Source organism: Mustela nivalis (genome assembly GCF_964662115.1).
Source record: "Mustela nivalis genome assembly, contig: HAP1_SCAFFOLD_472, whole genome shotgun sequence".
Taxonomy (NCBI): domain Eukaryota; kingdom Metazoa; phylum Chordata; class Mammalia; order Carnivora; family Mustelidae; genus Mustela; species Mustela nivalis.
In genome coordinates, this window is record NW_028136184.1 from 498,615 (window position 1) to 570,703 (window position 72,089).

At 46.1% G+C, this 72,089-nt stretch overlaps 3 long non-coding RNA genes across 6 annotated transcripts; all 3 read right to left on the bottom strand.

The window, feature by feature from the left end:
- Positions 1-23,356: 23,356 nt before the first annotated feature.
- On the bottom strand, positions 23,357-26,246 carry LOC309857185. Its single transcript, XR_014307519.1, has 3 exons — positions 26,169-26,246; positions 25,821-25,951; positions 23,357-24,355 (listed from the first exon to the last, which is right to left on the bottom strand). It is a non-coding gene; the product is annotated as an uncharacterized lncRNA (long non-coding RNA).
- Positions 26,247-26,277: 31 nt separating this feature from the next.
- Positions 26,278-38,066, bottom strand: LOC309857184. 2 transcript variants are annotated; one of them, XR_014307518.1, is made up of 7 exons: positions 37,684-38,066; positions 36,764-36,837; positions 35,483-35,507; positions 32,684-32,737; positions 31,806-32,023; positions 28,867-28,966; positions 28,013-28,390 (listed from the first exon to the last, which is right to left on the bottom strand). It is a non-coding gene; the product is annotated as an uncharacterized lncRNA (long non-coding RNA). The 2 variants fall into 2 exon arrangements; XR_014307517.1 differs by lacking the exons at positions 28,013-28,390; positions 28,867-28,966 and adding an exon at positions 26,278-26,524.
- Positions 38,067-39,564: 1,498 nt separating this feature from the next.
- Positions 39,565-55,907, bottom strand: LOC309857182. 3 transcript variants are annotated; one of them, XR_014307513.1, is made up of 4 exons: positions 49,073-49,119; positions 44,585-44,662; positions 40,523-40,599; positions 39,565-39,590 (listed from the first exon to the last, which is right to left on the bottom strand). It is a non-coding gene; the product is annotated as an uncharacterized lncRNA (long non-coding RNA). The 3 variants fall into 3 exon arrangements; XR_014307514.1 differs by lacking the exons at positions 39,565-39,590; positions 44,585-44,662; positions 49,073-49,119 and adding exons at positions 54,382-54,553; positions 55,837-55,907 and having other exon boundaries at positions 40,128-40,599; XR_014307515.1 differs by lacking the exon at positions 39,565-39,590 and having other exon boundaries at positions 40,128-40,599.
- Positions 55,908-72,089: the final 16,182 nt, after the last annotated feature.

Consider the following 72,089-nt stretch of genomic DNA (forward strand, 5'->3'; position numbering starts at 1 on the left):
GTCTCTAGATCTGTGTCTGTATTTAATTGTCACAGTGGCCCTTCTCATTTTACAGGGGAGGAAGCTGAGGCTTGCTTAAGGTTTATCCTCATTGTCTAGCATCACTACTTGCTTTCCTCGGAGAAGCCAAGATTGGAACTTAGCTCTATCAGACTCCAGAGTTTGCTTTGTACTGTCTCTGAAGGGTGCTGACTAATCTACAGAGGAGCTGTTCTCAGAGGAAAGCCAGAGAAAGGCAAGGCAGGCCCTCCATGATGTAGCAGCACCCCCGTCCCGATCTCCCCTTTTGATCCTTCTCTGAATACATCCATGCCTTTGCCCAAGCCATTCCCTCTCCCCAGGGGGACCTTCCTTTCTTCCTCACCTAGAAAACTCTTATGCAACCTTCAAGACCCAGCTCCGTATCACCCCTATTGGTTCTTAGTAAAGCAATAAAGTAATAAAAAGTCCTTTTTTTTGTTTGTTTCCAAACAGGCACAACCCATAAGAAAATTTAATATCCCACACAAATGGAAGTCCGGAGATGAGGGAGGAGGGTCCCCATTTGGTTGAGGCCGCTGTGCAGTGTCCTCAAGAATCCCCACCCCTTCCATTTCTTTGCTTGGTAAGCTTCACCCATGGCAGGTGGCAAAGTAGCTGCTGTAGACTGGGCATTGCATCCAGACCCAACCGCATAAAGAAATCAGAGGGTTTTTTATTTTAATGTGTGTCTCATTTTGACAGTCAAGGAAACCCCTCCCTGCAGCTTCCAGGCAAAGCTCCCTCAAGTCTCCTTGTCCTGGAATGGGTACGTGTCTTCTCTGAGCTGGTCCCTGGCAGGAAGAGGACTACATCACTCTCATTGGTTTTGACACATCCAATCATCTCTAATGCAGCTGATGCAGGAGGGTCAGCCGCCATCCATGGCCCCCAGGAAGCTACCTCTGACTTTTGAGTCTGGAGCATGTTCTCAGAGCTTGTTAACCTTGCCCATTATAAGACGGCATGGCCACTGCAACATGGCCTCCCTCCTGCACACCTCTATTCGCTGGGCATCACAGTAGCAGCTTCATCGGTAAGGCTTCTCCTCCAGCTTAGCTCTGTCATCCTCATCCATTATGCCCTGTGCCACCCCCACACCCCCCACACTTAGAATTACTTACCCATCATCCTTCATGGGATGTGAACTTCATGACAGCAGGTGTGGGTACAACTGCCTCCCTTCCTGCCTTATTCCCAGCCCCTTACAGAGCATCAGGCCCATTGACATGCCCAGGAAATATCTGTCTGGCCTGTGCCTGACTTCCTCAGCCTTGCTTTGGATTAGTGCAGGAGAGGGAACTGCAAGAGAAATATTGCAACATCACCTTCAAGGGTGCCTTTATGCAGACTATCCCTGGGAAAGGCTTGAGGCTCAGCTGCGTGGCCACGAAGCTTCACTGGGCACTCAGGGCCATCATATGAATGGCTCTGGAATCCTAGACAACCACTGTGGTTGTTCATGGTCCACAAAAGGTCTGCGCACATATTAGTCCTTTGATCCTCACAGAAACTCCCAGAGTCATGTGAGAACCTCACTGTGTAGATGACTCCTGGAGAGGTAAAGGGACACACAGAGGCTTGGCCGTTCATTGATAGGGCTGAGATGCACATACTGAGTCTGTGTTGATTTCAAACGGGTGCTCTCTCTGATTCATAAAAACACCAGGAGGGCATCCAGCTTCCAATTCTGGAACTCAGCTCTCCTTGAGTGATCTGTAACCGTTGATGACTGCCTATCCCAGATTTTGTAATAGGGTTTTATTTTTTTTTCCTCTCTCCCTTAGAATATTAAAGACCTTCTATTAAACATAGGGTGTTTTGTACTATTATCCAGCAAGTAGTCCCTCTCCCCTCCCTGGTCAGTGAAGAGAGTCCATTTCTTTATAGACGTGGGACTATAGATGTGGGACTTGGCCTAGATGTGGGACTTGGCCATGTGGATTGATGTGGCAACCAGAATGTGGGCAAAAGTGATGATGTCTCCCACTTCTAGGCAGTTGTGTCAAAGAACAGCTGTTGTCTCCAGAGAATAGCATTTCCAGATAGGAGCTGATCCTTTACGAGGGGCCCAAATGAGAAGACACATGGAGCAGACCCAATAGAGACCCATCTCCCCTCCAGACATAAAAGTGAGAAGTGACTCTGTTGGAGCTCTCTTGAGATTTTTGGGCAGTGTTTGTCACATGGCTTCATCACAGCACAAGCTGACTAATGCAGACACGATGTTCCTGGATCATGCAAAGCATTTTCTGGCATGAGTTTATTCAGTCCTCCCAACAACTTGTGAGTGGGGTACTATTAAATCCTCGCTGAGATTTTGTGCCCTCTTGCCCAGCCCTGCTGCAACAGAACCTAGTACTCTGCCTGGCACCTTGGTAAAGCCAGAGTTCACATTTTTAGATGAGTTAATAAAGTGAAAGTAGGAACCATGTGGCACTTTCCTGCTTTTGTGACCAACATCTGAGTAATCCTAATGAACTACTATGTGCCAGGCATTGTTGATGTTTCTTTAAGTAAGAAATTATGTCAGACAGGGTACCTGGCTGGCTTAGTCAGAAGAGCATACAACTCGATCTCGGGAATCTGAGTTTGAGCCCCATGTTGGGGGCGTAGAGATTATTAAAAGAAAAGAATGAATTCTAAATAAAATTATTTCAACAAATATTTATCAAACACCTACTTCATTCCAGACATTGTTCTAGGTGCTGGGAAGATAGCAGGGAACAAAAGAGACAAAACTCCCTCCCTCCTGGGGCTGAAATTCTACTGGGGGTGAGCTAGAACACAAACAGAATATGTAAATCTATACTACATATATGAAAAAATAAATCAGAGCCACGAAGGGCTGAAGAGTGGTGAGAATAGAGTTGTGGTTTCTGACACGGCGGGGAGACCTCTTGGAGGAGGCAACATCTGAACGCAGACTCAGAAGAGATGACTGTGTGAGTCCTAAATGTCTGGGGGCAGACTGACCAGTGGGAATAACAGTTATCACTCCCTTTTATGGATGACTAAATGGGCTTGGAAGGATTGGATTGATCGCCCATTGTCAGATGGAGCTGGAATGTGGGCCAGTTTTCTGGCCTCAGGTTACCCACCTACAGTAAACGCACCCTAAGCTACTTTGTAGAGGGTCTTAACAGGGCTGGTCTTCACGGGGCTGCTGTGACTTAGCCTAGGGGCTGGGAATCCCCATGCTGATCCCAGGGCCTCCACCCAGCGCCCTGAGCTCTATCTTCATCTGCATTTCTGCCCATGACAGCGGGAAACCACTTTGGTCCCTAATGGATTCAGCACTCTCTGAACACTCTGTCCTTTTAGCCACGGAAATGGGCTTTGTCTTGTCCAGGAGTCATCACTTGATGGAACAAGCGGACACTCCATCTCCCTAAGCCAAAGGTGATTTAAAAACATTGGGAGAGCCAGCCTTAGATGAGGCTTATGTAAAGGGTCTCTTTAATTTGTTGGGGGTGGGCTGGGGGAATGGTCTCCCCAGGGCTCTGAGTTCCTGCTGTGGGCCGCTGGTAGGTCAGCATCCATCCCCACCTCCCCCACCCCTGCCCAGGCTCCTCTGGGGCTGGTGCCTATGAGCAAAGTTAACCTGGAGAGCAGAGGCAGGTCCTCCTGTGTCTCCCCATTGCCGGTGGGCAGAGGCAGAGCACAGGGCTCTAGGCCTTTTTTGGAGATGTTACTCCTGCTTCCTGTTTATATGTTCTCAAAGATTCCCTTCCCATCCTCCTTTATCTCCTCCTCTGTTTTCTCTTTTGGCCTGACCTGATCATCACCAAGCGTATGTGAGAGGAAAGGCTTTAGTCCGACTTCTGCTGTCCACAGAAGCCAGGAGCCATGTGTCTATGGGGCACTTGAAATGTGACAAGTCCACATTACTACAGGTCACAGTCCACAATGTGTAAGGGTAACATGGACGCTGGATTTTGCAGACTTGGTGTAAAAAAAAAAAAGTATAAAATATCTTAATAATTTATATTGTTTCCATGTAAAAATGCTAATATATTCAATAAGTTGGTTAAGTAAAATATTTAAAATATTACAGTATTTCACCTCGCATATATGGTCTGCATTTGTGGCTCTTACCGTATTTCTGGTAGAGAGCCTTAGCCTAGCACCTCTGCCTCATCCCCCCATATTAATTAATTAGTATTTTTTTCTCCCGAGGCGCCGCCCAGGATCACCATGCCAGGTCGACATTTTGGCAGTAAATAAGTCAAATGGAAAGGAGCTGATGTTCCGGGGCCCCTCACTCTGTGTCTAACTCAGTGCTGCATGATTGACTTAGATCACCGTTTTGCAACAGTGGTACCATCGACCTTTTGTTCTAGATGATCCATGCAGCTGGGGTGGGCGTGTGTGGAGGGAAGGGGTCCCTGTGTATTCTACAGCATTGAGCAGCACCGACACGGTGACGGTATCACCCCCCCAGTTCTAACAACTAAAAATGTCTCTAGATATCGTCAAAAGGTATTCCTCGGGAAAATTTCTCTGTGAGGTGTTGTTGTTATCGCACAGAGTGGTGAATTCTTCTGCACAAGGGCACACAGCTAAGTAGGTGGTGTAGGTGGTGTTAGGACCCATATCTTTCTGACTCCGGAGACTCTGTAATCAGGTGCAGGGCCTCGTGCTGAACGTGTACGTGTAGACAAGTATAAATTCTGGTTCAGAACTGGGCTCTGCTTCAGAGCACGGTTGGTGTAGATGGATTGGTTATCTGGGGTACACACTTGTGAAAATTAATAAAGGGAAACCTCGCTACTTAGTGTGGGGGCCTGGAACAGGGAGATGCGTTGCTCACTGTTAATTACAGGCAGAACTGTCAACTACAGACCCCAACGGAAGTATAGTCGAGAGGTATCATCAATTACAGGCCCCAACAGGGGAGAGATGTACATCCATCGCCAAGGAGAAGTCAACGATTTCCACAAGTCTGCCCATGAGGACCCGTCGTCACTCTGAACTGTTGCTTTTCTCTAAGGGATTTTTGTTCAAAGTGATGTCTTCCAACTTCCTCTCCACAGAATAACATTCCTCTCCTTTGTTTGTTGGACTTGCCTATGGTTTTGCCATAGTGTGTCCCACATTGTAATTCTCTACTCTTCTTGAGTAAACCCATTTTTGCTGGTAAAAGATCGACTTTTATTTTTAAGGTGGACATACCTTGAGGACCAGGAAACCTGACTCTGCACCCTCCTCTACCCCCATGGCCCAGGGTGGGCAAGACAACGGAGACCAGGGACCCTGCTCCCTAGAAGTCCCTGCCAACATTCTCACCTCCTCATCAGCCCATGGTTGAACAGGCAAACAGGCCTTAAGGCAAGCGGGTCTCTACCCTGGCAACAATTAGAACTACCTCAGCAGCTTTTAAACATGTCAGTGCCCAGGCCACACCTTGATTTATCAAATCAGGTTCTGGGGATGGAGTCTAGGCATCTCAATCTTCTCTGACAAGGCTGTCCACTGGCCTCCTGCTGGGCGACTTTCTCAGCTAAGTGCTCCCCTCTGGGTGGCCAGAGCCCAGCGTGGTGCTTAGCACATGGTCAATGCTCAGTACAGATTTCAGGGCAAATGAACTTCTGCTTGGCACAGGCTCCCTGAAGACAGAGCAGCGGAAGTGGAAAGAAACCCAAGCAGTGCATTCCAAGGCCATGGACTGAAGACATGGAAACTTGCCACCAGTCTGTTCGCCCACTCCGTCCTGGCACCTTCAGGAGCCTGGACAGCTTAGAGTCTGGCTCGTTAAAGAAAGAGACCCCTTAGCCTTAGCCCCTTTAGGACTCTCGAGGGCCTTCTATTTTGAGCGTCCCCCAGAAGAGATGCTGAAGAAGGAGCAGATTCTTGGGAACAGTAGGAAGGGTGGGAGGGAAGGGAAGGGAAGGAAACCAACAAATAGGTGTTACTGAGTAAATGCGTGCTGTGGGCAGCCCCATGGTGGGGCTCTGGGACAGACAGGGTATAAGGTGGACAGAGTTAGCCCACCCCAGGGACAAGCACCTGGGACATTTACCTACTTATTCTCATTTGCCAATTCTCTAGCACTTTGGCCCAGACACCCGGGTTGGCCTAAGAAGCTACTGCCCGTGGGGCACCTGGGTGGCTCGTGGGTTAAAGCCTCTGCCTTTGGCTCAGGTCATGATCCCAGGGTCCTGCACTGGGCTCTCTGCTCAGCAGGGGGCCTGCTTCCCTTCCTCTCTCTGCCTGCCTGTCTGTCTACTTGTGATCTCTGTCTGTCAAATAAATAAAAAAAAATCTTAAAAAAAAAAAAAGAAGAAAAGAAGCTACTGCCAAGCAACACAGTGATGAGTGTCCAGGCATATGGGTAGGATGCCGACAGCGGCAGCCACAGCTAGGTCTGAGGGTCTGTTCCCCGCACCATGAATGCAGTCCCGAGTAGAAAACGGGTCTGATCTCCAGAAAAAGATCTCTGCTGTCTTACACATAGGTGGTTCCTCCAACACAGTACAAGAGTGAGGTCTGGAACCACACATCATGGGTTTACATCCCAACTCTTGGGCTCACTGTCCACCCTCTCACTGCCAAAGACCATTTAAACCCAGCAGAGGGAGAGCTCGGCACAGGTTGGGCCTGAGTGGAGAGCGTGGAGGTGGCCTGTTTATTCTTAGCAATGAGGTAGGAGAGGAAAAAGATGCCTTGGGCTGCCAGAGCTGCATAGCACCTTTCAAAGGGAGAAGCCAGACCACAGTCCTTCCTGGCTTGCCAAGTTTGGCTGGAAATTCTTTCCGCCCCAGGCCGTGGGAAATGCGGGGAATTCAGGGTGAGCCTGCCAGGGCCTTCCAGAGCCCCTTAAATAAAACTTCTTCACTCTGGTGTCTGAGCAGTGGTCAGACGTGATGTGGGCTGTTCAAAGAGCCGGGCCTGGCAGGCAGGACCCATGAGGCTGGGCTCTTGGCCCGTCTGTAGTTTTCCTTCCCCTGTCTGAAAGCCTTGATTCATGCAGGAGCTGGCCCAAGGAGTGTAAGGGGAACTGAGAAGGTTAAATGTCCTCAGAGCCAAGGCAGTAGTAAGGACACCGCCACAGCCTTGTTGATGCTCCAGCCTCAGAATGCTCAGAGAGAGCTGAGTGTCATGGAGACCTGGATTTTTGGTTCAAACTGTTATTGCCCTCCAGGAGAGGAACAAAAGCCCTTTGCTGGGGCAGCAGCATGGGAAAGAGCACACACCCTGGACTCCAGAGTTCTGGGTTCACATCCTGTTCCCATCACCAAGAAGCCGTGTAAGTCCTGGGCCTGCATTGAACATATAAAAAGTAATCAAAGGAAACCTCACTAAAAGGGAGTCAGGAGGCTAGAAGGGAGAGTCTAGCAGGGGGCAGAGTATTGTTCAAGTATCCATTATAGGAAGAACTGTCAGTTGCAGACTCCCAACAGAAGATTCAGGAAATAATCAATTATAGGCTAGGGCAGGGCCGGGGGGGGGGGGTGTATATTGCATTCCCCACCAGAAATTCAACTACCCTAACAACTAAGCTAGTGAGAAACTGTCAGCACCCTGAAGTCTTGCTTTGCTTAGAGGACTTTCATTCAAAACAACCATACTAACTTCCTCTTTCTCCATAAAACGTTTCTCTCCTTTGTTGGTTACACTTGCCTATGGTTCTTCTGTTTTGCTATTCTCTGCTGTTCCCAGAAAAAAAAAAAACCATTTTGCTGGTAAAAGACCTTCTATATTTCAAGTTAACAGATGTTGCCGTGCCTCAGTTCCCTTAAAGGATGATCCCTAGATTATGGGGTCGCTATGAGGGTTAAATGAGTACACAGTTCTTAGAGCAGAGCCTGCTTTACAGAAAGTACTTGATAAAGAGTAACCCATGAGCCTGGCATATGGAAAATATTCCAAAAATAGTAACTCTCCTGGATACTGACTGCTTTTCTCCATCCGTCTAGTCCAAGCGTTTAAGAATTGCAGATGTGAAGGAGGACAGGTCTGGCCTGACATCTCTGATTACTCTCTCTGAGTCATATGGCAAATGATTCCAGTTTCCCATCTGTAAGATAGGAATAATTGTAGGAGCCCCTTCATGGAGTTGTCCTGAGGATTAAGTGAGTCTGAGAATGGAAACTGGAGCAGCACAGTGGCTGGTACACAGGAAGCCCATGATACTTTTGTTGTTGTTGTTGTTGTTACTCGTTATTTTTGCTGGAATGACTCAGCGATCCACATTCAGTCATCAAACACTTTTGTTGCAGACATCAGCTCTCTGAGAAGAATCAAACATGCAATGAGCCTCCACAGGCTCATTAATTCTAAGGATCTGTGTGTCCCCTTGAAAAAAGGGGTTTGTTTCCAGAAGAGAGAGGAGAATGGGCAGGCAGAAGGAACCATGTCCACTCAGGCTCCCAGATCATCAGGTACAAGTGTGGGGATGAGCTGTGTACTTAAAATGGGCATGTTAACAATGCCAGGAAGCAGGGCTCAAACCCATTCTTTCTGATCCTGAGTCCCTACTGTGCTGCATGGGAAGCCAGAGGCAGCTGCACATTCTACAGAGAGGCAGAGCCTATTTCCCTTCCTGTCATTGTGGGCTGGGTTTTCAGGACCCTCCCTGCAGTACTAACTGGGACAAGCAGCACCCCACAAGCGGATGGTGGACGGCGATCTACGAGACCATCCAGGAAAACAGGTGCACTCTGATTAAGTAAACTTGGGAAACCTGCCACCTCGCATCACCCCCCAAAGGAGCTGGTTTTTGAAGGTCCTGAGAAATCCCCCATAAGGAAGACTCTCCTCTGAATTTAACCCCTAGTTACTTATAACACAGTTGGAATATCTGCCCCTGTAACTTACTAACACTTCCGGGAATGACATCACAGATCAGTGCATCGGAGATCTTTGTGGGGAGGGTAGAGGCATTGCACAGCTTGGAGAAAAAGCCCTCCTTTCCACCCAAAGCCTTTCAGAAACCCCCTTGCCTTGGTCTCTGCGTGGGCAGGTGAAGCCTTGCAAAGCAGCTCCTGCAGCTGGTTCACCTGAATAAAGTGGCAACATTCAAGAAAAGTCCTGCTGTTGGTCTTTGCAAATTATGGGACTCTCAGGAGAAACCAGCTGGGGAGAAGGGGGCAGGAGGGGGCGGTGATGAGGCCCAGAAATTGGGGGAATGCAATGCATCACAATGACAACTGGGGGAAAAATAAAACAAGCAACAGAGAAAAATAATTTGGAGAATTATTGAATGCCAGAACCCCAAAGCTATAAACAGGATGTTTGAAAAGATTTCAAGCATAAAGGTCACAATCTGCAATTTAAATGGATAGTTTGTTGCCTTTTTTCTTGGTTCTTGTTGGTTGCCACCAATTAGTTGAAGTGTGTGTGTGTGATGTGTGTGTGTGTGTGTGTGTGTGTGTGCGCGCGCGTGCCCTGCCGCACACAGGTTTTTCAAAGAGTGCTTCTCAATCAGGCTGGGATGTTTGAGAGCCCCTAAGCCCACACAGGGGTGGGCACATCCTTTACAGCATGAGAACGAGCAGAACTCACGCCACACAGCAAGGGCCTTCTTCCTCGTTCTGGGGAAAAAAATAAAACTAATAACACAGCATAAATGCCTGCTCACTCCCAGCTCTCTGCAGTGGTTTTACCCTGAAGAAAATCATCCCTGGGGTGGGATTGACCCTAGGGTCCCACCTCGTCCAGGGGTCCTAGTTTACTGGAATCCTATTTACCAACTAGGTGGGTGCCCAACTGTCCACTTTGTGAGAGCTGAATTTGTGGCTGGTGGGGAGGTCAGTCAGCTGAAGGCCAGGTTGGGATCCTCCTCTGCTGCTCACGGGAGGGTGTGTGTGACAGCGTCAGGCAGAGGGGCTAAACTCAGAGCGGCTCTTAGGATGGCATTTCTTTGGATAACGCACATGTGAATCGCCTGGGCATCTGTGTTGAGCACTTCTCTCAACTACTCCACAGTTTTTCGGTCTCAGCATCTGCTCTGTGTGGCCCAGCAGCCTACAGGGGCCTTGAACTGATGCCGACTCTTCCATGGCCACATGTCCTAAATGAACAACCTGTGGTCATAAGTAACTGTAAGTTCCTTACGTGGACCCACCAAGGGCCCTTGTGATGAGCGTTCTCTCCTGCCGCCCAGGGCCATGAGGCTTACAACAATCCCACCCATTTTGATTAGAACTGACCAATCTAGCCTCAGACTGGGAACGCATGGGCCATAATGAAGGCCTGGGCCCCCAGCACTCTGCCTGGCCCTTCCTGCTCAGACCCCTCCACGCAGCTGAGTACCCCTTGCCTGCCTGACAGGCGAGTAACCAATGAACTCTATTTCACACCACTGCTGTCTTGGGTAACTGTGGCTCAACACCCTCCTCCCCCATGCTCCATTAAAAATGTTAATTTAATGAAGTCACAACAATCTCTTTGAAATGCAGATTCCAACTCACTAAATCTGTGATGGAATTTGAGATTCTGCATTTCCAGTGAGCCTGATGGGGCTGGTTTCAAGAACACTTTGGATGGGCAGGGCTCTAGACCAGCTTGGGCCAGTGGAAAGTTCTGTGCTGAGGGTGAGGTTTTGTGTCCATGCTCCCTAATACGGTAGCCACCAGCCCCATGGGACTGCTGAGTACTTGAAAGGTAGTACATGAGTCTAATGAACTGAACTTCAAATTTTATTTAATTTTAACTATTTTAAATTTCAATAACTAAGTGAGGGTAATGCGGACTGAGCTCTGTGTGGTCAGGGACCATACTTTTCTCTCCCTCTGGCATCCCCCTTAGCAGAGTGCCTAGTCTATACCAGGTCTTTAATAAATATTTATTGACTGCATTATCACCTAATGTAATTGAAGAATGAGTTTTAAATTTTGTTTGTTAGAACCCTGTAGTTGTTAAGTGACCAAAATTCACCCTATGGTTTTAAGATCAGAACCCATCTTGAACTTGAACTCCTACTAAAGACTTCATGGGCCCCCAAGACCCATTTGCAGAAAGATCAGGGGTGAAAGCAATCTCCAGGAGTGTTGGAAGCCAGAAACTAATTCAGCAACATCCTCTCTGTGTAGTCTATTGTCAGCAAACTGGTTCATTCCCTCAAGCTAGTCATCCTCACTGGTCTCAAACCAGTATCACGGGTGGCTCTGGACATCTAAACATTAGAACCTTCCGACCACACAAAATAGCATTGTTCCCCACCAACTAGTCAGAAAACTCCCAGGGAAGTCCGTTGATTGGTTGGGCTTGGGTCATGTGCCAATTCCTGGACCAATCACTGTGGTCGGGGCCTTGGGATTCTGAGATTGGCCAAGTTAGACTCCAAGGTGTCCCTACCACATTCAGGGATGGCTTCCTCCACACACACAAGATTGGAATGGAAAGAAGCAGTTTTCCCCAAGATGGGTTATGCTATTTCTGGGCAAACAAAACAATTAGTGTGGGGGAAAGGGGATGGAGGGAGGCTTCCAGCTTCTGTAAATGGTTTTGGGGAGGCATTTCTTTGGGCTCCATCAAGGGTATGGAATTGCCTTCTCTGATTGTGTCCTAAGGCATAAAGAGAAGAAGATTCCATTGGCCCAACTGGTTTCACTCTACTCTCCCGTCCCTGGTATGTTAGTGAAGTCACAGGTTTCTAGAAACCAAGACATCTCAAAAGAAGGTACCATTTGAAATCGAACGATGAGCAGGAGTTCACTGGGTGGAGAAGCAGAAGGAGAGAAAGAACACTCCAGGGAGGAGAGAGAGCATCTTCAAAGGCAAGGTGGAGAACCAGCATGCGGTGTGTGGGAGCAGGGGAGCATCTGCTACAGAGGGTAGGCTGGAACTGTGGGAAAGGAGGCAGGAAGTGGATTTCAGGCCCGGCTGCAGAAGGCCTTGGGTGCCAAGTGAAGGAGTCTGGGTTTCAACTGTGGGAAACAGGAAGCCATTTGGAGGTCTTGAGCAGGGGGTGGTGTAGTCAGAGCTGTGTATGTTCTAAGAGATTGCTGTGGATGACTTTGGAGTGGTGATGGGAGGCAGGGTGCCAAGGACAAGGCTGTCCCAATATGTCTTTAAGGAATGGCTGCCTCCAGGGCTCTCCCGGTTCAGGCTGCTGGTGTCCTTTCTCCCTGCCTTATGCTCAGACCTTGACCTGGCTGGATCCAGGTCTTCTCTGTGCCACTTTCCAGCAGTGGGCAGGTTACTTCATATCCCTAAGCCTGTTTGCTCACCTCAAAAATGGAAGTAGGAATACCCACGGTGCACGGCGGCTGTGGGTTTGCAAGGCCGACGTGGATGTGATGGGTCCCAGACCAGCAGACCCCAGACTCACCCCTAGTAGGAGATCAGCAAAAATTGCTGTTGTGATTCGCACAGTTGTGGCTCCTGAGTTTATTTGCATGGAAAAAGGTTGAACACAGAAGACAAGGGAAAGAAATAACATTCAAAACACAAGCTTCTTGGACCAGCTCTGTAACCAGGACGGGCTGACATCCCCTGACCTTCATGGTAAAAACCTTTCATCCCACAAGCCCCGGGCTCTCTCTCTTCCTAGGATACTCATGGGTTTCAATTGGAACACGCCAGAAGACGTTGGTTTCCAAGAGTATTTCCCTGGAGGCTGGGCGGGCATCTCCAGGGAGAATGAGGACATTGGGCTGCATCTTGGACTGACCTGTTTGCCGGGCCTGACAGCCACATGTCCCGCCGGAAAAACCCCAGCATGGAGCCTGGACGACCCCGGCCTGAAACTTCCCAGTGCATGATTTCCGGAAGGTTGTCTCACCCTGGTGGGCCTCAGTTTCTCCATTGGGAAGATGGCAACAGTACTGTCCACATGGGGCTGTGGTGGGGACTAATGGAGGAAAAGCGTTAAGGTTCAAAGCCCATGGCCAAAAACAAATTCTTTCTTTCTTTTTTTTTTTTTTTCCTTTCCTTTTTTTTTTCTTTTCTTTTTTTAAAGTTTCTTCTCAGTGTACCAAAAAGAATTCTTGAGACATCTTTAGTACAAAAAGGTGGTTTCATTAAAGCACAGAGACAGGACCTCTGGGGAGTAAGAGCTGCCCTGGGGTCGTGAGGAGTGGCCCATTATGCACTTTCAAGTTGGGAAGGGGATAGGTTAGAGTAAACCTTTTAAGGAATTTGGGAACAAGGTTTCTAGGACCTTGAAGAGGCTAGCTATTGTTGGAAAAGGTCATTTATTATTGTCTAATAAAACCTTAGCCATGAGACCATGTTTACCAGTCGACCACAGGCTTGTGGGGTGATTGCCAAGACCTATCTTGGGGGGGTTAAGAGATACAGGAAACTTCCAAATGAATTTTTTATGTTAAAGTTGACTTACAGGATCCTAGGCAGTGTGTGTGTGTGTGGGGGGGGTGGAACTAGGATTGCCTTTTGCCCTTAGCAAAGTGTCAACATCAAGGCAGTTGAGTTCCTAGAGGAAGTTCTTGTTTCAAGGGCTTGTCAATGGGCTGTAGGTAGTAAGGAAAATTAATAATTTTTCCTCTGCCTTTGTTTCCCACATCAGGAATTAAATCAACTAATGCATGTGGCACGTGGTCCCACAGCTATGCCTCCAGTTCAGGCTCAGAAATGTGCATTTATTAGTCCTTATAATGTGTGAACGCCTTGCTCTGTGCTGGTGAAGGACCCCAGGTCAGAACTATAGTATAGCCTATAAGTTTTAACATTCTTTTTATAACCAGCTTATGCTAACTAAGAAACTGTGGCCAGCTGACCATAGATAAGGGAGTCAGCAAGCAGCATAACAGGATAACGAATAGCAAAAATCTGTGTTTAACCCAGCTGTTTCTGGCTTCTGTATAATAATGCTTCTAATGCTTTGCTAAGAAATGAAAAATTGCTTAAACCCTCGTTTGCTGTGTAATCAAATAAAGTTATACCCTTCCCCTGTTAAGAATTTCCCCTACTACTAAGTAAAATTGATAAGGGTTGCCTCCCGTACCAAGGCCGGAGACGTACGGTTCAGCACGTACGCTAGCTGGAGACGTGCGGTTCAGCACGTATACAGATAAAGGTTAGAAACGTGCAATTCAACACGTACCCTCTACTGTACACTACCTGAACGGTGACTGGCCAGAATGTATGGTTGGTTTTAAAGGATTGGCTACCTATGTGTATGCCTTACTGTAATGCTCTGAAATTACTGGCTAGAAAAGTGAGGGCTCTGATGTAATGGACTGTAAAATTCTATATTAAGGGACTCCCGAAACAGATCGGGGCTCTCGGACACTGACCCATCCCTCGCGGATTTCGTGGTCAAGTGTCCCTGGGAGTCCGAGCATGCCCGAATAAAATCCTCTTGCTTATTGCATCCAGTGGTCTGTGAGTGCGTCCTTGGGTGCGGGTCCTCTAGGGTCTTTCACTGGTACCACCTGACAAATAAGGCAGGGCTTGTGGCTCCATGGGTAGGCTTGGGGCACAGATAACTGGATACATAAGCAACAGTGTTTTAAGACAGTCTTTACTCTGGGCACCTGGTTGGCTCAGTTGGTAGAATGTGCAACTCTTGATCTCGGGGTTATGGGTTCAAGTCCCACATTAGATATAGAGATTACTTCAAATAATATCTTAAAAAAAAATCCATCCAGGGGCACCTGGGTGGCCCAGTCGATTAAGAGTCTGCCTTCGGCTCAGATCATGATTCCAGGTCCTAGCATCGAGCCCCACATTGGGCTCTCTGCTGAACGGGGATTCTGATTCTCTCTCCCTCTGCCCCTTCTCCCTGCTCATGCATGTGTGCGCTCTCGATCTCGCTCTCTCTCTCTCATAAATAAACTCAAAAAAATAAAAGTCTCTGCTCGGTACTGCTCCTGTCGGTGAGAGGTGTGTCAGTATATAATTGAATATGACTTTCCCATGGAAGTCAAGGTACACACAGGATAATGTTCTTGCCTCTGAGCTGAGCTGTGGTATGGGGATTTCCCCGCACAGACTGCCTTCCTTCCCGTGGCCTTTCCCAGAGGGCAGACCTGTATTCAGTTTGAAGGCTCTTCCTGTCCGACCTTGCTTTCTCTGTCTTTTACCTCTGCAGCAGTTTCCGCCATGGAACCCCTGCACTTTGAATTGCACCTGTGAGCCTGCATGGCGGGGGACCTGAACTCCTTGAGCATCCAGTGGAAGTGAAGCTCATAGGGATGCCAGATGGGCCAGTAACTTGGATAAGAAATGGGGAATAGCGCCCCTGGTGTTCACTCCTGGGAGACTCATTCAACCCCTCCCAGCCTGTTTCCTCCACCCAAAATGGGAGTTGTGATGCTACTTCTTTCCTAGGGCTGCTAGATTGAATGAGATCATCTTTGCCCAAAGGCTCAGAGCTGGGTCCTTGGAGGGGACAGGCCTGGAGCGCCGCTGGGACCAGATTGGCCTTACCTTTCTGGCGCCTCTGCAGATTCTGGAAGAGCTCCTTTGGCTCCTCTTGCAGAAAGGAAACCCCGGGGTGGCACAGGCCTCTCTCTGCGCTCCGCCCACAATTAGGGCTCCAGGAGAAGGGTCCACCTGGTGGGTATTTTGGCTGGAATGTGTGGTGTCTCCATGGCAGTTTGACCATTATCTGGGGCATCTGATCCCAGGAAACTGCCAAATCAGATAATTTTCCTGTCTCTCTGGACCAGATGTCCTGAGTAATGGCCCTTGTCTCCACCTGGCTGGGTCCTCAGTAGACAATCCCCCCTTTTAGTGAGCCTGAAACGAAAGCTGGTTTCAGCTGGTACCGTTCAAGGTCAAGGCTTCTGAGAAGTTGCTAACTGAGAGGCCCACAATTGCCCTCTATATCATATGACTCCATCCGTGATGCCGCATAAACAATCAGTAACTAATAGTGGTTAAAATACTGCAATTGGCAAGTTTTTTTTATATTAAACAATATTTTAATTGAAGTGTAATATATGGCCATAAGTGTACAAGCAATAAGAGTATAGCTTATGCATTCTCACGAAGAACACACCCTGGGAACCAAGACCCAGACCAACCAACACAACACTATCCATTCCCGGATGGCCCCCCAGCCCACTTCCAACCTCTCACTGAAGCACAACCACTACTCTGACATCTAGCCTCCTGGTTAGTTTTGCCAGTGCTGAACTTCATGTAAATATCAGCAAGTAAAAGCTTTGGGTCTGGTTTGTTTCATCCACACTGTTTGGGACATTCGTCTGTGTGGTCCTGATAGCAGTAGTGTGTTCATTCTCTGCCGGAGAGTATTATCCTGCAGAAAGAGTGCAACGCTGTCCATTCTCCCACGGATAGACATTTGTGTTGTCTCCAGTTTGGGGCTATTAACAAACTGCATTTGAATTTGTGTATTTTTGTGAAGATATATGCCTCTGTGTGTTAGGCATCAGATTTTTACTAAAAAAATACAAAATAGGGGGCAACTGGGTGGCTCAGTGGGTTGGGCCTCTGCCTTTGGCTTGGGTCGTGATCTCAGGATCCTGGGGTGGAGCCCCGAATCAGGCTCTCTGCTCAGTGGGGAGCCTGCTTCCCCCTTTCTTTCTGCCTGCCTCTCTGCCTACTTGTGATATCTCTGTGACAAATAAATAATTAAAATATTAAAAAATATAGTTATATAAAATACAAAGGGATGCCCTTGTGACATTATTCTTCTCCATCTCTTTCATGGTGACATAAATAGGCCTTGGGATTAGGAAGCCACATTAGAACCTGTCCAGGTACCTGTTTTAGTAGGTCCTACTGTTTTAGTAGGTCCCCATGTGACCATTGTTGGTTCCCTAGAAGGAAGTGAGGTTTTGAGGGAAGCACTTTGGAACAGACACCTGCTCAGCACCTTACCCAGAGGGGGGTCCTCTGCACACCTCCCATCCTCAATGCTGCCTCCCATGCCCCCCATGACCTCAGACAACTTCCCAACCTCTCAAGTCTTAGGGTGTCATCTGTGAAGACAGGTTAGAAGTGGTTGATCTTGGATGTACATGGCTGGTTCAGTCGGTGCAGCATGTGACTCTTGATCTCAGGGTTTTAAGTTCAAGCCCCATGTTGGGTGTAGAGATTACTCAACAATAAAATCTTTTTTAAAATGGCTGATCTTCTTGGATGTCTCCAGTTTTCAAATAATTTGAAACTAACTGCTGTTGATAATTAATTATGATATGAATAGTTATCATTTGTTGAATACTTCCACTGCTTTAAGCAATTTACACCCATGATGTCACTTAATTCTTCCAAGATTTATTATCCCTACTGTAATGTTGAGGAAACCGAAGCTCAGAGATTAAATCCCTTGTTCGAGACACATAGCGAATATCTGAATGGAGATAGGAATTAGGCCTTCACTCTCAACAGCTAGCTTGGGTTTTTTTTCTTTAATAAAATATTTCAGGCATACAGGGGCACCTAGGTGACTCAGTGGGTTAAGGCTCTGCCTTCAGCTCAGGTCATGATCTCAGGGTCCTGGGATCGAGCCCCGCATGGGCCTCTCTGCTCGGCAGGGAGCCTTCTCCTTCCCTCCACCCCCTGCCTGCCTCCTCACCTACTTGTGATCTCTCCATCAAATAAATAAATAAAATCTTAAAAAATAATAAAAATAAAAAATAAAATAAAATATTTCAGGCATACAATAGAAAATCCAAAAAAACAATAAAACTTCTACGTATCCACCAAACGGCATCAGAAGTAGAACATTAAAGACACAATGAAAGTGCTCTGGGATCTTTGCTGCCCCCTTTCTCCCCCCACAGCCATAAACTCTCTCCTGAACTTGGTATTCACAGTTTCTCTGCTTTTACTGTACATGTAGGTGCTCATAAAAATATACTGAATTGTTTTCCATAGTTCTGAATTTTATTAACTAGTATTATGTATGTGTCCTTTTGCAATTAGCTTATTTATTATCTTGCAGCCAGCTTTTTGGCTTTTTTACTCAATGCTCTAATTTCTGAGATTTATCCAAGCTGATGCATAGAGTTCTAGTTCATTACTTTTCACGGCCGTGTGGTACCTTCCCTTTAAGAATATACTGGAATTGGTCCCTCTGTTCTCTCGCTTGTTGGGCATTTGGATTCTCTCTGGCGTTCTGCCATTAAAAGGTACTGCAGTACACATTCTTCTACTTTTACATAGCTTTGCCTCTTTTACTGAATTTTTAATGAGTGAACTCTCCGGATCACACCAGATATTCTTTTCATCTGTATATATCTGTGGCAATACTGGACGGTTTTATTAATTCATTCATTTCTTTCAGAGCACCTGTGCTCTAGACCGAATGTGTCCCTCCAGAATTCGTACATTAAAACCTCACCCCTAAGGTGATAGTAGGAGGAGGTGAGGCCTTTGTAAGGTGAATAGGTTACCTGGGTGGAAGTCCTATGAATAGGATCCTTGCCCTTACAAATGAGACCTGAAGAGAAATCCCTCAGCCCCGTCCACCCTAAGAGGACACAGAAAGAAAATGGCTGTCTGCAAACCAGGAGGTGCGCTCTCACCAGACACCGAATCCATTGGCACCTTGGTCTTGCACTTCCCGGCCCCCTATACTGTGGGAAATAAATTTCTGTTGCTTATAGGCCACCCAGTCTTCAGTGTTTTTGTTACAGAAGCCCAAGCAGACTAACACAGCCTACTGTGTGCAGAGCACTGTGTTCAGTGAGTGCCAGGGACAGAGGAATGGTTGAAAGACACAGCCCTTGGACTCTGGGATTCTGCATGGCAGACCAGCCCCCATCAGAAGAGTGGGGCTGGGGCGGGGGAGGGGGGACATGGCGGAAATCATAGGAGGATTCTGAACGGAGGGGCTGGGGAGCAAAGAGAGATTCCTGGCAGACTCCTTTGGCTCAGGTCATGAGCCGAGACTCCCCACACCAAGCCCCAGTGTTGGGCTTCCAGCTTCTCAGGGAGCCTGCTTCTCCCTCTCGCTCTGATGCTCCCCCTGCTTGTGTTCTCTCTGTGTCAAATAAAAAAAAATAAACGACATCCTAAAAAAGAAAAAGAAAACTACCATCAAAGGGGAGTTAGTTACCACCCAACACAGCTCACTCACTACTCTAACACTCTTTCCATTTATACCAGCTACTCAGGAAATTACAGCAAATACTATTTTAGGACGCTGTGGTTCAAAGACAGGGATGTACTGGTTAGTGACTTGTTCTATGAACGTAGCTTGGAGGTGTTACATCATCTTACTCACAGAAGCTCTCTTACATCATTGTTTTGGTCTTTATAATTGATTTCAAAGATGGCTTTGTTTCTTCACTCTCCTCCATGAGTCCTGCAGCAGACTTGGGCCAAGAAACAGTAAGATTCTGTGCTGAAGTAGCAAGAGCAGAGAGAGGAAGAGGCTCAGAAACCTGATACCCAAAAGAGGGCCAGGCCAAGGACCCGCTCAGAGCAGGACCTTAGCAAAAATTAGAGTTTTTCCAATGATCAGGCCTAGAGGAAATGGACTGTCTCATTCTGCCCGAACTGACTGTGTGTGCGGTTTAGACAAAAATCCTAAAACTTTACTCCTTACTTTTTTTTTTTTTTACCTGTCAGAGGGTACATAGTAAGCTCACAGTAGAGGTTGGGTTAGATCCCAGCTTTTCTGGCCCCTGCGGCCCAATCACCAGCACAATTCCAAATGGCAGACTTGGTACCTTTCCCATGTCCTCCTTGTCCCTCCCTAGCTCAGAACCCTTTTGCTCTGTCTGGAGCCTTCGGCTCAGGTCATGATCCCAAGGTCCTGGGATCGAGTCCCGCATCGGGCTCCTTGCTCGGCAGGGAGCCTGCTTCTCTCTCTGCCTCTGCCTGCTTGTGTGCTCTCCCTCTCTCTCTGACAAATAAATAAATAAAATCTTTAAAAAATTTATTTGACAGACAGATCTCAAGAAGGCAGAGAGGCAGGCAGAGAGAGGGGGAAGCAGGCTCCCTGGACAGCAGTGAGCCCAATCCCAGGACCTTGAGATCATGACCTGAGCTGAAGGCAGAGGCTTAACCCACTGAGCCACCCAGGAGCCCCTACTCCTTACTCTCTATAGCGAATCTCAATCTCTTGGTTTCAGAGACCAGCAAGGGGGTTACACAGTGTTTGGATGGTGCCCTGGCAACCCCAAGAATTAGGCAAGGGAAGAAAAAGCAGAATCAGCCCCCTCCCTCCACATGGTGGATATTATATGGGGGAAAACAATCCTGTCTCCAGAGCCCGCAGTTTCCACGGCTACAGAATGTCACGATGCTCTGTTGTACTGCTTGTATGGTGATGCCTGTGATGACTCTAACATCACAGCTGTGTATTTATACATGGTTCTATCCTCAAGGTGTTTTCCAATCCATAATTTTCCCAACAACCCTAGGAAGTAGGCAGGGAAAACATTATTCGTCCTTTTGTGGCTGATGAAAATGGGGAGTGACCAATCCAGGACACTTGCCTAACATTTGAACTTCACCTGCTTGAGTCCCAGCCTGGGGCTTTTTCCATTTCTCCATGAGCCCAGTGCCTATGCCTGAGGGGGCGCTGGGGATTGGCGTTGGCTGCTGGAGATTAATAGCTCTGTTCTCAGATCCCCAGCACCTTGCAGGGGGCTCCATAGCCAGGTGTCAGTCCCTAGATCACTCAGATCACTCCCAGGAGGAGGTTTGTCCCCCAGACAGAGCAAGAGGGTTCTGAGCTAGGGAGGGACAAGGAGGACATGGGAAAGGTACCAAGTCTGCCATTTGGAATTGTGCTGGTGATTGGGCCGCAGGGGCCAGAAAAGCTGGGATCTAACCCAACCTCTACTGTGAGCTTACTATGTACCCTCTGACAGAGGATTTCATCTCTCTGGGCCTCAGTTTCCCCATCTCTCAATGGACTAAGTCCTAATACCGATCACCTGAAGTTGTTAGGAATTAATGGGAATTGTGCCTGCACTTTGCAAGGACTCAACAGTTGTTGACAATCAGTATTAGTGTTATTCAGATCACTTCTCCTCGCTAATGAAAAGCAATAGCTGCTATGAGTTGAGTATTTACTGGTCTTCGTCTTGTGTAAGCCTCACGACTCCAGGGGGTTGGTGTTCTTTCTGCCCCATGTTATAGATGTGAAACAGACTCAGAGAGGTGACAGCTGCTTGCGACAGAGCACAGATTTGAACCCAGATTGCTTGCACCTTTAAGCCGTAGCACTGCCTCGGTCCTCCTGGGGACTTCACTCTGGGAATGCTTTGTTCCTGATGGGGTTGGGCAGCCTGGAAGGTGTGTGTGACATCTGTAGTCTCTGTACTCCAGGCAAAGGAATGATTTGGTCTTCTAAAAGACACAGGAATAGTGGGAGAAGGGAAAGCATCAGAGCAGGGTTTGTCCAATGGTAACTGGGTGAAATGCACAAATCCCCAACCTGGTAAGGTTTCTATTGGACTAGTGGTAGGGTAACTGTCATCTGGGTTTGTTGAAGCTGGGGGCACCTGAGGGGTCCAGCCTCAGCAAGGGGTTCATGAATTGCATCTGCCAGACCCTTCCTATCTCCTGATACGGAATGGTGTGCTTGGGATTATTCGCTTTATGCGAACTGCCTTTACATGTGGGTATAGAAAAAAGAGTGGGGGAACTACATCAAGATCTTCATTATTACCTCTGGGTGGTAGGAATAGGGTTGATTTGCTTTCCTTCCTATATTTTAGTATTTTCTGAAATACCTACATTAGACCAGAATTAATTTTATAATTGGAAATACAACATGTTCTAATTAAAGAAATGCAGATGCAAATTCTGGTTGCTAGCCTCAACAAAGGTTGGCCCACATTAGAGCTTCTCCTTCAATCCCCAGCTTAACAGTACTGGTTTGGGAGTCAGAAGGTCCTGGGGTCCAGCTCCATTCCTCTGTAAGCATGCTAACTTGGGTGAACTTAACATCCTGGGGCGCCAAATCTCTCACCTGCGAAGGGGAGTTGAAACAAGTTGCCTCGGGAGGCCTGGGTGGCTCAGCGGGTTAATCCTCTGGCTTCCGCTCAGGTCATGATCTCCTGGGATCGAGCCCCACATCGGGCTCTCTGCATAGCGGGGAGTCTGCTCCCCCGCCCTGCCTGCCTCTCTGCCTACTTGTGATCTCTCTCTCTGTTACATGAAGAAATAAAAAATCTTAAAAAAAAAAAAAAAAAGAAAGAAAGAAAGAAAGAAAAGAAACAAGTTGCCTCTTAGGGTTGTTTCCATAACTTAATGAGGTGATGTGTTTGGAACTACCCTGGCCAGGTGCCTGGCATTTAGGAGACTGGCTCCATGGTGGTTCTCTTGAGAGCAGCTCCCTTTCCAGAGATTTGCAGGAGGTCCTTTGAAGGTGAGCCACATCGATCATCCCCCACTTTACAGATGAGGCTACTACAAGAGGTTCAGAGGGGGTGCTGAGACCCAAGGTCACACAGTGCAGAGGGAATCTTCTGCAACAGGCTCAGAGAGGGTAAATGACTAGCCCAGGGTCACACAGCTTAAACCTATTTCCAGTTAAAAAGAACAAAGTAAACACCAGCAAACCAAACCGCCCTTTTCAGGGTGTTTACTCTGCAAGGTAACCTGCTAACCCAGCACAGCAGCAGCAGCAGCAGAAGCAGCCAATCCTCTGCCATTTATCGAGCACTTCCTTAATGCCCGCCGCATGGCACTTCGCATCACTAATCCGCTCCGTTAATTCTCTACCCGACTCCCCAGAGCCGGGCCGCGAGCCCATTTTAGAGACAAGCAAAGCGAGGCCGGGAGGCCTGCCTGGGGCTGAGTTGCCTGGCTCCGCGGACGGCTGCGGGAGGGCCAGGTGGCACGTAAGGAGTTAAGCGGGGGCAGCGCTCGCCCGGTTGAGGCGTGCTGCTGGCGGCGGCGGCGGTGGCGGCGCGGGGAGCTAGGGCCTGAGAGGGGAAGTCCGGGCAGCGAGCGAGGCAGCGCGCGAGGCGGCGAGCGCGAGGCACAGCGGCCAGAGCCCGGCGCCCGGCGCCCAGCTGCCGCCCGCGCCCGCCATGCCCCGGCCTCGCCATCCCCCGACCCGGTGGCCGCGCGCGCTCGGGACCTCGTCCCGGCGCAGGGCACTCGCAGTGCCGCCCGCCCGGGCGCCAGGCTCGCGGGAACCGGGCTGGCGTCGCCACCGCCTCCTAGTCCTCGGCCGCCGCTGTCGCCGCTGCTACAATCCAGGACGCACACTCTTGCACTTTCCCGTTGGCCACGCGCACGGTGGCCCCCTAAGCCAGCCCCGAAGAGCAGCCCCCCACCCCCGCCCCGGACCCGGCGCTGAGCAGGCTTGGTGGCGAGAAAGGCGATCCCGAGTCGGCTTTGCTGGATGCCACTGCAGCGGCTGGCAGCGGGGAAGGCGCCCACGGAGCGGGCGAGCCAAGCGGGACGCGCGAGTCGCCGAGGGAGACCCTGGCGCCTGCTGGGCTCTGCTGGCAGAGTTTGCAAGTGGCCGAGACCCCCTCAGGTAAGGGTCGAGGCGGCAGGGCCAGGTAGAAGGGCTCCGGAGGGGGAGCGGGGCGGCCGAGCTGCCGCCAAAGGATTCCTGCCCCCAATCGGGGCTTCCAGGTCCAGCCGCTTCCCCGCAGGCTGGGGGCTCAGCGCCCAGAGCCCGGCGAGGAAGGAACCCGGAGTGGTGACAGCCCAGCACCCGGGTAAATGACAAACTTTCTCTCCTCTGGCAGAGGGTGGGACTTTCAGGCTCATCCATGCGTCCTTCCTGCAGGCAATCCAGCTGGGTCCCCAAAGGCAGGCACTCCAGGCTTCTCAGGCTGAGCTGAGCCAGGAGGGGTGGGGGTGGAGGTGTTTGGAGGCAGTGGGCCCCTTTAATTGAATTGATGAATTTCCCCATATTAGGCCTGTTCACAGTTCAGGGGAGAAGGAGCCGGTCCTAGTTTCAAGTTGGCTTCAGGAGGTGCTTATCGCGAATATATATATTGAACATATATTGGAATATATAATTTTGGACAGAAATGAAAATAGACATTGCCGTATTTTCTCCCCTAGGGGAACCTAGTGTGTCAAGGGTGTGGTGCAGGATATCACAGGGAGGAGTACAGTTTTCACAACGAAGGACAAAAGGCAGCTAGCTTGGTAGACTAACCAAAAATAGAAATCAAGGGATAAAACTAAACTATAAAACATTTGTATAACTCCGAATGACAAGTTGGGAGAGAGAAAATTTTCAATGATGAGAAAATATTTGGAGGAAGAGGGAACTATCTGGTTAGCAGCAAACAGCAGTCCGGAGATCTGTAAGAACATATCACAACAGCAGCCACACAAAATATTTCCAATCCTGTTTCCGTCCTTGAGAGTTGTACCTGTCTCAATGACTCACTCAGCCCAAAGAGGGACCTTTGGACAGCACAGCAGAGGTGTCTCTCTCGTCGCCATGGTGATGGTGTCATCATAGACCTTTCAGAGTCACTCGAGCTGCACAGTGGCCAACTCCTTCTGTCCAGACAGGTGCCTAGTCACAGACAAGGGTGGCACATGAGAGGAAAGACTTCCTTTCCAAAGTTGAACTCTTGTCTCACACATTATCCCTCTGTTTTTGAAAGGAAATGACATGAGGGGAGGTGACCTGCCCCCCCCCCCCATAGAGTCACTAGCCCAACTTTAGGGTGAAGAGGGGGAAAAGAAACACATATTGAGAATAAATAGAGGTCCCATTCTTGATTGAAAACACCATCCCTATCCATTTTTACCGTCCTGAGTCATCAGACATTTCTAGAACAAAGTTGAACATGGGTCTCAGATGAAATCAAAAGCAGTGTTAACACCAATTCCATTTTCCAAAGTCATATTTCTCTAAGCACATACTAATCAAATTAGTCATTCTCTCACCATCTATGTATTTGATCTGCTTTTTCTCTGTGTGTAGCTAAGGCTAGGTACTTCGTTATCTCTCAACCTTTGTGAATTCACGGACCAATTTCTCGGTCACTGTGTGTGGGAAAAACAGGCTCTTCGTGAGTAATTATGAGAAACGAATCACTGTTTTTTTAACACAGCATTTCTGTATGAGTGGACCAGTTGAGGGAAATACATAAAATCGATACTTATCTAAATGAAGTATTTTAAATACTCCCCAAAAGGTAGGGTTCAGTGTGTGTTCTGGCACATAGATGGATACTACATGATTTTGTTCTGTTCATGAAAAGGATCAAAAAAAGACTGTGGACCCTGAGAATCAAACTGATGGTTTTGGAGGGGAGGGGTGGGGGATGCATGAGCCTGGTGGTGAGTAGTAAGGAGGGCACGTATTGTATGGAGCACTGGGTGTTATACATAAGCAACAAATCTTGGAATGCTGCATCAAAAATTAATGATATATTGTATGATGACTAACAACACAGTAAAACTTTAAAAAAGGAAAAAAAAAAAAACAATAGTGCAGAGGACCATAGGGGGAGGGAGAGAAAACTGAATGGGAAAAAATCAGAGAGGAAGACAAGCCACGAGAGACTCTGGATTCCTGCAAAAAACTGAGGATTACAGAAGGTTGAGGGGAGGGGAGCAGAGGGGGTATCGGGGTGATGGGTATTAAGGGGGACACATGTGGTGAGGAGCACTGGGTGTTCTATGCAAACAATGAGTCATTGGACACTGCATCAAAAACTAAACATGTACTCTATGGTGGCTAATTGAACATAAGAAAAACAAAGAATGTAGGCAAAAGAGGAAAAAAACAACTAACGGTCCACACGTTGACTAGAGATTTTGTTTACTGTTCAACAGGAGCCCATTCTGGAGTTGGAGTGTATCTTGATGTCTAGAGTTAGAGGCACTACCGATTGACTTGATCATCCACCCTTGCATACAGGAGAGAGGAATGTAGCTGAACATCTCATAGTTTTGTCTTAAATATGGGTCACTGATTAAAATAGACTCATTATTCTGAAATGAACCTAAAGAGTGTGTTTCCACAGTACCTTCAAGTGGGCCATCCATAGGGGGCCTCCCGTTGTTTGGCCAGATGTGATGTTTCGCGAATCACTGCTTCAGGCCAGTTGATATTCTTCACCTTGGGTGAACATTTCTTCTTAATCCTTGAGGCAAGATCCTGGGAAATGCATCATAATAGAGAGAACTGTGGACATCTTGCTAGCAGAAGAACCCAGGGAAATGGGTGATAACCTATTCCTAGTCCAATCCTTTCATCCCATTATTCACCTGCTGCCTGCTCAGTAGAGCCTCCTGAATGCAAGTTGGGCTTGTGGAGGTTTTGCAGTTGGGTGTGCACTAAGAACACCGGACAGGTAGGTCCTGTGGGCACATACCTTCATTTCATGGAGGCATTGGAGAAATGCAGCTGTTTCACAGCTCGTGGATGACACCTTTGACCATCTCCTGTAATCAGGAGGTGGGCCCTTTTGAGGTGTGGGCCCTTTTGAGGTGTGGGGGGACAGAAAGGGGTTGTAAGCCATATCCTAGAATGAGGGCCCTGAAATATACAGAGATAAATTGACATGCTAGGAGTTACCATACAGATGACGATGGGTCCAGGACAGGAATAGAGTTGGTTCCCTGGGGAGAGAGATTCCTGAATACGAGTCACCTTCCTGGAGCACGTGAGATCATGCCTTGACGCCCACAGCCAAGTCTCTTTCTTGGACACTCCTGCTGGAGGAGGTGCCTGAGCCAACAGAAAAGTCCACATGCTCACTCAGCCTCCCACCTCTAGGTTTCCACCCATGACCCAAACCCCAAGACAGTTACCTCCAAGAGAAGCCCCTCTGAAGTGCCTGTGGAAAAAACCCACCATGGCCATCCTGCGTCAGACTTCATATTACCAGCTGTCTCACATGGAGCCTTCCTAGGGACCAGCTGACCACACTTAGTGGCCAGTGAGTGGTCTGCCCAACTGCTCAACAGCTGAGGACCTGGGACATTCCAAGCCAACTGTCATAGGATGGCTCTGCCAAGAATTAGATTCCTTTTACTGACCAACCCTGGCGGACCAGTTACTGTGCACGCACTGGGAAAATGGCCACCTGAATTGGTACTTTGGTGGCTTAATAAATTGAACCTGTGACCTTCAGTGTCTTACCACTTGTTGATCTGAGCAAGTGTACAAACAGCTTGGCCTAAGGCCTGGCCGAGAGTGAACAGGGGCTGCACTGGCTCTGAGTGGGCAAATTTCCCACTCCTTTGCAAAGCGTCTCCCCAGATCATGTCTCTACAGACTTTCTCCATTATTTCCTTACAGGGCAGGGGACTTGTTCCTTCTTCTCTTAGAGGGGCCCTTCCATACCAACAACCTGCCAACTTCCTCCCCAGGATACTCACCAAGGGTCTCCAGAATTATTTTCCTATTTTCTCTTGCATTCAGGGAAACTCTATGCTCATCAGTTCCAAACATTCGGAATTCATGGCCCCACTTCAAATCTAAAATTTTGCCCGCACTATGTCCCAGACATCCAAAATCTTATTCAGCAGCTCCAACTGTGTCACGCCTCAGTCTTCATATTTCTAAAGCTGAAGAAAAAGGGAAGGGAACTTCTGTAAGCAGACCCTTGCTGGAGCAATCTTGGAAGTTGAAATGGAGGGGGAATAGCACATGTCCAGAGCCACCCAAGTCAGGAAAACACCAGTGTGGGTAGTACCTGAGCCAGAACCAGACTTTGCAGGGTTCCCTTAGAGCAGGGTGGGCCTAGTACACCTGACTTAGCCCAGCTCCATGCCTGGGGAGTCAGCCACTATCACTTGCATTTCGGCAGAGATTCAAGGGAAGCATAGGAGTAGGGAAACATTGTACAACCAGAAGGAAAGGCTTCAGGGATGCCCCAATTAGAGCCTCTGGGCATAAGAAAGCTGTAGCCAGTGGTCTAGAAGCATGGCATCCCATGTCTTTGTCAGGGCTATTGTATCTGCTGGGCCTCAGGTGTGTATAGGGAAAGAAATCAGGCACAGACTCAGTCACAAACCATTTCCTGGTCATTTGAGGACAATTGCTACAGAGGTTATTGGTACACTTTATAGGCTGGATGGCCCAGATTGTACTCTGATGCTTTCCAAGGAGAAAACTGTAGATAATGGGTTGATTTCCTGGGCTACACACTTCAGGCAAGAAACCTATTATTTTTTTTAAGATTTTATTAATTTATCTGACAGAGAGATCACAAGTAGGCAGAGAGGCAGGCAGAGAGATAGGGAAGCAGGCTCCCCACTGAGCAGAGAGCCTGATGTGGGGCTCAATCCCAGCACACTGAGATCATAACTTGAGCCGAAGGCAGAGGCTTGACTCCCTGAGACCTATTGTTATGTATGGTCATGGCACTGCCCGTTCATGTCTTCCACGTGTCTGTCCCCATTTTGGGCCTTGGGAGAGGTTGGCCCAGTCAGAGAAGACCAGAGATCCCGCACTTCACTGCTGAACATGGTCTAGTCATCTTCACAGGCAACTGTATTGGAAGATCTTGACCATGCATGTGATGACAGAACATCTGTATAGATGCTTGTAAGACTCTGGCAAGAACGCAGTGGACCAGCACTATGACCACTATGAAGACAAACACAACAAACAAGAACATGTTAAGGGTCACTATAGGGTGCTTCCAAACAGGAACCCCTATTGCCCAACTGAGTCCAAGAGAACTAATCCCCTTAGCCATGAGGATCAGCCTTAATGCCAAACAGCTTCTTCCTTAAGGCCTTTCAGAGACTGTTCTGTCTTACTTTATGGACCAAAAAGTGTAAACAGTAACACAAATACCACTACCTCCTTCCAACTAGAAATCTACAGCAATGGCACGAAAATCACTATGCCAACAATAGGCTCAGACGGATCCATATTCCATCTTCCACATAAATTGTATTATGAGTCAATTTCCCCAAAATTAGAGATAGGTTTCTTACAGGCTTTCTTATTTATGCAGTTTCCAATAAAGGGAACATTGTTCTAATTTGTGGCATAAATAGTAAATCCTCCAAGTCGTGGGTCCAAACAATCAAAAGTCGCCGCCTTTTGGAGCTCACCCAGGAGTTGGAATTTCCAGTCTTGGTGATTCCTTTCATTTGTTGAAATCTGAATTTCCCAGAAGGATTTGCCATGGGGTCCAGGGATGGATGGCACATCCTGCGGTCAGAAGCACAGAGAGGAGTGGCATAGGCTATGTTCTCACTTAACAAGGATAATAATTAGTATAGTGATTATAATAAGAAAAAAAGGAGTAAAGGGGTCATTCTGGGTGAATGGCAGCAAGCCATTTATGGGAAATGAGAAGGAGTATTTTAACTAACCATATACAAAATGAACAAAGAACTAGATGGGAGCCTTGACCCAATATCTTGTGTGTTACATGCCTGCTTCTCAAATGAACAATTTTGTCAAATCAGGTTGTCCAGAGTGGGCCCTGAAGACCCAAATCATCATTGGCAAAGTTGTGGGGAATAAGACTTGAGATTGTGAGGAGAGTACATATAGGAAGCAGACATTTTTGTTTTCTGGGAGAAGAGAGAGTTTACGTTTAGAGGATTCTGAAGAGAAGTGGGGATGGTTGGTCAAAATAGAACATTAGTATATCTCATGTCTTGAGCCCCCCAAAATGACAGTTGGCCACCTCTGAACACAGACCCATCAGTCTGGACTCTCCACCCAGTGGAAACCCAGAGAGGATACTGCCAGGACCCAACATTGACTTAGTGGGAGAACTTCAGCTTTTGTAATTGGGGATCTTCAGCTCAGTTCATCGTGGTGGATGACAATCTGCTGAGATCATCAATCTCCCTGGTCTCTGAGGCAGGCTCAGACAAGATTCACAAGAGCCTATACATGGTTCCAAGCTCTGATTCTTCTTCTTATGACTCACAACAGGTTTGCACAGAACAATACAAAATTGTAACCAAAAGGATAGCATAAGCGGACAAAAAGGAATGGTCTGGTTCCACCAAGGAGGCCAAAAAAAAAAAGGGGACCCCAGAAGAAGGCCCAGGTGCCAGGCTGGAAAGCTGTGGTTTTGAAGCAACGGCAGCTCAGACGGGGTCTTGGCGGGACCTCTGTTATGACCTGTCCTGTAAAGGAAGGCCAAGCAAATGACAACAGGCAAAGAATATCAGAGCTAGCTAGAGCAAGGGAGTCAAGCCACCATTATGTGCATTTGGCAGAGACTCCACATCAAGCAGAAGAGTGAGAACTCATGCTAGTGGGGAAAAGGGAAGGCCTCAGCTATGCCTGATGGGAGCCTATTGGCCCAGAGAGCCTCAGTGAGCTATCTAGAAGTGAGGCATCCTATGTGCCTGTTCGGGGTCCCAACCTGATGTTTTCTGGTCCGTCAGACCTAGGTGGGGAGTGGGGACAAGAGTTAGGGAAGCTCTCAGATAGAACTACGGCCATTAGGGCCTATTGTTCTGCGGGATCTGGTGCAGATTCCTGGCCTTTTGCTAGATACAGCAGCCAACCTCCTTCCAAGTCTGACATACATAGTAAGCCTGCTTGCTCGGCTGACAACAAGGATTGGGTCCTGGATTGGTTGTGGTCAGAAACCCATCTTCATGTTTGGTCTGCCTATGGCCCATTTGTGCACTCGCTTTTTCATGCAGACTGGGGACCAGAAACCAGGAAAATGCTGAGGAAGTTGCTGAGCAGGGCTGAGGACAGAGACTATAGATTTGAAGATCTGAGAAGAGAAAGTGCCTGCATAAGCCCAGGTCCTACAGGATGAGAATCATAAAAAGCAGGAAAGAGGAAAGTAGCCGAAGCTACCAAAAGGAGGTTATCAGTAAGAGAGAGGAGGGGTGCCTGGTTTCTTCAGCTGGTGAAGTGTGTGAGTCCTGAGGCCATGGTCTCAGGGTCGTGGAGTCGAGTCCCCTGTCAGGCTCTGCACTCAGTGGGTAATCTGCCTGGGATTCTCTCTCTCTCTCTCCTTTTGCCCCTCACCCCCTCCCATGATCTCACTCCGTCTCAAAAGAAAATAATTCATTACCTAAAGAAACTAAAAAGAAAGAAATGAAAGAGTATAACGGAATGAAAGAGGAAATGATGGCACACGGATTATTGATCTATTGTTCTGAATCTTCTAAGTCTGCGAAATAGTCTTCTCTGGGCAGAGTGATGGTAACAGACATGGCCATGCCTTGCGAAGGGAAAGTGGACAGTCAGGCTGAGGTGAGGACTCAGGCCACTTCTCCCAGGATCATGTCCCTGACCCAAATACTCAATTTCTGTCCTCAGCTCTGCAGTCCCCCCATGTCATCAGCCACAGAACCATGATCCACTGATATGAAGTCCTCCAGGGTCTCTGGGCCCTTTCTGGCCCTTACATTTCAGAACTGGCACCTGCAACCAAAGCCTGTCATCCCATTCTTTCAAGAGGCATCCAAGGTGCTGCCCATGACTTTCTGTCCCCATGATTTCCTGCCTTCCTCGGCTCCCTCCTGCTATGCTCCCTCATCCTTCCCCGAATCATGAATTTCTTCTTTCCCTTCTCCTCTCACCTCCGACAACCTGATTGCTCTGTGAAATGGCAACAGTGGAGCAATGATGATGGGTTTACTGCCATCCTCCCTAGTCCTACCTCAGTTGACCCGTGAGTCAAACCAGCTAGCATGGAGGTGATTTTCATGGGCCTGGCTTGTGCTGAGCATGAGTGTGACAGGCAACTGGGCAATAAAGGTACTGCCCTATGCCTGGGCTGATCATAGACACTGGAATCATACTTGAGTGTTACTAGAGCCCACAAGTGTCCTAGCCCAGAGAAGAGGTGAATGTGACAGGAGAGGGAAAATGACATCCAAATTCCCCTAGGCTGTCAGTGTGGAGACAGGGTTCCACAGCGAGCACGGCTATATAAACCCCAGCACTTGCCAGCAATCATGCCAAGCCCCCAAGCCCTGGAAAGACTGTGGGAGGCCCCAAGCGGGTTGAGGGAAGGTCCAAGGGTGGTCTGGGACCATGATGTGGGGAGCAGGTCCATTACCGTGTGGCTGGAGCAGTGGGATCAGACAGGAGCAGAGACAATGGTCCCACTTCTAGAGCCCCTGTCCTGGGCCGGGTCGTCCAGGAAACAGCTCAGTGGGAACCTCGAGCACCAGGGTGTACGACCAGCTCAGCAGTCTTCACACAGGTCTGAAATTCCAACGAGCCTAGGAGGGTCTCCAAAGGCTCTTATGTTTGGCAGTGAGGAATGCAGCCTCACTGCACTTTTGGAGAGAATCATAAATATCAAATAAGAAAAGAGGATTACACACAGAGCACCTTCAAAGCCCAGACGCAGACTACTACTATTTCAAAAGAAGGGATTTGGGGTAAATTGGAAGGGGAGGTGAATCATGAGAGACTATGGACTCTGAAAAACAATCAGAGGGGTTTGAAATGGCAGGGGGGTGGGAGGTTGGGGCAACAGGGGGTTGGTATTATACAGGGCACAGATTGCATGGAGCACTGGGTGTGGTGAAAAAATAATGAATACTGTTTTTCTGAAAATAAATAAATTAATTTAAAAAAAACCTACCATTACAGGAAAAAAACAAAACAGAGACTGAATCTGGATGCCTCAGTCATTTCAATGTCTGCATTCAGCTGGGTTTCTGATCCTTGGGATCAGGCCTGCATTAGGTTCCTGGCTCAGCCTGGAGTCACCATCTCCCTCTCCCATGGCCCCTCCCCGCCAATCCTTCACTCTCTCTAAAAAATAAAATCTCTCCATGGCTGAAAAACAGAAAGAAATCCTCTAATACATATACTTCATCTTTTTGATTTCCTACCTCCCACTCTCGATCTACAAAGTAGCTGCTGTAATCTGCCTGTTCCCAGGAACCCTCTCCCCTTGGTTCCTACCTGAGTGTACTTCCCTACCTGGAGGGTCTTCTTCCTCTGAGCTGACCTCGTATATTGTATCGAGGCTCCATTCTATAGAGACACAAGCATGAGCAGCGGGTTGTTAGAGAGAGGGGTTCCCTTGCGCCTGAAGCTCCAGCGGAGGCCAGGCTGGCTCGCCTGGCAACACCTACTCTTCCACCAGGTCCTCAGACCTGCCCCGGGCTCCCTGAGTCAGAGCCCTTCAACAAGACCTTGAGCACAGCTGCTAACGCTCAGCAAAAGGAACGATGCCACTTCACATGGCACTTCCCTGTCTCCATGGGATCAAGATAGCTCTCACCCGTGCACGGATCAACCTGTGTTCCCAACTTAGTGGAAACAGTCTGGGTTAGATGGGGTCTGTGAGCAGCCCCTCTGCCAAGCTCAGAACAGGTGCCCAGGGGAGCTGTCTGTGAGGATGAAAATGTTCTGTGTTGTAAACATGCATTACGGGGCACCTGTAATTTAGCTGATGTGATGAAAATGGGACTGTTTAGCTTTGTTTCCTTGAATTAACTCACACATGAGCAGACATGTCTCGCTAGGGGCAGGGACAGTTCACTGTCCCCAGGAGCCCATCTTTCTCTTCCTGGTCCATACAAGAGCCTCGGCAGGCACTTAGCATTTTGTGGGGCCACAGAGGCCCAGACAAGGTGAAGAGGGACGTTTCTGCCCCTGAAGTAGACCCTAACCCAGGCTGTATCAAGAGAGGTTGCTGAGAGCTAACCATCTGGGTGAGAAGGAATGAGAGAGATGCAATTGGTGCCCTTGCAGTGGCTACCAGGTGCAGGTCTCCTGTCCCCCTGAGTAGAAGGTCACAGAGTTTGGGTGTGCAAACTCTCAGATCATTTCAGAGAAACCATCAAACTGATGTCCTCTGGGCCATAAAAGGGAGGAGCAAGAAGCACCCCAATCATGGGATCAGCTCCCATGACTTTGCTAAGTTCACCATGCCTGGAGTCTGTGCCCCTCTCACCTCATGAACACCTAGAATGTTCTACAGCTGCCATAGCCACATGGTGTGAGATCTCTTCAGCATAAATATGTCTGCAGGCCAGATAACCCTTGGCCAACTCCGTGTAGACAAGGACTGGTTACCAAGTGACTTCCAGAAGCAGGTGAAAAGTAAAAACTTGCCCCTCCTAGCCCTGGGTGGTTCAGGCTGGGAGCCTCCGTGTGTCTGGCCTGGTCCTGTTCCATCCACACTGATGTGTCTCGGGTGGGGGAACAGAAGACCTGACGGCATTCTCTGACTCTCCCTAATTTCCATGATGGAAAGAGCCTGGTTTGTCGCACAGGTGGCCGGAGAAGAGGATGGAATGAGAAGCAAGCCCCTTCCCTGGGGATTTAGGAAGACGTCCATACAGTGCTCACACCAGCCGTGACAGTGTGACCTGCCTCGTCCCTGTGCAGGAAGAGCCCGAATGGCGTCCTCAGCATGGGCCAGGCTGGGCCCAGGCTTCACCTGATTCACCTATCCTTGCAATCTTGGCATGCCCTCCCTCTCTCACATGGCCTGGCTGTCCTTTGAGCTGTCCCTCTGCCCGCCCCCCCCATCCCCTCTACATCGTCCCTCTGAAGATCTAGTCCAAGCCCCTGGATCATGCCCTCACCCGTCAAAGCAGAAGGATCTGATGGAGTCAGGACTCCTTAGAGCCTAGCTGCTGCTCTCACTTCTGTATTGGGTTGTGCCCAGCAGGCATTCCCTTCAACACTACCGTGAGACTATGGTCTAGAGACAAAGGTTTCTAGAACCTACAGGCTCCCACTTCTCAGATTCCCTTCAGAACAGGGTGTGGCAACCATCTGCCCTTGGGACCACCTGCCTCAGCTCTCCCCCTACGAGGAAGAGGATTCTTTCTCAGGCTCCTTTCATCAAAAAGTTGTGGGAACAGAGGAGGGGTCGTAGATGAAATATCCCTTTAATCTGAAGAGTCTGATGGAACATGGCCTCTGGGATTGGGTTTGGTGAGAGCCCCGTTCAGGGAAGATCAAGAACAAGGCAAATAGCTATTACTAATGCCACTCAGTGTAGAAATGTAGGGTCTTCCCCTAGAAATTGAGATGGGAAAAATATCATGAGATCTGAGGTTGAAGGGCCTCATCTCGGTGCTAGGCTCCCCAAACACAGGCACTAAATCCTCGCTGTCATTCAGCACCCTCTCCAGCCTCCCTTTTCCCTGACGCCAACTGAATATGCTGTGGCTCCTTTTCTTTAGTCATGATCGCTCCCGCTGTCTGCTCAGAGGTGAGACCCATCATGAACTGAAGTCATTCCTGACAGACTCAAGGGAATTCTGAAAATGTTATTATCCTCTCAGGACCCTGGGAACACTTTCCTCCATGGTGTTGGGATTTTGTCAGATGAAACCAGATGTATTTGGCATATGATAGACTGCACACATTTTTAAGTCATACAATGCCGTAAGTTCTGACACACAACACACCCATGAGGCAAGGGGCGGGATTTTCTTTGTCTTTTCCTAAATGATAAGTTCACACCAGCAACTGTGCTATTTAGGGAGACATAAATCCTGGTTACACACACACACACACACACACACACACACACAAAACCACATGCCCATTCAGAATCACACCTCATTATTTCACACTGAGACACAGCCCACCTCCACATACACAAAATCACTACCTGAATTACAAAGACATGACCATGGGTATGCACATAGAAAACCCATTGTTTCACCACACCTCTGATCCCCATTCCAGTGGGAACCCAGGATCTGATGGTGCCCCTGACTACAGACAGCAAGAGACTGATTCCAGAATACACACCTCTTTGGCTCAGTCTGCGCGGCACCTGCAGGTATAGAAAAGAGAGCACCATGAGGCTCAGGTCATGTTGTATACTGTCTGACTTCATGATCTTTAGTTCTCTCAGTGATATCAGGAAATCAGAGGGAACCCAGTGTTTGGCCCCCACGGAAAGCAAACAGGACACTTGAAGGAAATTGTTTGTCCTAGGGGATGTGTGTGCCCAGTCCACTCAGGATGGTGCCTACCAATTCTTCATCCAAGCAAGGGAAACTGTTGCTGAGGGAATGAATGCCACCACCACAATTCTTTTTTTTTTTTTTTTTTAAGTATCATTCGTGAAGTTCAACCAACCTTTATTTGTCTATACATATTAGGAACATACTTAGTGTTTAGCAAATGCGTTTGTTCACAGAATCCCAAATCATTTTAACTAATGTAATATTAAAGCTCGAAAAGTCTAGTGTAGACTAATGTGGGTCTAAAATGAAAGCATGATCTACTAACTATAGAAAGTTCTTTTCAGCAAGGACATTTGGGATCCCTGCTTTATGTATCCTGTATAGGTACCTCATAAAAGTTGACCAAATTTAAAAGCTAAATAAGAAATTACTTTCTTTAGCTTTAAGAAAGTGAGGGCACCTGGGTGGCTCAGTGGTTAAGCCACTGCCTTCGGCTCAGGTCATGATCTCAGGGTCCTGGGATCGAGTCCCCCATCGGGCTCTCTGCTCAGCAGGGAGCCTGCTTCTGCCTCTCTCTCTCTCTGCCTGCCTCTCTGCCTACTTGTGATTTCTCTCTGTCAAATAAATAAATAAAATCTTAAAAAAAAAAAGAAAGTGAGGTTATACTATAATATTTCTATAATTTGGAACAAATAGTATCAATACCTTTTCTAAATAATGATAATGTTACACCATTTTTCTTTCTTTTATCTTTTGTACACCAGCGCAATTCTAACCAGGTTTGCTGTTGCCATTGGTGAATGTCCTCTCGAATCAGATGATGGTTGGCAAGAGAAAACCACTCAGCACTCTCCCCAAAAGGGAAATTATACATATGTCTTCTCAAATGTGTGTGTATGTGTAATTACACATTTATGCAATTACACATGCACACACATTCAGACACATATACATATGAAAAATCACTTTATTTCCATATACAAGCAATTTATAGTAGGAAAATGAATTTTTTATTATTATGTTCAATTCATCAACATATATTATCTGATTTTCACCTGAATTTGCTGAAAGAAACCAAGAAAACAATGCTTGTTCCTTGGGTAAAGACAGGCATGCTCACCTTGGCAATATGCTGGTGTTTCTGCACTTCAATGTTCTGGCGAGGCCACGCCCAGACCAAGCGGATGTCCACATCTAGACAGACATCAAGAATGTACCTGTCAGCACATTGGTGGTGCTGCTCAAGTATAATTCGGGGAGGGGCACCCGGAGGGCTCAATCCTTTCAGCATCAGCCTTTTGCTCATCTGAATTATGATCTTAGGGTTGTGAGATCTAGTCCCACATGGGGGCCACCCTGCTCAGCGAGGGTCGTCTTCTCTCTCTCCTTCCGCTGCTCCCACTTGACTGTGGGCTCTCTCTCTCTCTCTCTGTCTCTCAGATAAATAAAATCTTAAAAGAAAAATGAATAGCTCAGAGAGTATTGCTTGATATGAACAGGGGTTAGATCATGTGGGGTCATGTGGTTGGCTGGCAGGGGCTGAACTGCCCCTTTGGGGTCTCCCACGGCTAGAACGTGTGCCCTAGATGAGGTTTATTCTTTTCTCTGAGAATGTTGACTTTGGCCAGTGGCAGTGGTGGTAGAATCTATCTCCTGCAGAAATATACACGCTCTCTCTTGCTCTATTCATCTCTCCCTCTCTGTCTTTCTGTCTGTATCTTTCCGCCTCTGTCTCTCCATGTTTCCCACAAAAAATCACCCACTCACAATCACACTACATAGAGCCACAAAAGACACCTCAACCAAAAACCTCATGCACACAAACTCACAGCACACACACAGAACCCACTGGCTTCCTAGTCTTGCAGACAAAAGAGCATACTTTGTCACCTGGGAAATATGCCTGTCCCCAAACCACCAAGAGTCCTACCAAGAACCCCCAATCAGGGAGGCTCTCCAGACTGAAGATTGCAAGGGGGCCCCACCTGCCTTACCAGCTAGAGTTTTTCCCCAGGAAGAGACTGAGTCCAGAATACGTACCACCTCCCTCTGTTGATGTTTCCTGAGGCTGCAGGCACAGAAAAGAGGACACCATGAGTCTCTGGCCGTGCTGTATACTTGTCTGCCTGTACTGATCTTTAGTTCTCTGAATGACTTTAGGAAACCAGATGGAACACAGTGATTGAATCCAAGGCCCCAAGAGTGGGACCTGGATGCCTGTATGAAGTTATTTTTCCTGGGAGATGTGTCTACCCAGTCCACTCAGGATGGCAACTACAAAATTCTTCATCCAAGCAAGAGAAACTCTTGTGGATGGAAAGGATCATACCACAGCAATTCTAACAAGATTTGCTGTTGCCAGTGGTAAATATCCTCTTGAATCAGACGATGGTGGGCAGGAAACAACCACTCAGGACTCTCCACAAAAGGGAAATTATACATATGTCCTCTCAAATGTGTATGTGTGTGTATACACACGTATGTGTATATATATGGATATATATACTTATATAAACACACATTTATTTATATGTATGTATATATATATAAGCATATACATATATATATACACGTTTATACATATATATGTATATAAAATTATATATACACATACATACACACACACATACAGTCTGAAATTCACTTTAGGGGTGCCTGTGTGGCTCAGTGGGTTAAAGCCTCTGCCTTGGCTCTGGACATGATTACAGGGTCCTGGGATTGAGCCCAGCATCGGGCTCTATGCTCAGCGGGGAGCCTGCTTCCACCTCTCCCTCTGCCTGCCTCTCTGCCTACTGTGATCTCTGTCTGTCAAATAAAGTTATAAAATCTTTAAAAAACCATTTTACTTCCATGTACAAAAAATTTACATTAGGAAAATGAATTTTTTTATTATGTCCAATTCACCAACATATAGTGTATAATTTGATTGTCATCTGAATTTGATGAAAGAAACCAAGAAAGCAATGCTTGCTCCTTGGGGAAAAAGAGAGGCAACCTCACCTTGGCAACACTCTGGTCCTCTTCTTCTTTGGGCTTATGGCAAAGCGTCTCACAGACTGAGATTTTCTCAGACACATCTGGAAGGACATCAAGAATGTACCCATCAGCACATTGGTGGTGCTGTTCAAGATTAATTCGAGGAGGGGCGCCTGGAAACTCAGTTCTTTCAGCACTGGTCTTCCCGTCAAGTCATGCTCTCAGGATGCTATGATCCAGTCCCACGTGGGGGGCCCCTCCTCAGGGAGGACCTGCTCTTTCTCTCTCCCTCTGCCCTTCCCACCTGACTGTGCTTTCACTCTCTCTCTCTCACTCTCTCTCTCTGAGAAATAAAATCTTAAAAAAATGAATAGCTCGGAGAGTATTGCTTGATATGAACAGGGGTTAGATCATGTGGGGTCATGTGGTTGGCTGGCAGGGGCTGAACTGCCCCTTTGGGGTCTCCCACGGCTAGAACGTGTGCCCTAGATGAGGTTTATTCTTTTCTCTGAGAATGTTGACTTTGGCCAGTGGCAGTGGTGGTAGAATCTATCTCCTGCAGAAATATACACGCTCTCTCTTGCTCTATTCATCTCTCCCTCTCTGTCTTTCTGTCTGTATCTTTCCGCCTCTGTCTCTCCATGTTTCCCACAAAAAATCACCCACTCACAATCACACTACATAGAGCCACAAAAGACACCTCAACCAAAAACCTCATGCACACAAACTCACAGCACACACACAGAACCCACTGGCTTCCTAGTCTTGCAGACAAAAGAGCATACTTTGTCACCTGGGAAATATGCCTGTCCCCAAACCACCAAGAGTCCTACCAAGAACCCCCAATCAGGGAGGCTCTCCAGACTGAAGATTGCAAGGGGGCCCCACCTGCCTTACCAGCTAGAGTTTTTCCCCAGGAAGAGACTGAGTCCAGAATACGTACCGCCTCCCTCTGTTGATGTTTCCTGAGGCTGCAGGCACAGAAAAGAGGACACCATGAGTCTCTGGCCGTGCTGTATACTTGTCTGCCTGTACTGATCTTTAGTTCTCTGAATGACTTTAGGAAACCAGATGGAACACAGTGATTGAATCCAAGGCCCCAAGAGTGGGACCTGGATGCCTGTATGAAGTTATTTTTCCTGGGAGATGTGTCTACCCAGTCCACTCAGGATGGCAACTACAAAATTCTTCATCCAAGCAAGAGAAACTCTTGTGGATGGAAAGGATCATACCACAGCAATTCTAACAAGATTTGCTGTTGCCAGTGGTAAATATCCTCTTGAATCAGACGATGGTGGGCAGGAAACAACCACTCAGGACTCTCCGCAAAAGGGAAATTATACATATGTCCTCTCAAATGTGTATGTGTGTGTATACACACGTATGTGTATATATATGGATATATATACTTATATAAACACACATTTATTTATATGTATGTATATATATATAAGCATATACATATATATATACACGTTTATACATATATATGTATATAAAATTATATATACACATACATACACACACACATACAGTTTGAAATTCACTTTAGGGGTGCCTGTGTGGCTCAGTGGGTTAAAGCCTCTGCCTTGGCTCTGGACATGATTACAGGGTCCTGGGATTGAGCCCAGCATCGGGCTCTATGCTCAGCGGGGAGCCTGCTTCCACCTCTCCCTCTGCCTGCCTCTCTGCCTACTGTGATCTCTGTCTGTCAAATAAAGTTATAAAATCTTTAAAAAACCATTTTACTTCCATGTACAAAAAATTTACATTAGGAAAATGAATTTTTTTATTATGTCCAATTCACCAACATATAGTGTATAATTTGATTGTCATCTGAATTTGATGAAAGAAACCAAGAAAGCAATGCTTGCTCCTTGGGGAAAAAGAGAGGCAACCTCACCTTGGCAACACTCTGGTCCTCTTCTTCTTTGGGCTTATGGCAAAGCGTCTCACAGACTGAGATTTTCTCAGACACATCTGGAAGGACATCAAGAATGTACCCATCAGCACATTGGTGGTGCTGTTCAAGATTAATTCGAGGAGGGGCGCCTGGAAACTCAGTCCTTTCAGCACTGGTCTTCCCGTCAAGTCATGCTCTCAGGATGCTATGATCCAGTCCCACGTGGGGGGCCCCTCCTCAGGGAGGACCTTCTCTTTCTCTCTCCCTCTGCCCTTCCCACCTGACTGTGCTTTCTCTCTCTCTCTCTCACTCTCTCTCTCTGAGAAATAAAATCTTAAAAAAATGAATAGCTCGGAGAGTATTGCTTGATATGAATGTGGGTTAGATATGTAAGGTCATTGCTTTTCTATCAATCTCTATCAGTAGATTTCTTTGCCTGCCATTGTGTGTAAGGCTGGATAATCAATGGGTATATATTGAAATATATCTTGTTTCTATTTTCACCAGTCTATACCTCTGGGGTGGGCAAATGCTGAGTGAAGGCATGCTGCTGGTATTTCTCTATACCTATAATTTAGGCAGATTAATTAAATTAGCCAGATGTCATCAAAGACGTAATGTAAAAGAAAATGTGTGTTTTAGTACAAAAGCTTGTATCTAGACACGTTCTTCTCAGCTGTTTTGGAAAACTAGTTCTATGAATAAAAACAGCATGTGCCCAGATGTATTGAAGTCAAGACTCGGGCCACGAGAAGGGAGTTTGAAGGTACATGAAGACAAAAAGAGACACTTCCATGGGCAAAGACCATGGAGATCACCTCTTCTTCCTAAGGACAAGAGAGAGCCTGAAGACACTGAAAAATCAACACGCTCTTCTGGGATCCATAGGAAAACAGAGGACACAGGGAAACCATGGCCCTCAGGAGACAAAAAAGGGAAAACAGGGGATCGAGCTTTCCTGGAGCAGACACTCTCTCGCAGAACACACCATTTTCTCAACCTCCCATGGAACATTCAGCAGGAGACCACATTCTCAGCCGGAAAACACATCCCAACACAATCAAAGAGTAGACTCAATACAACAGCCGCTCTCAGACCTCTATGAAATTCAACTAGAGATCAACAACAGGAAGAAATCTTGGGAGAATCCCCAAGGAGCTGTGATTTAAAAATACACTTCTGAATAACCCAGTGGTCAATGAAGAAATTTCAAGAGAACCTTTAAAATATTTTTCACCAAATGAGATGCAAATGTACCTTGACCAACATTTATGGAAAGGCAGGGCTTGGGGGAACTGATAGGACTGAAAGTCGTGTGTCAGAAAATCAGAGAGATGTAACATGCCTAGGCTTGCTTAGAAAACAAGGCAAGAGTGTAGTATCATAGAAAGCGAGCAAGAGAAAAAAATAATATTATTGCAGATACCATTGAAATGGAACATGGGAAATACTCAGACCTAATCCATTAAACTAAGACACAAGCTCATTCCTTGTAAATATCAGTGAAATGGATAAAGCTGTAGCCTGATGAAAAATGAAAGAATAAGAGAGGACGTACATTAACATGGGACACAAGAGTCATCGTCACTACAGATCGTATGGAGGTTGAAAGGATTCAAAAGTAATATTGGGTATTTACTCCCAAAGATAGAGATGTAGGGAAAAGAAGGGCCATCTGTACCCCGACGTTCATAGCAGCAATGGCCACAGTTGCTCAACTGTGGAAATAGCCAAGACATTCTTCAACAGACGAATGGATAAAGGAGATATGGTTCATATATACAATGGAATATTATGCCTCCATCAGAAAAGATGAATACCCAACTTTTGTATCCACATGGACAGGACTGGAGCAGATTTTGCTGAGAGAAACAAGTCAAGCCGAGATGAACCATGAGAGACTATGGTCTCTGAAAAGCAATCTGAGGGTTTTGGAGGGGCTGTGTTGGGAGGCAGGGTGAGCCTGGTAGTAGGTATTATGAAAGGCACGTATTTCATGGAGCACTTGTGTGGTGCATAAACAATGAATTCTGGAACAGTTAAAAGAAATTTAAAAAAATAACTAAAAATTGTTTTAAATAGGATGAATACCCAACTTTTGTATCAACATGGACAGGACTGGAGGAGATTATGCTGAGAGAAATAAGTCAAGCAGTGTGAATTATCGTATGGTTTCCCTTACTTGTGGAGCATAAGGAATAACTTGGAGGACATTAGGAAAAGGAAAGGAAAAGTGAATTGGGGAAAATCAGAGGGGTAGATGAACCATGAGACACTGTGGACTCTGAGATACAAACAGGGTTTTAGAAGTGAGGGGGATGGGTGAGCCTGGTGGTGGGTATTAAAGAGGGCAGTATTGCCTGGACCACTGGGTATGGTGCATAAACAATGAACACTTGGAACACTGAAAAAAAAAATAAAATCAAATTTTAAAAAGTAAAGTAATACATGGAAAAATCCTAGGATGGCTTAAGCAAAAAGGCCAATTCCTTCCAAAACAGAAACTCTCAAGACCCACGCAAAGGAAATAGATTGTCTGAATTGGCATATATCAAAGACAGTGAATCCACAGTTCATACGTTTCCCAGAAAGGAGGTGCCGGCCCCAGGTGGCTGGACTGGTGAATTCTATCAAATCTAACAAAGCATAAGAGCCTTGCTGTGTCTAATCCAGCCATCACACTCTTAGGTATTTATCTAGTTGAGCTGAAAAATTATGTTCCTATGAAAACTGGCCCAGGAGTGCTTCTATCAGCTTTCTTTAGGAACACCACAACTCGAGGCAACTAAGTTGTCCTTCACAGGGTGAATGGGTAAACAACCAACAATATCCCCATACAATGAAATAGGATTCTGTAAAAAACAGAGCTGAACTTCAGGGCATGTAGTCGGCTCTCTCAGTTAAACACCCAACACTTGATTTTGGCTCAGGTCAGAATCTCGGGGTCAGGAATTTCAACCCCGTGTCAGGTAAGCTCCATGCTGAGGAGGAGCCTGCTGAAGTTTCTCTCTCCTTCTTCCTCCTCCTCTCCCCCACACTTTCCCTCTTTCTCTAACTAAAATAATAAAAGAAAAGAAAAATAATTCAGGTGTCAAGTCACAGAAAGATATCAATGAATGGTAACTGTATAGATAGAGGAGAAAGCTGTCAGTGTGGAAAAGCAACATGGCTTACAGTTCCAACTCTATCATATTCTGGAAAAAGGAAATCTAGAGCGATGACAAACCATCAGCGGTTGCTCTGATTCCTAGAGAAAGTGCAAAGGTATTACTAGGTGAAACACAGGATTTTTATGGCAGTGAACCTACCCTATAAATGGTGGATACAGGACTTTGCCCATTTGTCAAAACCCATACTACTGCTCAACACAGAGCAGGCCTTAATAGCAATGGTGGAATTCAGTGAATAATATCTCTAGGCTGGTTTGTTATTTGTGACGAATGTTCCACAATGATGAAGGTTTTGATACTTGTGGAAAAGGTGCACTATGGGATAAGGGGGATAAGGGAACTTTTTTTGATTATCTCTTCACTTGTTAGGATACTCTAAACCTACTCTAAGTATTAAGGTCTATTGATTAAAAATTAAGAAGAGATCTCTTTGGCTAGTGTTTAACAACACACTCATGTCCAAATGTTAGCTTCACTATACCTACCATTTAACGTTACCAAACTCGAGGTGCAAATGCAGCTTTATTCTTGTGGTTATAAACTCATGAGTGACCAGCTGAAATTCAATGTTCACAAAAATAATATGGCTTGGTATCTTTGTCTGAAGTATGGGACACTCACAGGCTAGTATAATGATACAGCTTCTTTTTTTCTTTTCTTTCTTTCTTTTTTTTTTTTTTTCTAGCAACAAAGAGAGAGTGTGAGCAGGGGAAGGGCATGGGAATTGGAGAGAGAAGCTTAAACAGCTCCATACCCACCACGGAGCCACACATGGGGCCGAGCTCCGGTCCCTGGCATCATAACCTGAGCCAAAATCAAGATTTGGACATCACATAGGTGCTCCTACAGTAATTATTCTTGAATCCGATTCATGAATAAATTCCCATGGTACCTTCATGGGATCCATCAGTGGGTTGTATTTTTATATGATGTTTCCATCTTCGGGCCCATAGCTGGGTGAATTTCTCACCTGCAAAGGAAGGAAATGTCAACATTTGTGACAACCTGGATGGCCCTGGAGGACATCATCTTAAGTGAAATAAGCCAGACCCAGTGAGACAAATATGGCATCATGTCACTTATATGGGGCACCTCCAATAGTCCAATACGTAGAAGCAGAGAATAGAATAGGGGCTTGGAGGAGCAGCAAATAGGGGGATATTGATGATAGAACAAAGTTTCAAAGGTACAGAAGAAATGAGTCTGGAAATGGACCTTGCAACATGGGGCCTGGGATTAAGAACCCTGTATTCCAGGCTTGAAAATCAGTAAAATGTTGGAATGTAGGTTAAGTGTAGCTTAAGTGTCCTTTACTACCACAGGAAAAGATGGGGGAAAGCTCTAGCAGACACTGTATGAGACTATAGAGAAAGACAGAAGGACACTGTCATTGAGAGTGAGGGATTGGTGACTTGCCAAGAGTGACTATACTGAGGAGTGGGAAATCTGGGACAGGAATGGAGTCGAATCCTTGGGGAGAGAGATCCCTCAATACTTGAGATCTGCCCAGGGCACCTGAGATCATGCCCTGCAGTCCTGAACCAGGGCTTCCTCAGTTTAGTCCCATTCTCAAATCCTCCTGCCCCAAGTGGGAGTGTGGGAGACACTTGATGCCCTGGAGGAGGTGCCTGAGCCAACAGAACAGTCCAAATCCTAACTCAGCCCCCCACCACTGAGTTTCAATCCCCAACCTGGAACACAATGCAGATGGCCCCGTGAGAAACCCCTCTGAAGAGCCAGTGGAATCCAAGGGCCATCCACCCACAGCATTCATACTCCTAGCTCTCTCATGTGGAGCCTTCCCTGGGACCAGTGGACCACCCTCAGGGACCAGTGGTCTGCTGGGATCCCAAGCTCATGCAGAAGCCAGGACATTCCAAACCAACTGTCCCATGATGGCTCTACTAAGAATCTGCTTCCCTTCTAAGGACTCAGCATCCCTGAGCCATTCCTGCCAGTTAACTGGTAAAATGGCAACCTGGCTTAGTGCTTTGGTGGTTGAATAAATCAAGACAGGGACCTTCAGTGTCTCCTTGGTTATTGATTTGAGTAAGTCTCCAAACAGCCTGGACGAAGGGCTGGCTGGCACAGAGTGAACAGGGGCTGCACAGGCTCTCAGTGGGCACCTTCCCTGTTCCTTCCTCCCTCCCCCAGGCCCAGTCTCTATAGACTCCTCATTCTTCTCTACACCCTGAAGTGGCAGGGGACCATGTCCCACCTTCTTTCAGGGGAACCCTCTGGGGCACCTGTGTGGCTCAGTGGGTTAAGTGTCTCACGTCGGGTCATGTCGTGATCTTGGAGTCCAGGGATCGAGCCCATCCCCTGCTTCTGCACTCAGCTTGGTGCCTACTTGTCCCTCTTCTCCTCCCCACTTTCCTCATAACCAATGACCGTTCTCTCTCTCTCCCCCTCAAATAAAATCTTCTTTCAAAAACCGGGAATATACAAAGGACCCATAGGGAGGGACCCTTCTAAACCCGAGCCCCGTGAAGCTCCCCCTCTCATGACACTCCATGAGGATCACCCAGACCTGTTTGCATTTATCCCTCCTCTGCTCTATACTCGTTGGAGCCTGAGAATCGGTGACCTTTCATTGAGACTAGATTCAAATCTAGGCATGACATTCTGTTGCTTGGTTAGGAAGCAACCAAATTGCTTGGTCCTTGGTGAGGAATCTCATCAGTTGTTGACAATATGTAAATAATGAAGTCCTATCATTGAAAACCAAGCACCCTCTTAGTTCTATGTTGATTTCCTTCTGGTCTTGCTGTGTGATGCCAGGTGTATATATTCATTGAGCATGGACTCTCTCCATGCTTGCACTTACTAGCCAACAATGGGAGAGCTCTTTAAGAAGGCAAGGTCCCCACTGGAGCATGGACACTCCCTGACCCTGAGGGATAAGCCTGTCAAAACAGAGACGATGGACACCAGGCTGTTACGAGCATTTGAGTTCTTATTGGTCAGTGTCCCTAAAGTGTGTAATTCACGGCATTCAAGCATGTTTTTAGGGCTTATGGGGGAGAATGTTATCCAATATGCTACACTAGGTCCCCAATTCTTCTTTCTTTTTTTTAGTAGGCTCCACACCCAACATGGAGACTGAACTCATGACCCTGAGATCAAGAGTCAAATGCTCCCCTGACTGAGTCAGCCAGGAACCACCCATTATGATCCCTATTCTTATTCTATTTGTACCATGCCCTGAAAAGGGACTATGCCATGACACTGACCACTCTCTATCTCAGCTCTACAAGGCAATCGCAATGAGGGCAGTGGAGAGAAGGCTAATCATGAACCGGTTCTCTGAGTCCATTTTATTGTCCCAGGAGTGTCCCTGGGCTCACAGGATTTCTGCATTACTAGGTCTTACTCATACTGAAAATGCCATCAAATACGATGAAAGGGTCTCCTCAGTTCTGACTGGACTGAGGTGTAGCCCAGCAATGAAACAGAGTTTGACTGGGTTGTCCTAAAGTGTACCTCCAAACCCTCAATATCTTTGAACTAACCAGGCTTTCTATGTCCCTTTCCTAGTAAGGACTATGGCAAGGTCTGTACTTGTGGGGCTCAGGAGCTTCTGTGGCCTATGTGACCCCCGAGATGACCTCATAATGCTAAACAGCACTTGGGATTTCCCTTGGCTCAGGTAATTCCTGACGTACACACTGTGACTACAGCTCTATGCACAGACACTAATGAATCCATGTCTGAGTAGTCAGTGCAGTTCAGTTCAGTAGTTAGAGCATGAACCCTGGGACCATAGGCCTAGGTTCACCTCCTGGCTCCTTTACATAGGAGACCATGAACCTGGTCACATTCATCCCTATGCCTACGTTCCTCCACCTGGGAAATACGGAGAGTAAACAAAACATCCAATATGTGTGTGATGAGCATTACTGAATTAATGCATGTCACATGGTCTGGGAGGCTCATTGGAGGGTATGGATCTTGTCTGAGATCTCACAATTTCACAACTTCCAGAGCTGGGTCACATCTGGGCATTTGAGTTCCCAGACCATTGCTTTGTGGCACAGCTGCTTTGCCTAAATACAAGTGTTTGACCCTAACACAATTTCGTTTGGATGGATCAGAGGTATCAAGAAGTCAATAAGGAAAAAACAACCAATTGCTGATTCCCTGAATACACTCTCTGGGACCCTTGGTCAGAAATAGTCATGATTATTCTCTAGATTGTTCCAGTTGCCTGACTCATGGTCAGCAGGCCAAATGAGAGGAATCCCAGGGTAAAGGATGGCAGGGTCACTATTGCAAAGTCTAGTGTTTTAAAGCATGTGAAACAATGCCACCTTGCATTATGTATTCCTCACACAAACATAAGTGCCTCCAAACAACATATGAGTTCCTGAGGCCATTGTCACAGAAGAAAACCATAGCTTAGCTGTTGGAAAGAGATCTGGAGGAAAGGTCAAGAGAACTAACAAACACATCCCATCAAAACCACTCTAATGAAGACTCTTTCTGCTTTCGAGCTACCATCCTATGGGCAAGTGTACATGTTTATCCACTTACACGTAAAGTTTGTCTCTACTCATGGTCTCCACCTCCCATTGTTCTTTGTGCATTCCTAACAATCTATGTGCTTGGGTATCAATCACTCATTAACACAATTCATTAACTAATTAGCCATCTTTCACCATATGTTGAAAGACTGGCTATTCATTGTGTAACTGAGGACAAAATGTCCTTATAGTTTCACTATACTTACTTCTGGGGAACTGAAAAGGATGGGGGATAGCATATGACCTAGACAGCATATCACCTAGAAAAAGTAATTTTGGATAACAGCCAAAGAAGAAAGGGAAACATCTGCTTGGGGGTCATAAGTGAAATGTAGACTCTTCTCTTCTTTGGATCTCTTTGGGGCGCCTGTTTCTAGGAACAAACCAACATGTCCCCCAAATCCTGAAATACCCATTTTGGGATAAACGGTACAGGAAGACATTGTAAAACATGGATAAAACAATCATAAATATCCTCCATATCGACCTTTCCGGGTTCACTCTCACTTTCAGAAAGGAGGAATGGGAATGTATAATTTTGGACGTTAAAAAGGCGTAAATTAAAATAGATGTTGCCATGTTTTCTCCCCTAGGGAAACCTAGTTTGTCAAGGGTGAGGTGCAGGATATCAAAGGAAGGAGTACATTTTTCAAAATGGAGGACAAAAGTCAAGGCAGCTAGCTTGGTAGAATAACCAAAAATATAAATCAAGGGATAAAACTAAACTATAAAACATTTGTATAACTCTGAATGACAAGTTGGAGAGAGAAAATTTTCAAAGATGAGAGAATAGTTGGAGGAAGAGTGAACTATCTGATTAGCAGCAAACAGCAGTCAGGAGATCTGTAAGAACATACCACAACAGCAGCCACACAATCCAATCTTGTTCCCCATATAGAGAGCTCTAGGTGTCTCAATGACTCACTCAGCTCAAAGAGGGGCCGTTGGAAAGGACAGCAGAGGTGTATTTCTCGTCGCCATGGTGATGGTGTCATCATAGACCTTTCAGAGTCATCGCAGCTGCACAGCGGCCAACTCCTGCTGTCCAGACAGGTGGCTCTTCACAGACAAGGGTCTCACGTGAGAGGAAACACTTCCTTTCCAAAGTTGAAGTCTGGTCTCACACATTATCCCTCTGTTTTTGAAAAGAAATGACATGAGGGGAGGTGGCCTGCCCCCCAAATAGAGTCACTAGCCCATCTTTAGGGTGAAGAGAGGAAAAGAAACACATATTGAGAATAGATAGAGGTCCCATTCTTTTTTTAAAATGTTTTTTAAATTTATTTTTTATTTATTTTCAGCATAACAGTATTCATTGTTTTTGCACCACACCCAGTGCTCCATGCAACCCTTGCCCTCTCTAATACCCGCCACCTGGTACCCCGACCTCCCACCCAGGCCCATTCAAAACCGTCGGATTGTTTTTCAGAGTCCATAGTCTCTCATGGTTCACCTCCCCTTCCAATTTCCCCCAACTCCCTTCTCCTCTCCATCTCCCCATGTCCTCCATGCTATTTTTTTTGCTCCACAAATAAGTGAAACCATATGATAATTGACTCTCTCTGCTTGACTTATTTCACTCAGCATAATCTCTTCCAGTCCCGCCCATGTTGCTACAAAAGTTGGGTATTCATCCTTTCTGATGGAGGCATAATACTCCATAGTGTATATGGATCACATCTTTCTTATCCATTTGTCCTTTGAAGGGCATCTTGGTTCTTTCCACGGTTTGGCAACTGTGGCCATTGCTGCTATAAACATTGGGGTACAGATGGCCCTTCTTTTCACGACATCTATATCTTTGGGGTAAATACCCAGTAGTGCAATGGCAGGGTCATAGCAAAGCTCTATTTTTAATTTCTTGAGGAATCTCCACACTGTTCTCCAAAGAGGCTGCACCAACTTGCATTCCCACCAACAGTGGAAGAGGGTTCCCCTTTCTCCACTTCCTCTCCAACACTTGTTTTCTGTCTTGCTAATTTTGGCCATTCTAACTGGTTGAATACTGTTATGCTGAAAATTAATTAAAAAATTAAAAAAAAAAAACAAAGAAGATGTGGTCCATATATAAAATCAGAAACAGTGAAAACCCACCATTTGCACTGACATGGATGGAACTGGAGGGGAATATGTTAAGGAAAGAAGAGTCAAGCAGAGAAAGACAATTATCATATGGTTACACTCATCTGTGGAACATAAGCAATAGCATGAAGTGCCATAGGGAAAGGGAGGGAAATCTGAAAGGGGAGATGAAAGGGAGATGAACCATGAGACACTATGGACCCCAAGAACCAACCTGAGGGTTTCAGAGGGGAGAAGTGTAGGGGGAAGGGGTAACAGGGTGATGGGTATTGAGGAGGGCATATGCTGAGATTGGGTGTTATATATATATAAAGAATAGATCATTGAGCACTACATCAAAAACTAATAATGTACTCCTATACAGTGGCTAAATGAATATAATAAAAAAATTAAAAAAAAAATCTGGGGCACCTGGGTATTTCAGTGAGTTAAGCCTCTGCCCTTGGCCTGGATCATAATCAGGGTTCTGGAATCGAGCCCCACGTTGGTCTCTCTGCTTGGTGGGGAATCTTATTCCCCTCCTCTCTCTCTCTGCCTGCCTCTCTCCCTACTTGTGAGCTCTGTGTGTGTGTGTGTGTGTCAAATAAATAAATAAAATCTTAAAAAAAAAAAATCTATCCAGGTTTCCATCCAGGGGCTCGTAGTATGGCTCCGGGGGTCATGATGGGCAGCAAATGGTACATGCATCAGCACATGAAAAAGGATTAACGTAAAATATTTGTTGCCAAGTTATGATCACATCCCTTAAATATATCCCCAATTACCAATTTTGTGAAATAGATCGGTGTATATCTTGATCTTATTTAATTGACCACAAATGTCCCCTATTAATTGGACACCTTTCCTGAGTTAACTGTAACATTAAGACAACACATGTCCTTTGAAATCAGGTATAAGTTGATAATAGACTCAACATTCTCCCCACGCCCAACAAGGAAATTGTGGATGTCATCTATAACGCACATTGTTTCATTTTCTTTTGAAGAAAGAAAGGAAGCAAGGTTTCTATCTCAAAGACAGGCTTGCTTCCCTTGGTGGTAGATGGGACCACTTTCTCCCTTGTGTCTCCAAGAAGGTTCTCCAAAAGGCCTTTGGACGGAGCTAGGGCACAGAGAAGCTGTCAGGACATTGGAAGTGCTGCTCACTTATTACTCAGGGAGATTTGCTTGGTGTGGACATGGGGCAGGAATGTATGCATATCGTTGGTTAACCAGCAAGGACTGAGCAGCTGCTGGAGCATCTTCCTCAGTGGTTGAAGGCAGGTGAAGAGAAGGAGCAGGAAGGAAATGAGAAATAGAGGCTTTGTCTTTCTAGCTAAGGGGAACTTAATCCATGTGAAATGGTCTATCTAAAAAAGGCAAACATTAAAATGTATGTTGTTTCAATGATGGAGTCCCATGATTCCTACCCATTTTAAAGCACAGCAAAATTACACTTATTCAAATGTTATAAGACCTTTTCAGCCTCCATGCTTTTTATACACAGCTACTGTATTCATCACTAGTCTATTGGATTTTTAACTTTTTTACTGTGATGAAGAATATATAACATTCATCCTTTTAATCATTTGTCTGTATACAATTCAGTGGTTTTAATTATCTTTACACATGTATATTCATCACTACTATCTATACCCAAAACTCTCTCATCCTATCCAACATAACCTCCATACCCAGGAAGAGATAACTCCATCTTCCCCACTGCTTCTGGCTCTTAATAACCTCTGTCTTTATGAGTTTGCCTATTCTAAAGACATTATATTAGTGGAATCATACAATATTGGTATTTCTGTGCTAGATTGATCTCATAGAGGATAATATTTCTTCAAGGTCCATACATGTTGGGCATATTTCAAATTCTTTTTTATAGGTGAATAGTACTTTATTGTGTGTATATAACACATTGTGATTGATCCATTCATCATTTGAGGGACTTGAGGGTTGATTCCACTTTTTGACTAATGTGACTAGTGCTGCCAGGAGCACTGATGTATGGATTTCTGTAGAATCCTGGCATGGAACCTCTTCGACCTCAGCCGCAGCAACATCTTCCTAGGAACAAGGCCAAAGGCAAGGGAAGCAAGGGCAAAAATGAACTATTGGGATTTCCTCAAGATCAAAAGCTTTTGCACAGCAAAGGAAACAGTTAACAAAATCAAAAGACAACTGACAGAATGGGAGAAGATATTTGCAAACGACCTATCAGATAAAGGACTAGTGTCCAGAATCTATAAAGAACTTAGCAAACTCAACACCCAAAGAACAAATAATCCAATCAAGAAATGGGCAGAGGACATGAACAGACATTTCTGCAAAGAACACATCCAGATGGCCAACAGACACATGAAGAAGTGCTCCATATCACTCGGCATCAGGGAAATACAAATCAAAACCACAATGAGATATCACCTCACCCCAGTCAGAATGGTTAAAATCAACAAGTCAGGAAATGACAGATGCTGGCGAGGATGCGTAGAAAGGGGAACCCTCCTACACTGTTGGTGGGAATGCAAGCTGGTGAAGCCATTCTGGAAAACAGCATGGAGGTTCCTCAAAATGTTGAAAATAGAACTGCCCTATGACCCAGCAATTGCACTATTGGGTGTTTACCCTAAAGATACAAACGTAGTGATCCAAAGGGGCACGTGCACCCGAAGGTTTATAGCAGCAATATCCACAATAGCCAAACTATGGAAAGAACCTAGATGTCCATCAACAGATGAATGGATCAAGAAGATGTGGTATATATACACAATGGAATACTATGCAGCCATCAAAAGAAATGAAATCTTGCCATTTGCGACAACATGGATAGAACTAGAGCGTATCATGCTTAGTGAAATAAGTCAAGCAGAGAAAGACAACTATCATATGATCTCCCTGATATGAGGAACTGGTGATGCAACATGGGGGCTTAAGTGGGTAGGAGAAGAATCAATGAAACAAGATGGGATTGGGAGGGAGATAAACCAAAAGCGACTCTTAATCTTGCAAAACAAACTGAGGGTTGCTGGTAGGAGGGGGTTTGGGAGAAGGGGGTGGGATTATGGACATTGGGGAGGGTATGTGCTTTGGTGAGTGCTGTGAAGAGTGTAAACCTGGTGATTCACAGACCTGTGCCCCTGGGGATAAAAATATATGTTTATAAAAAATAAAAAAAATTTAAAAAAAAGATACACGCCAGTGAAAATTCACAAAAATTTTAATGTTTCAATGTTCTATAAGTAGCAAAAATTTGGAAGAAGGTAGAGTCATGATAGATTTTTGACCAATCATTTGGTAAACTTCTATTGAATTAGACTGATGTCTGTGTTAAATGGTATCTGTGACAATAAATTGTATCACCAGCCATCATTTGTCACCAGTTATGTTCTCACTGATTTCACAAACCTAGTAGAAAACCTAGTAGGAAAAGTAAGTCAGATATAGCCAAATATTTAACTCAACTCTTTTTTATATTGGTTTTGTTTTTCTGTCTGTAATAAATCTATCAAAGTAAAAAAAAAAAAAAGAATCCTGGCATGGTGATGATACACAACACTATACATTTGTCACAACCCCCAGAATGTCAAAGCACAAAGAGTGAATTTTAATGTAAACCGTGGACTTCTAGTTAATAGAAGTGTATTGATATTGTTTTGCAAATTATAACAAATGGACCACATTCATGTAAGATGTCCTTAATGGATGAATCAGGGGGCATGGGTTATGGGAGCTTTCTATATTATCTGTTCAACTCTTACATTCATCTAAACCTCCTGTTATAAATAATACCTATTAATTTTTTAAAATCTGAAAACACTTTTTCAGTCAAAGATCTGTTTCAGCCAATGTTCAAAAATCAGCTAAAAGTCTATATGTTAACTAAAGATGTTGTTTACTGTTAAAAGGAAACCCATTCTTGAGTTTGAAAAGTACCTGTATTCTAGAGCTACAGCAATACTGAATGGCTTGCTCATTTATCTTTGCATACACAAGAGAAGAATGTGGCTTAACATTTTTATGGTTTTCTCTTAAAGATAGGCCAGGGAATAAAATAGAATCATTATTCTTGAATGAACCTAATGAGTCCATTTCCACAGTACCTTCAAGTGGGTCATCTATAGGGTGCCCTCTGTTGTGTGGCCAGAGGTAGAGTTTCCTGAATCACTGCTTAGGACCAGTTGATATTCTTCACCTTATGTGAACATTTCTTCTTAATCCTTGAAGCAAGATCCCAGGAAATGCATCACAATAGAGAGAACTGTGGACAACTTGCTGGCAGAAGAACACAGGGAAATGGGTGATCATCTATTCCTAATTCAATCCTTTCATCCCATTATCCACCTGCTGCCCGCTCAGTAGAGCCTCCTGAATCCAAGTAGGACTTCTGGAGTTCTTGTGGTTGGCTATACGCTTAGAACACCCTATAGACAGATCCTGTGATCAAATACTTTTATTTCACTAAGGCATTAGAGAAATGCAGCAAAGGGCACTATCCATGACTGATGGCCTGGGTTCAAACTCCATTTAGAAGTCACAAGTGCCTGAGAAAGTGACAAAAACACTCTGTGTAATTCCCTGTTCTGAGATGTTCAAATGTGAATATGGCCTACTTTTTTACTATTATGTTAAGAGCCTAAACATAATTAAATACAAGAAAGCCTTATTACAAAAAAAAAAAAAAAAAAACAAAAACAAACAAACAGATGACTGGTGTTTCCTAATTGCCCTAAGTGTTCAATCCCTGAGTGACTGCAAGAAGGAAATAGACACTTGGTAGTGGTTGAATCCAGAGAGCGGATTTGGATGGCTCCACAGCAGGGAGGAAGGAAGCTCCCTCTTAGCTTTTACATGGGAATGATGTTTCACAGCTCATGGACAATACAATACATGTGACCATCTCCTGTAATTCCCAGGTGGGCCCTAGTGAGGTGGGTGAGGGCAGGGCAGAGGCTGTAAGCCTTATTCTTATTTTTTTTTTATAAACATATATTTTTATCCCCAGGGGTACAGGTCTGTTAATCACCTGGTTTTCACACTTCACAGCACTCACCATAGCACATACCCTCCCCAATGTCCATAACCCCACCCCCCTTCTCACAACCCCCCTCCTCCCAGCAATCCTCAGTTTGTTTTGTGAGATTAAGAGTCACTTATGGTTTGTCTCCCTCCCAATCCCATCTTGTTTCATTTATTCTACAGTGGGAGGCCCTGAAATTCACAGAGATGAACTGACATGCCAGGAGTTACCATACAGATGAGGATGGGGTCCAGGACAGGAATAGAGTTGTTTCCCTGGGGAGAGAGATCCCTGAACACCAAAGACCTGCCCAGGGCACCAGAGATCATGCCCTGTCGCCCAGAACCAAGTCTCTTTCTTGGACGCTCCTGCTGGAGGAGGTGCCTGAGCCAACAGAAAAGACCAGATGCTAATTCAGCCGCCCACCTCTAGGTGTTAATCCATAACCCAAAACACAAGGCAGTTAACCCCAAGGGAAACCCCCTGGAGTGCCGGTGGAAGACCCACTGTGGCCATCCTCCCCCAGCATGCACATCACCAGCTGTGTCACGTGGAGCTGGAGCCTTCCCAGGGACCAGTTGGCTATGCTTAGTGACCAGTGAGTGGTCTGCTCAACTGCTAACTGACTCAGAATACGGAATATTCCAAACCAACTGTCACAGGATGCCTCTGCAGGATGCCAGATGGCCTCTGCAGGATGCCGGAGCAGTTACTGTGAATAAACTGTGAAAGTGGCCATCTGCATTGGTGCTTTGGTGGCTTAATAAATTAAACCTGTGACCTTCAGTGTCTCATAGGTTGATCTGAGAAAGTGTGCAAATAACCTGGACTATGGCCTCAGAGTGAACAGGGGGTCTGAACACTGGCTTGAGTGGGCAACTTCCCTACTCCTTCCTTCCAAAGAGTCTCCCCAGATCTAGGTTCTACAGACTTTTCTCCCTTACTAGTTCCTATAGGGGCAGGGGACAATGTCCTGTCTCCTCTTAGAGGGCCCCCTTTATACCCAGAACCTGCAGACCCCCTCCCCAGGACACAAACCAAGGATCACAAACCAGACATATTTTCCTATTTTCTCTTTCACTCAGGAAAACTCTATGCTCATCAGCTCCAAACTTTCTGACCTAGCATGGCCCCACTTCAAATCTAAAATTTTGCCCACACCATGCCCCAGACATCCAGAATATTACTCAGCAATTCCACACAGTTGTCTCATGCCTCAGTCTTCATATTTCCAAAGCTGAAGACAAAGACAAAAGAACCTCTAGAACCAGACCCCTGCTGGAGCAATCTCGAGAGTGGAAATTGATGGGCAAATTGTGCATGTCCAGAGTCACCCAAAACAGGAAAATAGCAGTGTGGGGGAGTACATGGGCCAGAACCTGACTTTACAGGATTTCCTTCTAGCAGGGTGGGCCTAGTACACCTGACTCAGTCCAGCTCCCTGCCTGGACCATTCAGGGTTTCTTGACACTATTCAGTGGTGATGTGCATAAAAACGAAGACCAACCGTATGATAACAAGTAAAGGGGATTTATTCAGAACTTGCTAGAGCAAGGGAGTCAGCCACTATCACTGCATTTGGGCAGAGATTCAAAAGCAGGAGAAGAGTGCAGAAACATTGTAGAGCCAGAAGGAAAGTCTTCAGGGATGCCTGATTAAAGCCTCTTGGCATAAGGAAGCTGAAGTCAGGAATCTAGCAGCAGGACATCCCATGTCTTTGTCAGGGCTATTGTATATGCTGGGCCTCAGGTGCAAAAATGGAGAAAAACCAGGCTCAGTCTGTTACAAATCATGTGCTGGTCCTTCGGGGCCAATTGCTACAGAGGTTATTTGTTAGCTTTCTGGACTGGATGCCCCAGATAGTGGTCTGATGTCTTAAAAGATGAAAACTGTAGATAATGGGTTGGTTTCCTGGGCTACACATGTCAGGCCACAGTCCTATTTTTATATATATTCAGGGCACTTTCTTTGGGGTCTTCCATGTGTCTATCCCCCATTTTGGTCCTTATCTCACTTAGGAGAGGTTGGCCTATTCAGACAAGACCAGAGATCCCACACTTCACTGCTGGACATGGTCTAGTCATCTTCATGGGCAACTGTATTGGAAGGTCTTCTTGACCATGCATGTGATGAGAGAACATCTGTATAGATGCTTGTAAGACTAACACTGGCTAGAACACAATGGACCAGCACGATGACCACTATGAAGACAAACAAAACAAAGAATATGTTGATAGTCTGTATAAGGTGCTTCCAAACCAGGAAGCCCTATTGCCCAACCCAGGCCAAGAGAACAAATCCCATAAGGCATGAAGATCAACCTTAATGCCAAACAGCTTCTTCTTTAAGACATTTGAGAACCTGTTTTACCTGCCCTCCTTTATGGGGTCAAGCACAAAAGGTGTAAACACTAACACAGATGCCACCACATCCTGCCAACAAGAAATCTATGGCAATGGGACAACTGTCAAATGCCACCAATATGCTGAGACTGATCCATATTCCATCTCGGACAAAAATTGTATTATCAGTAAATTTTGCCAAAAGTAGAGATAGGTTTCTTTCTTTTTTTTTTTTTTTTAAAAAGATCACAGGTAGACAGAGAGGCAGGCAGAGAGAGAGAGAGGAAAGCAGGCATTATGCTGAGCAGAGAGCCCGATGTGGGATCAATCCCAGGACCCTGGGATCATGACCTGAGCTGAAGGCAGAGGCTTTAACCCACTGAGCCACCCAGGCACCCTAGAGATAGGGTTTTTTTTTTTTTTTAACATAATGTGTTTTACTTTCTTTTTTTTTTTTAAAGATTTTTATTTATTTATTCGACAGAGAGAGAGATCACAAGTAGGCAGAGAGGCAGGCAGAGAGAGAGGAAGGGAAGCAGGCTCCCTGCTGAGCAGAGAGCCCGACGCAGGACTCCATATCAGGACCCTGATTTCATGACCTGAGCCGAAGGCAGCGGCTTAACCCACTGAGCCACCCAGGCGCCCCCTGGAGATAGGTTTCTTATAGGCTTTCTTATTTTTGCAGTTTTCACCAAAGGGAACATTGCTCTAGTTTGGGGCATGAATAGTAATTCCCCCAAATTGTGTGCCTGAGTAACCAAACATGGCCTCCTTTTGGAGCTCACCCAGGAGTTGGAAATTCTGGTATTGGTGATTCCTTTCATTTGATGAAATCTGAATTGCCCAGAGGGATTTCCCATGGGGACCAGAGCTGGATGGCGCATCCCACAGTCAGAAACACAGAAGAGGTATAGAGTATGTTCTGACTTTAAAAGGATAATAATTAGTATAATGATTATAATAAGACAAAAGGAGTAAAGGGGTCATTCTGGGTGAATGGCAGCAAGGGATTTAAGTAAAATGAGAAGAATAATTTTAACTAAGCAGATACAAAATGAAAAAAGAAGGAAGGGGCACCTGGGTGGCTCAGTGGGTTAAAGTCTCTGCCTTCAGCTCAGGTCATGGTCTCGGTGTCCTGGGATCGAGCCCTGCGTTGGGCTCTCCGCTCAGCAGGGAGCCTGCTTCCTCCCTCTCTCTCTCTGCCTGCCTCTCTGCCTACTTGTGATCTCTCTCTCTGTCAAATAAATAAATAAAATCTTAAAAAAAGGAAAATTAAAAAAGAATGAAATGGATGACTTGACCCAATATCTTGTGTGTTACATGCCTGCTTCTCAAATGAACGATTTGGCTCAAATCAGGTTGTGCAGAGTTGGCCTTAAAGACCCAAGTCATCATTGGTGAAGTTGTGGGGAATAATAATTGAGATTGTGATGAAAGTACACATGAGAAGCAGATTTTTTTTTTTTTTTTTAGGGAGAAGAAAAAGTTTAGGTTTAGAGGATTCCCAAAGAAGTGGTGATGGTTGGTTGAAATAGAACATTTGTATATCTCATACCTTGAGCCCCCATAATGGCAGTTGGCCACCTCTGAACACAGGTCCATCAATATGGACTCTCTAGCCAGTGGAAAACCAGAGAGAGTACTCCCAGGACCCAACATTGACATAGTGGGAGAACTTTAGCTGGTTTCATAGAGGATCTTTATCTCAGTTCATCCCGGTGGATGACAGTCTGCTGAGATCATTAGTCTCCTTGTCTGTGAGGCTGGCTCAGACAAGATTCACAAGAGCCTATGCATGGTTCTATGCTCAGATTCTTCTTCTTATAACTCACAACAGTTTTGCACAGCACAACACAACATTGTAACCAAAAGGACAGCCTAAGGGGACAAAAAGGAATGGTATGAATCCACCAAGGAGGCAAACAAATGGGTCCCCAAAACAAGCCCCAGGTGCCAGCCTGAGTATCAACAGCCTAGGAACTCACTGCAAGAGAGCAAATTTCAGATTCAGTGCTCACTCATAGGCTTTCTTATTTTTGCAGTTTTCACCAAAGGGAACATTGTTCTAGTTTGGGGCATGAATAGTAATTCCCCCAAATTTTGTGCCTGAGTAACCAAACATGGCCTCCTTTTGGAGCTCACCCAGGAGTTGGAAATTCTGGTATTGGTGATTCCTTTCATTTGATGAAATCTGAATTGCCCAGAGGGATTTCCCATGGGGTCCAGAGCTACATGGCACATCCCACAGTCAGAAACTCAGAAGAGGTGTTGAGAAGCTGCATGCAGCAAGGCCAAGGGGCCTGGTGGGCACCACACAGGCTTGAAAGCTGTGGTTTTGAAGCAACAGGCAGCTAGACAGGGTCTAGGCAGGAACTCTGGGATGACCTGCCCAGTAAAGAAAGGTCAATCAAATGACAACAGGAAAAGAACACCCCGAGCTTGCTAGAGCAAGGGAGTCAAGCCACCATTATGTGCACTTGGCAGAGACTCCACATCAAGCAGAAGAGTGAGAACTCATGCTAGTGGGAAAAAGGGAAGGCTTCAGCTATGCCCTGATGGGAGGTTATTGGCACAAAGAGGGTCTAGTGAGGTGGCTGGAAGGGAGGCATCCTCTGTGGTTGTTAGAGGTGCATACATGGTTGTTTTATGGTCAATTGGTTCTTTGTGGGGAGTGGGGACAAGAGTTAGGGAAGCTCTCAGATAGAATTATGGCCATTTGAGGCCCACTGTTAAGAAGGACCTGGTGCAGAACCCTGGCCATTTGCTATGTACAGCAGCTAATCTCCTTCCAAGTCTGACATACATAGTAAGCCTGCTTTCTCTGCTGACACCAAGGATTGGGTCCTGGATTGGTTGTGGACAGAAACCTATTTTCATGTACGGACTGCCTACGGCCCATTTGTGTGCTCGCTTTTTCATGCAGACTGGGAACCAGAAACCAGGAAAATGCTGAGGAAGTTGTTGAGCAGGGCTGAAGAGAGAGACCATAAATTTGAAGATTTAAGAACATCAAGTTCCTGGATGAGCCCAGGTCCTGCAGGATGAGAATCATAAAAAGCACGAAAATAGAAAGTAAGCAAAGTTACAAAAAGTAGCTTATCAATAAGAGAGAGGAAGGGTGCCTGGTTTCTTCAGTTGATTAAGTGTCTGAATCCAGGTTTTAGCTTAGGCCATCGTCTCAGGGTCCTGGGGTTGAGTCCCCTGTCAGGATCTGCACTCAGCACGCTGTCTGCTTTGGATTCTCTCTCCCTCTTCCGCCCACCCTCCAACTCATGTGATCTCACTCTCTCTCAAAATAAAATAATTCATTAACAAAAGAAAATAAAAAGAAAGAAAAGAAAGAGTAAAAAGGAATGAGAGATGAAATAATGGCACACGGATTGAGGATCTAGTGTTCTGGGTCTTCCCAGTCTGCAAAATAGGCTTCTCTGTGCAGAGCAATGGTAACAGACATGGCCTTCCTTTGGGAAGGGAAAGGGGAGAAAGAGGACTCAGGCCACTGCTCCTAGGATCATGTCCCTGACCCCAGAACTCAATTTCTATCCTCAGCGCTACAGTCCCCCCACCTCACCAGCTCCAGAACCATGATCCCTTTAACCCACTGATAACGAAGGTGTCCAGGGTCTCTGGGCCTTTTCCAGCTCTTACATTTCATAACTGGGACCTGCAACCAATGCCTGTCATCCCATTCTTTCAAGAGGCAGCCAAGGTGTTGCCCATGACTTCCTGTCCCCATGATTTCATGCCTTCCTCTGCTCCCTCCTGCTATGCTCCCTCATCCTTCCCCGAATCATGAATTTCTTCTTTCCCTTCTCCTCTCACCTCCAACAACCTGATTATTCTGTGAAATGGCAACAGTGGAGCAATGATGATGGGTTTACTGCCATCCTCCCTAGTCCCTCAGTTGACCCGTGAGCCAAACCAGCCAGCATGGAGATGGTTTCCATGGGCCTGGGTTGTGCTAGGCATGAGTGTGACAGGAAACTGAGCAATAAAGGTACTACCCTATGCCTGGGCTGATCATAGACACTGGAATCATACTTGAGTGTTACTACAGCCATTAAGTGTCCTAGCCTAGAGAAGAGATGAATGTGACAGGAGAGATCAAATGACGTGTCCAAATTCCCCTAGGCTGTCAGTGTGGGGACAGGGTTCCACAGTGAGCACAGCTATATAAACCCCAGCACTTGACAGCAATCATGCCAAGCCCCCAAGCCCTGGCAGGAATGGAGGAGGCCCCGAGCAGGTTGAGGGAAGGTCCAAGGATGGTCTGTGACCATGATGTGGGGAGCAGGTCCATCGCTGTGCGGCTGGAGTAGTGGGATCAGACAGGAGCAGAGACCATGGTCCCACTTCTAGAGCCTCTGTCCTGGGCCTGGTCATCCAGGAAACAGCTCAGTCGGACCCTTGAGCACCAGGGTGTGCGACCAGCTCAGCAGCCTTCACATATGCCTCTGGAATTCCAACCAGTCTACGACTATATCCAAAGGCTCTCCTGTTTTGCATTGAGGAATGCAACCTCACAGCTCCTTAGGAAAGAGAATCTTAAATATAAAATAAGAAAAGAGGATTACAAACAGAGCACCTTCAAGGCCCAGAGGCAGACTACTTCTTACTATTATTTCAAAAGAACCTACCATTACAGGAAAGGAACAAAACAGAGACTGAATCTGGGTGGCTCAGTCATTTCAATGTCTGCATTCTGCTGGGTTTCTGATCCCTGGGAGCAGGCCTGCATTAGGTTCCTGGCTCAGCCTGGAGTCGTCATCTCCCTCTCCCATGGCCCCTCCCCACCAATCCTTCACTCTCTCTAAAAAAATAAAATCTCTCCATGGCTGAAAAACAGAAAGAAATCCTCTAATACATATACTTCATCTTTTTGATTTCCTACCTCCCACTCTTGGTCTACAAAGTAGCTGCTGTAACCTGCCTATTCCCAGGAACCCTCTCCCCCTTTTTCCTACCTGAGTGTACTTCCCTACCTGGAGGGTCTTCTTCCTCTGAGCTGACCTCCTATATCGTATCCAGGCTCCATTCTATAGAGACACAAGCATGAGCAGCAGGTTGTTAGAGAGAGGGTCTCCCTTGCACCTACTGCTCCAGCAGAGGTCAGGCTGGCTCACCTGCCATCACCTGTTCTTCCTCCTAGATCCTCAGACCTGCCCTGGGCTCCCTGGAGTCAGAGCCCTTCAACAGACCTTGAGCACAGCTGCTAACCCTCAGGGAGAGGAAGGATGCCCCTTCACATGGCACTTCCCTGTCTCCATGGGATTACAATAGCTCTCACCCGTGCACGGATCAACCTGTGATCCCAACTGTAGTGGAAACAGTCTGGGTTAGATGGGGTCCATGAGCAGCCCCTCTGCCAGGCTCAGAACAGGTGCCCAGGGGAGCTGTCTGTGAGGATGAAAATGTTCTGTGTTGTAAACATGCATTACGGGGCACCTGTAATTTAGCTGATGTGATGAAGGATGGGACTGTTTAGCTTTGTTTCCTCGAATTAACTCACACGTGAGCAGACATGTCTTGCTAGGGGCAGGGACACTTCACTGTCCTCAGGAGCCCATCCTTCTCTTCCTGGTCCATACTAGAGCCTGGGCATGCAGTTAGCATAATGTGGGTGAACATAGACCACGACAAGCTGAAGAGGGAAATTTCTGCCCCTGAACTAGACCTTAATCCAGACTGTATCAAGAGAGGCTGCTCAGAGCTAACCATTTGGGGGAGAAGGAATGAGGGAGATGCTGCTCGTGTCCTTGCAGTGGCTACCAGGTGCAGGGCTCCTGTCCCCATGAGTGGAAGGACACAGAGTTTGGGTGTGTGAACTCTCAGATCATTTTAGAGAAACCATCAAACTGATGTCTTCTGGGCCATAAAAGGGAGGGGCAAAAAGCACCCCAACCGTGGGATCAGCTTCCATGACTTTGCTAAGTTCACCATGCCTGGAGTCTGTGCCCCTCTCACCTCATGTGCACCTAGAATGTTCTACAGCTGCCATAGCCACATGGTATGAGATCTCTTCAGCATAAATATGTCTGCAGGCCAGATAACCCTTGGCCAACTGCGTGTAGACAAGGACTGGTTGTCAAGTGACTTCCAGAAGCAGGTGAAAAGTAAAAACTCGCCCCTCCTAGCCCTGGGTGGTTCAGGCTGTGAGCCTCTGTGTGTCTGGCCTGGTCCTGGTTTCATCCCCACTGATGTGTCTAGGGTGGGGGAACAGGAGACCTGACTGCATTCTCTGGCTCTCCCTAATTTCCATGATGGAAAGTGCCTGGTTTGTTGCACAGGTGGCCGGAGAAGAGGATGGAACGAGAAGCAAGCCCCTTCCCTGGGGATTTAGGAAGACGTCCATACAGTGCTCACACCAGCCGTGACAGTGTGACCTGCCTCGTCCCTGCTCAGGAGGAGCCCGAGTGGCATCCTCAGGGTGGGCAAGGCTGGGCCCAGGCAGTGATCCTGTACTGATTCACCTATCCTTGCAATCTTGGCATGCCCTCCCTCTCTCACATGGCCTGGCTGTCCTTCGTGCTGTCCGTCTGCCCCCCCCCACACCATCCCCTCTACCTCTTCCCTCTAAAGCTCTAGTCCAAGCCCCTGGATCATGCCCTCACCCTTCAATGCAGAAGGATCTGATGGAGCCAGGATTCCTTAGAGCCTAACTGCTGCTCTCACTTCTCTATTGGGTTGCACCCAGCAGGCATTCTCTTTCACACTACCAAGTGACCATGATCTAGAGACAAAGGATTTCTAGAACCTGCAGGCTCCCACTTCTCAGATTCCCTTCAGAACAGGGTGTGGTAACCATCTGCCCTTGGGACCACCTGCCCCAGCTCTCCCACTAAGAGGAAGAATATTCTTTCTCAGGCTCCTTTCATCAGAAAGGTGTGGGAACAGAGGAGGGGCAGAAGCAAAGAATCCATGGGGAGAAAAATCCCTTTACCTTAAAGTATGTGAGAGAGCAAGGACCCTGGGATCACTGTAGTCTCATGACTGGCAAGCACCCCACAGTAGGAGGATCAGGAACAAGGTGTAAAAGTATTTTTGATTCCAAACTCCGTGTAGAAATGTGTGGGTCTTCTGCAATTGCATTACTGGGTATTTACCATAAAGATACAGATGTAGTGAAAAGAAGGGCCATCTGTGCCCCAATGTTTATAGCAGCAATGGCCACAGTCACCAAACTGTGGAAAGAACCAAGATGCCCCTCAACAGATGAATGGATAGGAAGATGTGGTCCATATACACTATGGAGTATTATGCCTCCATCAGAAAGGATGAATACCAAACTTTTGTAGCAACATGGACAGGACTGGAAGAAATTATGCTGAATAAAATAAGTCAAGCAGAGAAAGTCAGTTATCATATGGTTTCACTTATTTGTGGAGCATAAGAAGTAACATGGAGGACATGGGGAGATGGAGAGGAGAAGGGAGTTGAGGAAAATTGAAAGGGGAGGTGAACCATAGAGACTATGGACTCTGAAAAACAATCTGAATGTTTGGAAGGGGCGGGGGGTGGGAGGTTGGGGGAACCAGGTGGTGGGTATTGGAGAGGGCACGGATTGCATGGAGCACTGGGTGTGGAGCAAAAACAATGAATAATGTTACGCTGAAAATAAATAAAAAATTTTACAAAAAAATGTAGGGTCTTCCCCTAGAAATGGAGAGGTGGGAAATGGTGCATGAGATTTTGGGTTAAAGAGCCTCATCTCAGTGCCAGGCTCCCCAAACACAGGCACTAGGACCCCGCTGTCATTCAGCACCCCCTCCAGCCTCCCTTTTCTCTGAGGCCAACTGAACACCACAGGAGTCCTTCTCTTTAGTCATGATTGATCCCACTGTCTGCTCAGAGGTGAGACCCATCATTAACTGAAGTCATTCCTGACAGACTCAGGGGAATTCTGAAAATGCTTTTTCCTCTCAGGACCCTGGGAACATTTTTCTGTGTGGTAATGGGATTTTTCAGATGAAACCAGGTCTATTTGGTATATGATAGACTACACACATATTTAAGTCGTACAATGCCGTAAGTTCTGACATACATATGCACCCATTAGGCCAGGGGACAGGATTTGCTTTTTCTTTTCCTAAATGGTAAAGTTCACACCAACAACTGTGCTATTTAGGGAGACATAATTTCTTGGAAATATACACACACAGAGAGACACACAAAACCACATGCCCACTCACAATCACACCTCGTCAGTTCACACAGAGACACACTCCACCTCCATTCACACAAACTCACTACGTGAATGCTACACAGCCGCAAAGACATGACCATGGTTCTCCATGTGGAAAACCCATTGTTTCAACACACCTCTGATCCCCATTCCAATGGGAACCCAGGATCTGATGGTGCCCCTGACTAAAGATAACAAGAGACGTATTCCAGAATACATACCTGTTTTGCTCAATCTGGGTGGCACCTGTAGGTACAGAAAAGAGGGCACAATGAGCCTCGGGTCATGTTGTATACTGTCTGTCTGCTAATCTTTAGTTATGTCAGTGACAATAGGAAACCAGAGGGAACCCAGTGCTTGGCTCCCATGGTAAGCAAACAGGATGCCTATAGGAAGTTGTTTTTCCTGGGGGATGTGTCTGCCCAGTCCACCCAGGTGACTATAAAATTCTTCATTCAAGCAGGAGAAACTGTTGCTGAGGGAAAGAATCCTATCACAGCGATTATAACCAGGTTTGGTGTTGCCAATAGTAAATGTCCTCTCAAATCAGATGATGGTTGGCAAGAGACAACCACTCAGCACACTCCCCAAAAGAGAAATTATATATGTGTCCTCTCAAATGTGTGTGTATGTGTATGTGTGTATGTATATATGTGTGTATATACACATACACACAAACACTCATACAGTTTAAACATTTTATTTCCATATACAAGCCATTTATTTATTTAGCCGATGTTTTATTATTTTCAATTTACCAACATATAGTATGTTATATGCTTTTCAACTGAATTTGATTAAAGAAACCGAGAAAGCAACACTTGTTCCTTGGGCAAGGACAGGCAAGCTCACCTTGGCAACACATTGGTCGTCTTTGTCTTTGATATTCTGACGAAACCTTGCCCAGATCGAGCTTTTTTTGGGGATGTCTAGAAGGACATCAAGAACATACTTGTCAGTACATTGGTGGTGCTGCTCAAGAATAATTCGGGGAGGGGCTCCTGGAGGGCTCAGTCCTTTCAGCATCGGCCTTCCACTCAGGTCATGATCTCAGGGTCCTGAAATTGAGTCACACGTGGGGCCTCCCTGCTCAGCGAGAGTCTGTTTTTCTCTCACCCTCTGCCCCTCCCAACTGACTGTGTTCTCTCTTTCTCTCTCTCTCAGGTTAATAAAATCCTTTAAAAAAAAGAATGAATAGCTTGGAGAGGATTGCTTGATATAAATGGTGTTAGATCATTGGGGTCATTTGGTTGGCTGGCAGGGGCTGAAATGAACCTGTGGGGCCTCCCACGGTCATAGGGCTAGAACGTGTGCCGTGATGAGGTTTTTTCCTTTTCTCTGAGAAGGTTGACATTGGCCAGTGGCAGTGGGATTGATCTGCAGAAATATACACTGTCTCTCCTGCTCTTTCACTCTCTCCCTCTTCCTCTCTGTCTCTGTCTCTGTGACTGTATCTGTCTTTATCTCTTCCTGTCTCCCACACAAAAGCACCCACTCACAATCACACTACATAGACCCACAAAAGACACCCTAACCCCAAGTCTCATGCACACAAACTCCTATCACACACACGGAATACATTGGCTTCCTAGTCTTGCAGACACAAGAGCATACTTTGTCACCTGGGAAATATGCCTGTCTTGCAAACCTCCAATAGTCCTACCAGGAACCCCCAACTGGTGAGGCTCTCCAGACTGAAGATTCCAAGGGGGCCCCACCTGCCTTACCAGCTAGAAGTTTTTCCCAGGAAGAGACTGATTCCAGATAACATGCCACTTTCCTTTTGCTCCCGACATTTCTGGGGGTTGCAGGTATAAATAAAGGACACCATGGGGCTCAGGTCATGCTGTACACTTGTCTGTCTGCACTGATCTTTAGTTCTCTGGATGACTTTAGGAAACCATATGGAACACAGTGGTTGAGCCCAAGACCCCAAGTACATGACCTGGATGCCTGTAGGAAGTTGTTTTTCCTGGGGGATGTGTCTGCCCCATTCACTCAGGATGGCAACTACAAAATTCTTCATCCAAACAGGAGAAACTGTTGCTGAGGGAAAGGATCCTACCACAGCATTTCTAACCAGGTTTTGTGTTACCAATAGTAAATGTCCTCTCTCATCAGCTAGCGGTTCAAAAGAGGGCACCACTCAGCACTCTCTACAATAGGGAAATCATAGGAGAGATATATATATCTCAACTCAAATGTACATTGTCCCATTGTCATCTGTATTTGATTGGAAAGAAAACAATAAAGCAACATTTGTTCCTCGGACAAAGAACATCAAGCTCACTGTCACAACGGATAGATCTTTGGTAATGATGTTATCACCCAGAGCTGTTCCTAGGAAGTCCTCTGAGAGATCTAGGACACAGAGTACCCATCAGCATGTTGGTGGTATTGCTCAAGAGTAACCCGGGGCGTGTTAGTTGATATGGACGTGAGCCTAGAGTGTATGGCGCCAGTTGGGTACCAAGCATGGACTGAAATGCCAATGTTGGGCCACCCACAGCAGTAAGTTTTAAAGTGTGCCATGTGATAATATTTTTTTAGAAGGTTGATATCATGTGGTTTCTGTCTGACAGTATCTCCTGGAGAAACACATTTAATTCTCTATCATCTCTCTCTGTGTGTCTTTATTACTTCTCTCTGTCTCTGTCTCTGTCTCTGAAGGAGGGTACATGACGGAACACACGAATCACTCAATTCTACCTCTGAAACCAATACTACAGTATCTGTTACCTAATCTGAATTTAAACTTTTAAAACAAGCATGCAGGTGGCTCTTGGTGAGCCACCCTTCTTCATGGAAGGAAATGCAAGGCAGAAGAGTAGAAAAGAAGGGAGAAACAGAGTCTTGGCTTTGCCATTGAAGACAAAGTTACACCTGAAGCTAAGGGGACATTGTATGTCAACTTGGCCTCCATTAAAAAACAATAAAGGAAAATAAAGAAACCCTAAAGAGAGAAGAATGTCCAAAAATTTCAAAACATGAAATTAATACAAGTAACCATCATTAATCTCATGGTATCTTTCCATCCAGTCTGTGTCTCATCTCTGTATTCACTGAGTTGGGTGGCTCTCCGAGTGAGCAGTAGTCATTCACTCATGGGATGATTCTTTACAATGGGAGGCCTGGGTTCCTTCCAATGTTCTCTATCTAACCCAACTCTGTATGAGAGTTGCAAGAAAGAAAAAGAGTGGAGCCTAGGTTCATAGCCAAAGGTGACTTTGAGTTCTTGTTTGTGCTTGTTGCTTGCTGTGTACCTTCCAGTATCTGAGGCTTTCTGGGGCTCAGCAGTCAATGAGTACTAACTTTCTCCCCATTTCTGTTTGGGGCTGGCTGCTGAGAGGTGACCCAACACTGAGATCGACTTACCAGGTTTCTCAATGTTATGCCTCCCAATCTCAAAATCTGTGAGATGGCCAGACAGTTTAGACCTTTTCTGTGCTTGTCACACTAATGGCTATGCCGACATTGGTCCTCCATGGGACCACTGAGGTCACCTTATGAGGATAGACAGTGTTTGGGATTTCTGTAGACTCAAGCAGTTCAGAAATCTATACAGACCTTGGAAAGACCTTCCATTGTTTCTACTGAACCCATGGCTCAGAGCTACCCTTGTCAGTGTGGTAAGTGCAATTCTGTATCTCAGAGGATCAGCATAGGGGTTCACATTTTGGCATTTACACTTAAGAGCTTGTGTGCCTGGGCATATTCATCTCTGTGCCTCAGTTTCTCCATCTGAAGAGTGCCATTAGCAAGGAAACCACTAAATTGGTGGTGAGGGTTGAATGGTTCATATAAGTAAAGCATGCCGTGTAAATGATCAGAAAGGTTACTTAGAGGTGAGATGCCTTGTCTGAGATCCTATAACTTCACAAAACTCAGAGCTACATTCAAACCCTGGCATCCAAACTCCCAGGGCAGTGCTTTTTCCATGACTTACAGCTGCTCTGTCTAAACATGACCACTTTATCTTAAACCGACCCGGTGTTGAAGGAGTCAGACAAAGGTCTCAGAAATCTTTTGGTTGAGTATACTGCCCGAGTATACACCAAGTGGGTATTTCCCAAAATAATGTGCATCATGCTTCCAGAATGTGTTAGTTGCCTGACCCAACAGCTATCTGGTAAAACACAATGAACACCAGTTTTCTAGGGAGAGAGGATTGCCTACATAACATATGGGTGTTCCAAAATGTGTGAAACGAATCATCTCGTGTGATTTGTTCCTTCTCAAGTAGGCATGTCAAACTAAGACCTGTTTCCAAGTCATGCAAATGACGTTAACCTCACCTTTGAAAAGAGCTCTAGGTCTTTCACGGGACCAGATTTGTGCATTACATCAAAACAACATCCATAGAAACTTGTTCTTTTTTTTTTTTTTTTTAAATTTTTAAAAGATTTTATTCATTTATTTTGAAAGACAGCACAAACAGAGGGGAGGGACAGAGAGAGAGGAAGAAGCAGATTCCCTGCTGAGTGGGGAGCCCAACTTCGGACTCTGATCCCAGGATCCTGGGATCATGACCTGAGCAGAAGGCAGACACTATTGACTGAGCCACCCAAGCGCCCCATATTATCTATTTTTGTTGTATCACCAATAACCCCAGTAGGGCTCTACCTGATCCCCTATAGACATCCCACTACCAAGGGGCAGGGAGAGAGGCTAAAACACAGTTGGCAAAAACTTCTTTTCCACGGCATAGATTTATCATTGATTTCTTGAGAGAACTGGCATCTCCATGTCCTTTTGAAAAGGTAAAGCATCTGAAAAATGATATAAAGGAAATGTTTCTATCCCTCAGAAATGGACTATCACTGATAATTTGGGAAAAAATCTTGAAATCCCTAAGTGGGGGTCAAAATTTTATGTAGGAAGGTACATGACTCTGTTCTTGGCTTTGAGAATAGATTTGTGAGAACGAAGAAGTCCCCATCTTCAATATGGAGTTTACAATTGGATTGAAGATCAGATAAACAACTAGATAAGGAAAATATGGAAATACACATTATTTGTTGCTTTTACATTTTAAAAGCCATATGGATTCCAAAACAATTTCTTGAAAGTTGGTCGTATTGAGAAGAATCTTGGGTTGCACTTATACATTTTTTTAAAAAGCCTATATCACTGATGCCCTAGTACTAAGGTTGGAGCATCACTTAGCTCTGTAGTTTGTCCCTGTTTTTTTTTTTTTTTTTTATAAACATATATTTTTATCCCCAGGGGTACAGGTCTGTGAATCACCAGGTTTACACACTTCACAGCACTCACCAAAGCACATACCCTCCCCAATGTCCATAATCCCACCCCCTTCTCCCAAACCCCCTCCCCCCAGCAACCCTCAGTTTGTTTTGTGAGATTAAGAGTCACTTATGGTTTGTCTCCCTCCCAATCCCATCTTGTTTCATTTATTCTTCTCCTACCCACTTAAGCCTCCATGTTGCATCACCACTTCCTCATATCAGGGAGATCATATGATAGTTGTCTTTCTCTGCTTGACTTATTTCGCTAAGCATGATACGCTCTAGTTCCATCCATGTTGTCGCAAATGGCAAGATTTCATTTCTTTTGATGGCTGCATAGTATTCCATTGTGTATATATACCACATCTTCTTGATCCATTCATCTGTGGATGGACATCTAGGTTCTTTCCATAGTTTGGCTATTGTGGACATTGCTGCTATAAACATTCGGGTGCATGTGCCCCTTTGGATCACTACATTTGTATCTTTAGGGTAAATACCCAATAGTGCAATTGCTGGGTCATAGGGCAGTTCTATTTTCAACATTCTGAGGAACCTCCATGCTGTTTTCCAGAGTGGCTGCACCAGCTTGCATTCCCACCAACAGTGTAGGAGGGTTCCCCTTTCTCCACATCCTCGCCAGCATCTGTCATTTCCTGACTTGTTGATTTTAGCCATTCTGACTGGTGTGAGGTGATATCTCATTGTGGTTTTGATTTGTATTTCCCTGATGCCGAGTGATATGGAGCACTTTTTCATGTGTCTGTTGGCCATCTGGATGTCTTCTTTGCAGAAATGTCTGTTCATGTCCTCTGCCCATTTCTTGATTGGATTATTTGTTCTTTGGGTGTTGAGTTTGCTAAGTTCTTTATAGATTCTGGACACTAGTCCTTTATCTGATATGTCGTTTGCAAATATCTTCTCCCATTCTGTCAGTTGTCTTTTGATTTTGTTAACTGTTTCCTTTGCTGTGCAAAAGCTTTTGATCTTGATGAAATCCCAATAGTTCATTTTTTCCCTT